The sequence below is a fragment of the Apium graveolens genome, chromosome 10, assembly GCF_009905375.1.
Source record: "Apium graveolens cultivar Ventura chromosome 10, ASM990537v1, whole genome shotgun sequence".
Lineage (NCBI taxonomy): Eukaryota > Viridiplantae > Streptophyta > Magnoliopsida > Apiales > Apiaceae > Apium > Apium graveolens.
The window spans coordinates 176,459,093-176,531,181 of record NC_133656.1 but is presented as its reverse complement, the minus strand read 5'-3'; the positions used below and the strand labels follow the sequence as shown (position 1 = coordinate 176,531,181).

Sequence of the window (72,089 nt, the reverse complement as noted above, 5' to 3'; positions counted from 1 at the left end):
TATGTGATATATGCTTAGTTTATCATGCGATGATAGATTTAGGTGAACTTAAATGAACATAAGGCGTTTGTTAGACAACCTAGTATAGTGAATTTGTTTCATAACCTTAAGAATAATATTATGAATACAATCATGAGATTCTTTTGTTTATGAAACACGTAATTGAATATGAATTTTCGATATGAGAGAAAGGATGATTCTGTCAACAACAGATTTCTATTTGTAAGAAAGAGTTATTAAGTGACGCCTCTTGACAATGCTCCACCCGATCTGGGAATCATCTGATTATTAATTTGAAATATTTAATTTAAAAGGAAGAATCTCTTTATAATATGATTATGATTGTAACGTAATATAATCCCTCTAAAATTAAATAATATCAAGTAGTAATTGGCCAATGACACAACGGGCTTGTGTCGGTCATAGCCTTCCAACATGATAGAAAGTAGTTCTTATTTTTAAATCATTGTCGTTTCGTGCCACAGCCGAGGGCTTTGATTTTGAAATAAGAAATACTTGTCTATTACATAGAGATGTGTACATTGAATAAGAATCTAAAGGTCGTTACGTGCCACAGCCGTGGGCCTTTGGGGACTGATTCAATTGTACGGAATGTTGGGTTAGACTTGACTTAGAATATTGAGTTTGTCGTGCCACAGCCGTGACTCAATTATTTAAGAGCCTAAAGTTTGATTAGGGAATAACATTAGATGTAATTGACAAGAGTTGTCTGCCTATTGAACATTACATGGCGTTTCGTGCCACAGCCGGGGTTGTGTAATGGAATGTAGGAACCCTATTCCCACTAGCATTATGAATGCTTAATTTTTCACGTAGGGGGTTGAATAAATTAGATAAACTAGTGGGAGCCACTTATGAATAAAGAACCGATTCATATAGTGTTTTAAAATGAAATCGAATATTTGCTAAGTGTTGTTATGTGTTTATCATTTACAGATTTACAATATACATTATGTCTTCTGCACTATCACTCAGGAGCATATCGGATGCTCACAAATTGACTGGTCCTAATTATGCTGACTGGCTTCGAAACTTGAGAATTGTTCTCAGGATTGAGAAGCTGGAATATGTGATTGACTCACCTAAGCCTACTGAACCTGCTAGTGATGCACATAATGATGAACATGTTGTATATCGTAAGTGGATAGATGATGCAAATGTTGCTCAATGCATCATGCTAGCTTCCATGAACATTGAGCTACAGAAGCAACATGAGCATATGGATGCTCACACTATCCTCATGCATCTACAAGAGTTGTATGATGTGGCGGGGAGGACAGCTTGATATGAGATATCGAATGAGTTGTTCGGTTGTAGGATGTCTGAGGGATCATCTGTGAATGACCATGTACTTAAGATGATCAATTTGATTGAACGTCTTGGACAACTTGGTTTTGCCATGGATGGGGAGCTGAGCCAAGACTTGGTCTTGCAATCGCTTCCGAGTTCGTTCTCGCAGTTTGTTGTGAACTTTCACATGAATAAGTTGGATGTCAGCCTGCCTGAACTCCACAACATGTTGAAGACTGCGGAATCGAGTTTTCCCCCTAAGAAGAGTTCTGTTCTTCTAATTGGTGAAGGTTCCAATCCTAAGAAAAGGAAGAGGAACTCTTCCAAGAAGAAGAAAGTAGGTGAGAAAACGCCGGTTCCACCAAAAGCTGAAGACCCCAAGAGCAAAGTTGTTTGCTTTCACTGTAACAAGGTGGGGCAATGGAAGAGTAACTGCAAGGTTTACCTTGCAGAATTGAAGAAGAAGTGTTGGGTCCCAATGAGTTTGTAGAAGGGGGGGTTGAATACAAACAGCACCGAATAATCGAATTAAATGCGGAATAAAAAATGTGAAACAAAATTCAAGTTAAATAAAAATATTATTAAACTTGAAAGGTGTTACAACAACTGTATCGATTACAAGGTATTAATCTCAAATCAATTATCACAAATCTAGAATAAATTCGACATGAACTTTTTCTATTTTTGCAATAATTAGAATCAAATGCTAAACGCGATTTGAGATTAAGTTCTAGGGATTTTGATCCGCTAGATTGATATACAAGAACAAGATAAATAATTCTAGTGGTTTGGATTTAACATTAACAAACTAGAATATTGATCTTGAATAAGCAGATGAATGATGAAATGTTTTTCTTTTGTTTTCTGTTGTGTTCTCTCTTGTTCTGTATTGGTTGCTGTGTTGATTACTAATGAAACAAAAGTCTTCTGCTTCTTTTTATCAAACAGCCGAATGGAAATTGATCTGGTATGAAAATCCTTTGCTCAGTAAGAATTTCGGTGTGACAATCTTTAGAGCTAGCAAGACTTTCGGTATGACTATTGATTGTCATACCGATTGTCATATTAGTTCAAATGAATTGTCTTGCTGAATAAATAACAGATTTTAATCTAAATAAAAATTCTGATAAGACAATTAAATGTATTGGCATGACTTTCGGTATGACTATTAATTGTCATACCGATTGTCATACTAATACAATCAGTTTGTCTTGTTTTGAATTTAAATAGATTTTAAACCAATTAAAATTCTGAAAATTCCTAGAATTAATTCTGAATTAATTAATCAATTAATTTAATTAATAAATAAATTAATCTTTGCAGATATAATTTATTTTCTTAATTAAATTATATGACTTAATTAATTAATAGAGAATTAATACTAACCCTGAGCAACATCCATTCTTCTGACAATCTTCTGAAAATCACTGAGAATTATGAATCAATTCCACCACTTCAACGTTGACACTCGATGTACTGTCTGGTTCATGAGTGACTAACTTCCGTGACGTTTCTTCATGTCTTGACTCTGACACTTTGATTTTCTTCAGATTAAATCCTTGTAATTTATTGATACCCTGACGAGATCTCTGTCACTTGATTAAATCCACGATCTTGACTTATATCACTGAGGCATGATCAATTTCTTGAACTTCTTCCAGTGAATTAATTCCTCAAGTCTGTAGATGAACCTTGTCTCTGAATCCTTTGACAGATATTACTTTGCGAGATCTCTCTGATGGTAGTTCCACTATTTACTTATTACATTCTTATTTGAGTTGAGTTGAATCCTCGAATATACAAATAGGCTATGACATATGACTTACAATCTCCCCCTATTTGTTTGTTAGACAATAACACACAAATACCTAGAGGATAACTCAACTAATAAATAAGAAAAAGATATAAACATACATGCAAAGTAAATAGCAGAAAAGTTCTGGATGAGATTTAACATTTTCCAGATTCCACGTAGATGTTCCTCTAGACTGAACATATCTTCAAGTAGTTCCATCTTCATTTGTACAACCACATTTCCTGTTGAGAAGCCCATATCTCTTGCTTCTCCCCCTATGAGAATCAACTGATTAAAGAAGATCACCTTCGTTTTACCACCTCTCCCGTACAATAGGATCCGCAGATAAAAACCAATGGTACTCCCCTAACTGCTTCTTCCCTTACTAGGAAATCACCTTGTGTTTACCACCTCTCCCGTACAATAGGATCCGTAGTTAGAAACAACAATGGTGTGGTGTAGTGTACATTTTTAGGATCTTTTTCTTCCTCCTTGCTATTTCTCCCCCTTAGTTGAGGAATCCTCCAAACTATTTCTTAAGCTTTTATCTCCCCCTTAAAGAAGGAATGTATGCCGTCGTCTGAAGGAGTTCTCATATTTCACTTGGTTGGAAAAGAAATAACAAGTAGTTTCTCTTTCTACCTCACTGTGAGTGTGTGATTCTGTTTAGTGTACCTCACATGTGTTTCACTCTTCTCTCCACTCGTGTTTACACTCATTCTCACAAGTGTATCACTCTTCTCTTATAGCTCCATAATCCAGCTGTACCTGCAAGGAAAATCACCTTAGCCATCCTTAAAGGAGGTCACAGGTGGTGCAATGGGAGTTCACAAATCCCCATCCTTGTTAAACTCGTCAGATGAATCTGAGTCATAATTTACAAGTTGCTAGTTTCCCTTTTAGGGTTCCAGATTTGAATTCTGGGAAGGTAAACAATGATCCAACGAATTTAGCATAAAGATCAAAGTTCCCTTCTAATGTCTGTGAAGACATTTCCTTGTGACTTATCAGGTAATATCTGAATCATTGTCAACAAGTTGCCGATCTGCGCCTATGTCAGATCCACTATCCGCAGATGCATCCAGGGGATTTAAGCCTGGGGAGGTAGACACTGACCACTGACATATGGCTTTTGGATCAGTATCCTCTCCTAACACCTGTAAAGGCAATTGGTCCACTAACGAACCTTGAACAATCGAATCTGACCTTAAAATGGTCGAAACTCTTGTTTCCGTCAACTCATCCTTTGTGTGTGTAACCTCTCCTTGTGCATCAAGAATTGATTATGTTTGAAGTGGTGACACTACATCGGATACCTTGGCCGACAGGCAAAATTCAATAGACTCACCCTGTTGAGAGAATGAATCTAGTAACTGTTTTTGTGCCTTTTCAGCCATTACATCTTTTTGAGAAGATGTATGGGGGTTAGCAGTTGTCTCGGTTTAAATATACTCATCTATGTAGGAGACAGAGCTACTGGGTTGACTACAGAACCTTCCTTATGTGGTGCACTAAGGCACTATCTCCCTCACGCTCATTCATACTACTTTTAGTGGTAAGAGAGTGTTGGTTGGTTCTGTTTTTGTGTTTGTCTTTACAGTCTGGGATAGACGTTGTGGGTTTTCAACCTCATGACTGTCAATGAAAGAAAGTCATTGGAGACTGAACCTGTAACACAGAACATATGGTAATAGAGAGAAAATGATTTACAATAGTGATTTCAAAAGATTTTACATGAAATAAGAAATCACTAATGTAGAAAGAAGTTTAATTTTTGTTTTTCAATATGAATGAGTTTTTGATAAAACATTGATCACTTAGGGTAAAGTCTAAGTAATTCTCATTCATGTCAAAAGCTTACAAATATCTGCAACATAATGTTAACAAGATATCATTGACCGATACTTGTCAAGTACTTTAGATACTAATTGTTATGTTGCATTATCAATATACCACTGCACATATAAAACAATATGATTGTGCTTAGTGATAAGAGAGTTATAAATATGACGACTCTACTTATTCATATAAAACTGTAACTGCAGTTAGAGTGCCATACCATGTCCTTGACGATTGCTTGAGCAGTATACTAGTTCATACCAACCTGAAGTGAGATTGTGAAGAAGAAATTGCATAGTCCAATAGATCTGCAGCTGCAAAGTCCATGAACTGTGGTGCATTGACTTCCTCTTTTGACTTACCAATCAGGAGTACACTTGTACACATCTTACTAGAGTACAATTCCAAGTGTAATGTGCAGCAGGTGTCTGATATGTCGTAATATTCTCAAGTCTCGTCACTGGTGCTATATGTTAGATACTGCTTCCTGATAATAACCTAGCACAATATACAAAATTACAATGATAACATTCCCAGCTTGCAAACAGCCATATCCCTCAGATAAACCTTTGCTGTTATCTCCAAAGGTAACCAGGGGGCCAGCTTTCTCAATCCACATTTGATAGCAGGGCTCTATCTCCGGTCATATGTCTTGATGATCCACTGTCAAGAATCCACACTACCGGTTATACTTGTTTAATGCCCTGCACTACAAATAGATTAGACCTTCTTCGGAACCCAAACTTGGTTGGGCCCGGCATACTTGTAGAACTGTCCTTTGTCAGGCAAAACAACATTTTTAATTTTAATTGCCTCAACTTTCTCAATGACTGAACATTTGACCTTGTAAACAGCGTTAACAAATTTCTGTTTAAGCTTAGGCACAAATGTCTCCTTTCTAGCCTTAGAAGGACTAGCAGTCTTAGACCTATCATGCTTCTTGTTATTCACATGCTGACGAGGAGTAGTCTTATCATTAGACACATGCTTACCATTAAAATAAGCATACATCATATTAAAAGCACAAGACATACAATTAGCAACACCACATGCTTTATGAGAGTGATTAATAGCAGGCAATTTATGCATGGCAGACATGGCATTTTTGTTATCCAACTCATGTGTGTCTGAGTTAGTCTCAGTTGCTTTCACAACTTTGACTGGAACTTTCGACACACTTGACTTGGAAACAATCTTCTCATTAGCATGATCTTCAGCACGTATTTCTTCTTGAATAACAGAAGAGGTCGCATCAAATGGTTCAGCAATTGATGCTTTATAGAGGGGTTCATCAACACCCTTAAGCACATGTGGTACTTCCCTCCCTTTAGCACATACATGAGGAGGGGAGTTTATGCCTAATTCTCCAATAGCAGCATTGTAATCATAACCTATTCCAGATGTTTGATTAACAGCTTGCTTACTGTAGAACTCTTTAGCCTTCGAACAAGAATTGAAGTAGGCTCTAACCTTAGTCTCAAGACCGGTGATCTTGTCTTTGAGAATAGTTTCGAGTTTTCTATAACAGTCAACTCTATTCTCTAGAAAAGATACCTGTTCTTTTAATTTGTCTTGATTAATGTGCACAAGTCTTAATTCATTGACCTCTTTCTCAAGGTCTGTGATCTTTAAACTTAACAGTTCATTATCACGACGTGCACAATCTAAGTTACCTCTTAGATGATAAACCATTTCAGCATCAGAAAGTTTTACCTCTATTCTTGACGATGAAGCTTTTCCATCAATAGCCATAAGAGCAAGATTTCCTTCATCTTCATCTTCACTGTCAGTATCATCCCAGCTTCTTCCCTTTGCCAGATAAGCCCTTTCAGAGTTCTTTCTTACTTGCTTTGGCTTCCTACATTCTGTGGCAAAGTGTCCCAACTCATTGCAGTTATAGCATCTAATGGTACTCCGATCAACCATCCCTGTTTTGTATCCACCACTGCTGGTGTTAGAGGATGAAGATCCACCTTTCTGGAATTTGTTGTAGTTGGACTTGTACTTAAGCTTGGGATTCCTCTTGAATCTGACATGAGAGAATCTCTTGACAATTTGGGCCATTGACTCGTCTTCCAATTGCTCCAGCTCTTCCAAGGAATAAAAATCATCACTTGATTGATTTGTAGTAGGAGGATCATATTCTGCTACTAACTCATTTTCCTCACCCTTGGAAAACTGTACCATTCTTTCTAACTGTTGAGATTGTTGTTGTTGTTGACCTTCAGCTACAAGTGCATTAGATGTGCTGACCATTCTATCCTTCCCGTAGACTTCCTTCTGTTGAATCTGCTCCAACTCATAAGTTTTTAACACTCCATAGAGCCTGTCCAAAGAAATCTCACTCAGATCTCTAGCTTCTCTAATGGCAGTGATTCTATGTTCAAGATGAGCTGGCAGTGTTAAAAGGAACTTTTTGTTGACCTCCCTGATTGAATAATACTTTCCATTGATGTTCAGGTTGTTGATCAACGCATTGTACCTCTCAAACACTTCAGTAATTCCTTCTCCTGGATTTGATTTGAAATGTTCATATTCAGAGGTTAGGATTTCCAACTTGTTCTCCCTAACTTCCTCTGTGCCTTCATTAATCACCTCAATAGTTTCCCACATGTGTTTGGAATTTTTACAGTTCATCACATGTCTGTTCATCAAGGGATCAAGGGAATCAATTAATATTAATTGAAGGCTGGCATCCAAGGAGGCTTCTTCCTTCTCAGCAGGAGTAAAATCTTCAGGCTCTTTTGGATAGGTTCTAGCTTCAGTAGTCACCACACCATCTATTATTACCTCCGGTTCAATAACCATCGGAGTTTTTATACCCTTCTTTAACAAGTTTGAATATTTGGGATTTGCAACTTGTAAAAATAATAGCATCTTCTTCTTCCACATGATATAATTCTCTTTATCAAATTGTGGAATTTTAACGGTTCCAACTTTATGTGAAGTCATTATGAATTTTTGAATAAATAAAAATTCAAGGAGTTGAAAAATCACAAAAGTCTAGGATCTTGATTTGTTCGTTAATCAGAAGGCTCTGATACCAATTGTTGGGTCCCAATGAGTTTGTAGAAGGGGGGGTTGAATACAAACAGCACCGAATAATCGAATTAAATGCGGAATAAAAAATGTGAAACAAAATTCAAGTTAAATAAAAATATTATTAAACTTGAAAGGTGTTACAACAACTGTATCGATTACAAGGTATTAATCTCAAATCAATTATCACAAATCTAGAATAAATTCGACATGAACTTTTTCTATTTTTGCAATAATTAGAATCAAATGCTAAACGCGATTTGAGATTAAGTTCTAGGGATTTTGATCCGCTAGATTGATATACAAGAACAAGATAAATAATTCTAGTGGTTTGGATTTAACATTAACAAACTAGAATATTGATCTTGAATAAGCAGATGAATGATGAAATGTTTTTCTTTTGTTTTCTGCTGTGTTCTCTCTTGTTCTGTATTGGTTGCTGTGTTGATTACTAATGAAACAAAAGTCTTCTGCTTCTTTTTATCAAACAGCCGAATGGAAATTGATCTGGTATGACAATCCTTTGCTCAGTAAGAATTTCGGTGTGACAATCTTTAGAGCTAGCAAGACTTTCGGTATGACTATTGATTGTCATACCGATTGTCATATTAGTTCAAATGAATTGTCTTGCTGAATAAATAACAGATTTTAATCTAAATAAAAATTCTGATAAGACAATTAAATGTATTGGCATGACTTTCGGTATGACTATTAATTGTCATACCGATTGTCATACTAATACAATCAGTTTGTCTTGTTTTGAATTTAAATAGATTTTAAACCAATTAAAATTCTGAAAATTCCTAGAATTAATTCTGAATTAATTAATCAATTAATTTAATTAATCAATAAATTAATCTTTGCAGATATAATTTATTTTCTTAATTAAATTATATGACTTAATTAATTAATAGAGAATTAATACTAACCCTGAGCAACATCCATTCTTCTGACAATCTTCTGAAAATCACTGAGAATTATGAATCAATTCCACCACTTCAACGTTGACACTCGATGTACTGTCTGGTTCATGAGTGACTAACTTCCGTGACGTTTCTTCATGTCTTGACTCTGACACTTTGATTTTCTTCAGATTAAATCCTTGTAATTTATTGATACCCTGACGAGATCTCTGTCACTTGATTAAATCCACGATCTTGACTTATATCACTGAGGCATGATCAATTTCTTGAACTTCTTCCAGTGAATTAATTCCTCAAGTCTGTAGATGAACCTTGTCTCTGAATCCTTTGACAGATATTACTTTGCGAGATCTCTCTGATGGTAGTTCCACTATTTACTTATTACATTCTTATTTGAGTTGAGTTGAATCCTCGAATATACAAATAGGCTATGACATATGACTTACAAGAAGAAGGGTAGTAAGACTGCCGCTTCTGATTCAGGTATGTTCATGATAGAAGTGAATATGTCATTAAATCAAATTTCTACTTGGGTATTAGATACCGCCTGTGGTTCTCAAATCTGCAATTTGTTGCAGGGACCAAGGAGAAGTAGGACTCTTGAGGAAGAGGAGGTGATTCTACTGATGGGAAATAGAGCAAGAGTTGTTGCTGAAGATGTAGAATCATTTCATTTACATATGCCTACGGGCAAGACTATTGTTTTAAATCATTGTTATTTTGTTCCCTCGATTGTGAGGAATATTATTCCCATGTTAGACTTGGCTGGATTTTCATTTATTATTGAGAATAATGAATGTTCTATTCTTAGAGATAATATTCTTTATGGACGTGGTACTTTAAATAATGGTCTGTATAAATGTGATATAATTTACTTCAGATTGAACAAACTAATAAAAGAAAAGGGATGATGAAAATCTCACTTCATTGTGGCACTGCAGTCTCCATTTAGTAGACATGGAGAGAGGGCTGCAAATTTGCTAGGAATGGTACACACAGATGTATGTGGACCAATGTCTACGCAAGCCATGGGTGGATTTTCATACTTCATTACTTTTATAGATGATAGATCTGGATTCGGATATGTGTTTGATTAAACACAAGTCTGAGGCCTTTGAAAAGTTCAAAGAATATAAGTATGAAGTGGAGAAACAACCAAACATAGTATTATAACTCTTCGATTAGATCGAGGTGGTGAATACTTTAATGGAGTGTTTCTAGATTATCTCAAAGTAAATGGTATAGTCTCCCAGTGGACTCCTCCAGATTGGTATCTGAAAGGAGAAATCGAACTTTGTTAGACATAGTTCGGTCCATGATGAGCTATGCAAATCTTCCAGTATTCCTATGGGGTTATGCATTGGAAACCTCAACATATTTACTGAATAAGGTGCCTTCCAAAATCTGTTCCTCAAACTTCGTATGAGATATGGAAAGAAAGGAAACCGAGTCTTAAACACGTTAAGATTTGGGGATGTCCAGCTTATGTCAAGAAAGTTGACCCAGATAAGCTGGAATATCGATCCGTAAAATGTATTTTTGTGGGATATCCTAAAGAGACTTTAGGGTATTACTTTTACACCGATCATCGGGTGTTTGTCTCCAGACATGCTACCTTCTTGGAAAAGGAGTTTATCCTTGAAGGAAACAGTGGGAGCAAAATTGAACTTGATGAAGTTCAAGAAGCACAAACTACTACGGATCAAGTGGAAACACCTGTTCTGACTGAACAACCTTTTGTGGAACAGCCTATTCATAGGTCAGGGAGAGTGTCTCGCCAACCTGAGAGGTAATATGGCCTTGTCATTGAGAATGACAATGAGTTGTCAATCATTTGATGATGACGACCCTGTGACCTATAATGAGGCTAAGAGTAGTGTTGACTCAGAGAAATGGCATAATGCCATGAAATCCGGAATGAAATCTATGTATACGGTATACAAAAGATAGATTATAGCAGATGACCAGGTGGAGACCTTTAAGGCCAGGCTTGTGGCAAAAGAATTCAAACAAAGGCAATGGATTGACTTTGATGAAACTTTTTACCTATAACCCTGTTAAAATCAGTTCGGATTTTGCTTGCGATTGCTGCTTACTACGACTATGAGATCTGGCAAATAGCCAGATGGTTTTCTTTCCAAGAGAAATGAAAACCTAGTGTGTAAGCTGCTGCGAACCATATATGGTTTAAAGCAGGCCTCTCGAAAGATGGAACATTCGTTTTGCTGCGAACCATATATGGTTTAAAGCAGGCCTCTCGAAAGATGGAACATTCGTTTTGATGAGACAATCAAAGAGTTTGATTTTATCAAAAACGTAGATGAACCATGCGTCTACAAAAGGGTTAGTGGGAGCGCGGTAACATTTCTTATATTGTATTGAATTAGAGTTGACACACATAACAACATAGCAGACCCACTCATAAAGCTACTTTATGAAAGTCACTTTGATCGTCATAAAGACAAGATGGGTATTAGATACCAGAGTGATTGGCTTTAGTACAAGTGGGAGATTGAAAGGAATATGTCCTAAGTCCAATCATGAATTAGGATTTAGGAATAACTTCTTGTGTAATCTGTTTTGATTTCATTGATATTAATAAAAGACTTGTTTTGTTTTTATTACGGGCTCTATCTATTTAAGTGTTTAAATAAGATATACCATAGTTTAGAGTAAAGCTTTTATGGATTATTATGAGATCATAATAGTGAGACCTAAAAGATGATAACTCTAAACTTAAATAGTTCCTGATCATAGGATTACTAACTGGTAATTAATAATCCGCAAAGATCGGTACATACTATGCTTGCTTCATTATGAAGGATGTCTGTTCTCATAGACATTTATGTGGTGACACTATAGCTAGTATGTAGGTGCTTATTATAGAATAAGTTCACTGAACATGACTCGCACAGCTGAACAACTGATGGAGTTCACTCACGTGTCAGCAGTTGTTCACATAGTGATAGTTGCACAAGTATCCTTAGACTTGAGGTCATCATAGTCATCTTGTGTACACTGAACTATGCTTTGGTTTAGTTCTTAGTCTCCAGGGACAATTATTAGGGCTCTACTGGGTATAGGAATTTGTACACGAAAATAGTGTATGATCAATATAGGATCTACCCCTTCCAGTGAAGGAAGCGAATGTTCAAGGCTGATCCACTTATGCTAGTTCAGGAATCTCTAGCCAGAGTGAATGAAATTAGAAAGGAGTTTCTAATTTGCATTGAACTACGCATAGTAAATGGTAAGCAAGTGATTAAATTAGATAGGCTTGACACGAGATCCATGCCTTGTATTTAATCGGGACATTGTAGGGTAGAAGGAGTTTATTATACTGTAACTATTCACTGAATAGGTTCTTGGTATTCTAAGAAGTGAATTCATATTATCCGGATAGTCGCGATATGCTGAGAAGTATCCCTCACGATGTAGAATAAATGTGATTAATTAATTAATCATATTTAATAAATTAGAGAATTTATATAAATAATGATAAAATAGTTTTATTATTATTTATTTCTACTACCGGCTTAATATTGAACCTACAGGGTCACACCATAAAAAGAGAATGATTTTATGGTGGAAAATTAATTAATAATGGCTAATAATTATTTATTTGTGAAATAAATAATTAATTGGCAAATTTAATAATTGATTAAATGAGATTTAATTGATTATAAATTAATTAAGAAAAGTTCTTAATATTATTAATTAAGGATTTAATTTTTGGAAATTAAATCAAGAGAGAGAATTATTTCTAAAGTGTTTAGAAAAAGGATTAATAATTAAAAGGTGTTTTAATTATTAATGAGAATAATAAATGGGATAATAATAATAATATTTATGGGAAAATTTCAGCTGAAAATTTTGCCTATAAATATACTATTATAGACCCTATTTTTTATTAGAACCCCAAAAACCCAAAAAGTTTGGAAAACCCAATTCTCTCCACCTCCTTCCCCTCCTTAACATCGTTTTATTGGTGGATATCGGTGGAGTGCTTCACACTTGAGGAGCAACTGCTAAGGATCTCTGATCGTTGTCTCCGAATTATTTTAAAGGTTAGATTCGATCCCTCGAATTTTTATTCATGATCTGTATGCTTTTATTTAGATTTTATATGTACGAAAGTGTTTTGCCATGCCCCCGCTGCGTTTAAAATCCAACAGAGAATACCAAGATGATGAAATTTATCTAAGAGTTCTTTGTTAATGAACTCTGTTCCATTATCACACCTTACTCTCTTAACTGATGTATGAAACTGATTGGAAACATATGCAAAAAACTTATCAAAAATAGAAGGCACTTGAGTTTTAGAGCTTAACAAATATGTCCAAGTACATCTACTGTAATCATCAACAATGGTAAGAAAAGATTGACAGGTAGAGTAGGTCTTATATTTATAAGGACCCCAAAGATCACAATGAATGACATCAAAAGGTTTGGATGCTTTGGAAGAGCTTACATTGAAAGGTAATCTACCTTGTTTAGCAAAATGGCAAACATCACAAGGTGACAAACTGTTATTACACAGTTGAGAGGACACATCCTCTATATGTTTCAATACATTTATTGGAGAGTGCCCTAACCTATCATGCCATAACTGGCTGGTAGAAACTTAAAAAACAGATGACTGAGATTGAGAAAATGTGCTTGAGGAGGAGTTATTGTGAGATTGAGGAAGAGCAAACTTGTACAGATTGCCTTGAAGATTACCAGTCCCCGTCACCTTCTTGGTCATAGGGTCCTGTATCAAACAATGTGTAGGCAAAAAATGTACCTCGAGATTAAGTTGAAACATTAATGTGCTTATAGAAATGAGATTAAAATGAAACTCAGGTATTAACAAGACATCTTGTAGAATGATTGTTGGAGTAAGATTCACAGTCCCTTTTTGAGTAACTAGAGAAAACTGACCATTTGGAAGACATATTTTAACTGAACAAGGCTTGATATCAATAAGATAATTGACAATACATGTAATATGATCAATAGCCCCCGAATCAAGAATTCAATCATTTATTGAATGATAATTGACAAGGCATATAATAGGTACCTGACTGAGGAGGATCTGCAATAGTAGTAACAACATTAACACGTGCAGACTTTTTTCATACTACGCCTTACAAAATATATAGAACTGATAAAACTAACTAACGGAGCTGATGGGCTAGTAAATAGGATCCACTCCCACATTATCTCCATCACTCCAGACTTATTCAAATACTCCTAATGCTACGTAACTCCCAGCTGACCTAGTCTTGATACAGATAAAACAAAGAGTTAAATGCATTATGTGTACTTGAATTGTTTCATTTTTTTACCTTTGCTAAGCTGACAGTTGCTTCATTGATACTTATTTCATGTTTTTTTACCTTTGTTAGCTGTCCAAAAAATGTTATGACTGGTTGATAGAAAAACCAATGTCACAGTGGTCAAGAGCAGCATTTAGGACTATATGTTCCTCAGATATGTTTGTCAATAACCACTGTGAGGTGTACAACAACAGCATTAGAGAGTACAGGGATCTTCCTGTTATTGGACTGCTAATGGGCTTACAAAAGAGTGCAATGAGGAGGATTCAAAATAGAAGAGATAAAATGGCTAAAAGTTATGCTGGAAATCCCATATGTCCTAATGCCATGAGAAAAATTAACAACTAAGTTACTGTGATTTTTTTCTATTTTTGTGGCTTATTACTTGTAAAAAAAATTAAAATTTTGAAATGTTCATGCATTTATAGGGCTATGGGTTATAGTACTGGCTGCATAGTGCAATGATCTGGAAAAAGCAAATATTTGGTGACAATGACAGATGGGGGACATGAAATAGTAGTTGATCTTGATACTAGGACTTGTGCCTGTAGAAAATTTGACCTAACTAAACTCCTTGCTACCATGCATGTGCTTGTATACAAGGGAAAAATTTAAAGTTGGTAGACTATATTCATCCTACATATGGGAAGGATATGTATTTAGCAACTTACAACCATACTATTGGACCAATTAATAGCTCACAATATTGGGAGAAAACTGGTCTACCTGGCCCTTTACCACCAATGATCAAGGTGCAACCTGGAAGGCCAAAAAAAAACAAAAAAAATGATGTCCCAATTGATGCCACCAAATTGAGAAGGCAAAACACAAATGTGTTCTACAACTATTGCAAAGAAAAGAGACACAATACCAGAACTTGTCCTGCTAAGGTACATTGTTTCATTAATTTTGTTGTTATCACTATTTTAATTTTTTTGTTATCATTATTTCGTATTCTCTGTTATTTATGCTTTGTAGAAAGTTGATCAAGCTAATGGTGTTGTCAAAACTAATTTAAAAAAAAGAAACAAAAGAGTGCAGTGGGATCAAAAGTTAACACAAATCGGCACAACAGATGCATCTAACCAAGTACCTACAATATCAGTCCTTGAATTGTCAAGTGGTGGTCAAGGTGGAATTTTTGGTTCTTACACTCAGCATGCTAGGATGGATGATACACCATTAGGCATACAACCTCAAAGATCCATGGTTAGGGGGAGTCATGTCACTACTTTGAAGCAAATTGAAGTTGAGGCTAATGCAAGAAAGGCAAGATTGGGTAAAAGACCTCCTTGGAAGTAGTAAAAAATGTTGAAGAATGATGCACTAGAAACTGATTTTTTATCATGTATTTTGTTGTAGCTAGTGTAATGCTAACTATATTTTTGATAAAATTTTTTGTACAAATTTTATTCAAACATTGATGTAGTCAGTTTCTTTTGCATGATTTAATGAAGGTTTTAATTTTGCTATTTTCTTATTGGCTTAATATGTGTACTTGTATTGGGGTTATGAAGTTTGAATGCTTTGTAACTTACAGTTTTGACTAAATGCAGTAGGGGGTTGAACAAGGTTTTAATGCATTATGTACTATAAAAACACACACTGCTACCACAATTTTGCACACCAAATAACATATATCACACACATTTTGTTTGTAGTCATGGCTGGGTGGAGTAAACCTTCTTATCATGTAGCCAAAGTTAATTGTAAGGGAGTGTTTGATAGGTCTAGAATGAAGGCATCTGTTGGTTGTGTGATGAGAAACAGGAGAGGTGAGTGGATCAGGGGGGCTGCTGGTATGATAGGCTTGGTGGTACCACTTGGTGCAGAGCTTTGGTCCATTTTCTATGGGCTAAAGTTGGCTTGGGAGAAGGATGATACTAAACATGTTGTGGTGGAATGTGACTCTGCGGAGGCAGTGAATGCAGTTATGAATCCTGATCCAGATTTCTGGCTTGCTAACTTGGTTGTGTTCATCAAAAATCTGGAGAATTAGGCATGAGACTCATGCCGTATTGAGCATGTGTCCAAAGCTGGAAATGAGGCTGCTACTGTGCTTGCTAACTTCCATCTTGATGGTGAAGGTGGAGTGGAGGAGCTTGCCAATGCCCCTGGTTTCATGGCATCTGTTCTTGCTGCTGATATTGCTTAATTTAGCTACTTATGCTCTGTTTAATTTTCATTTCCCTGTGTCATTTGCATGTCTCTAATGGTGCTGCTTTCATTTCTATGTATCATTTCTATGCACCATTTCTTATTGTAATGCTGGATTATTGAATGATCTATCTACTACTGTTTTCTTCTTAAAAATCAAAAGTGCAACAAACACAATGCAATTCATTAACTTAACAATGCTCATACGAGCTACATTGTGAATTAAACATTACAAACACAATTCTTTCCGGATAAATTGTAGACTATTAACATAACAACAAAGATAAAAACAAATTTCATAAACACAATAATTTGTCTGGGCACATATGCTTCAATTGAGGCACCATTATGCTGGACTATCTTCACCTTCTCTTTCTCTTCTTCTTCGTTCTCTATTCTTCTGAGCAAGCCACGTATCACTTCACGCCCACGATCGCAAATCGGACCATCAACCATCGGAAATATTTGCAACCCCTTCTACTATAAACACAGCTCACAAACCTTCTCCCAACATTCCTCTCCGTCCAAGCAGTCCGTTCAACCACCACCATTTGACAATTGCAATATTCCCCCATTCAACACTTATCTTAATTTGCAGCCACCTCTTAAACAAAAACACCCCTTTGTTATGTTTATAGACCACCAAACAACAATATAGCCGTTAGGGGTACCAAAAGACAGAGATGCCCCTCCATTCCAGCTGTACTTTAACTCTGTTAATCTCAAACTAACGGAAGTACACTAACTGCTAGAATCTAGTAATCAGAGATACACACATTGCTAAATATTGAACTACAGGTACACATAGAGCACAATGTGGAAACAACAGGTACACAGTGTGCATTTTACTCTAAAACAAAACACATCTTATTTAAAACATAATTTAAATAAATAACCAAAATAATTAATAACTAAATTTAAGATTATTCCAACAGATTATACACAATCTCCGGCTGATTTGTATATTCACCTGCTTGCACAAGTTCAGAAATTGAACTTAGCCTCGGTCGGATATACTCGATTCCTTGCTGATCTTCATGATCATTTGTACGCACATGTTCAGAAAGTGAACTATGTTTCGGACGAATATACTCGATCCGTTGCTGATTTTCATATTCATCTGTTTGCACAAGTTCGGAAATTGAACTTAGTCTCGATCGAATATGCTCAATCTCTTGTTGACCTTTAAGTTCATTTGCTTGCACAAGTCTTGATCTTTCTCTTTGCAGAATATGCTCGGTTTCCTCCTGATTGTTGAATTCTGCAGTTGACCTTTCATCTTGGTAATTATCGACATTGATGTTCAAATTAAAGAGATAATCAGGAGGGGACATTGATATGAATCTTCAGCCTGGGTGTATTAGAACTCGTCAATATCAAAACTCTCTGCAGAAAAAGTTATTATTTCAGGTGACAGACCTAGACATTGTAGCTTTTGATCAAGAACTTTCAGAAGAGAACTCCCTTATTTGAAATCTTCTATATACACAAGGTCAGTACTAAAAATTTTATGAGCATGCATGCATGCGATAGGAAAGAAGTTCGATGAAGTTAGAAATGAAAAGGTAAGGTAAGTACAAGGGGATCAAGATGATGGCCTACTAGATTGTAGATTTTGTAACCCCGTGTGAAATGGAACTGGTCTGAATCTTGATCAGAAGTTTCACTGAGAGTCTCCTCTAAGTTTACACATCTGCACATGGCTATGCTATCTAAAAAACTATTTAGAAGTTTACTTTGAAAGTTAAAAGTCCATTTATCTCAAGTAAAATGCTCAACTGCATTAGGTGAGAAGAGAAAATGGAAACAAAACTATGTTCCTCAACCATGCACGATGTTCCACGCAATTCATGGAACACCTAGTGGAATAACAGTAGAATTAGTTGAGTAACCCGCTTTAAAATCTTAAGGATATTCAAACAGATTAGATTTCCAAGTACATTTTTGTGTAGAATTATTTGAAAATCAGTCACGTTGTTTTTTCGTCGCCATGTAGTTGCTTGAAAAGTTAATTTTAAGTAGAACATTTTGTGGCTCGCTTGTGAGAGGCTGGGAGCAAATATGCATTAGTTTCGGGTTTTATGAATGCGTTCACTTTGGTGTCGAGGGCCTATACCGCATGTAGAAAAGAATTTGCTACAATCAAATTTCTTCTAATTTTTTATCTATCGGTTAACAGGTTTTTATATCATGAGAACGAATTTTGGTATCCAGTTTGAAACATCTAGTACTGTTCTTTATTTATATGCGTTCGGCTTGTTAGTTAACGAGCTCGAACACGATTTTTGTTCGATAAGAAAGCTCGGCTCGACTCGGTTCGTCAGAAAAAAACTAAATTTCAGCTCTATTTGATCAAAACTCGGCTTGACTCGGTTCGTGAACAGCCCTTAATGAAAGGTGGTAGAACAAAATATAAGTAAAGCCCGTGTTTCTTAGGCTTGAACAGGAAACTCGAACTAAATGTTGTGCGAACCATATCATAAGATAGACGATATTGAAGTGCAGCAAATAACGCAACAGGTACTCCAGCTAAGCCAGATATCAGATAAGGTACCCATTTTGTACCTTTTGTATAAACGAGGAAGAAGCTGGCACTGAAAGCAATCATCATCGTAGTAATTGAGATGAAAAGTGAGAGGAGGCCTATCATCAATTTTATAGGTAAAGACACCAAGAAATCTCTCTCTGCATAGCGTGCTGTGAAAATGACCAAGAACATGAGTATAGAAGCTGAGGAGCTGAACAATGATATGGCATCCATTATTACAAACATTATGAAGGCACTTTCTTGTTTGAATATCGGATGCCCGGTCTCCTGATTGGTACCACCAGGTAAAGTAAAAGCTGCTGCAAACATGATTGTGGCTATGAGGGCTGCAACAACCATGCACTGAGCTGCTGTTTCCTTCATCCACCGTTCCCCTTTCTCCATCATGTCGGCATGCACTGAGCTGCTGTTTCCTCTTTTGTTTTTCTTCTCTCTCAAAGAAGGTTGCACCATAGTTTCTACTTCCTATGGGAATTTTAACTTTTTAAATAACATATTAATTTAATGATACAAATTGAAAAAATAAACAGGTAGAGCAGGTAATAAGCATTGGGAAAATTAAACAAAAAATCCAATTTTATTAAAAAGGGAATTAGATGCCGAAAAAGAATGAAGCAGAATTCTAAACACTGTGTAGATGAACTACAAAGATTCTTCCAGGAATTAGTTTCTAATGATTGAATCACAGAGGGAAGAATTTTACCTTGTACCAGAGCAGTTCCTTTTGCATTTGAAGAGCTACTCCTGACACAATATGTTGCTGGTCTTTTTTTGGTTTTATGGCGGCCAAATGTAGTATATTGTTGCCATCTTTGTCTTTGATAGAAGTTACAATGTCCTTATTTGAGCCTATCTCGTATAACAGGTTGTAGACACTTTCCTGACGATGTAAAACTGCAACATGGAAAATTGTTCGCTCATTGTCATCTATCTTCCATATCAGCTCCGGGCACAATCGAAGAAGCTCGATTAAAACAAAAGTCTTACGAAGATTTACTGTTGCCCAATGCAGCAGCAACAAACAAAAGTCTTGATGGATGTACACTTTTATCGATTAATTTGCCATAGGGGAGATTACGTTCTCTGACTTTTAATATCTCCACAGGACCTCTGATTATGTTCCACAAAATTTCATCATCTGTCTGTTCAACAATCTCTCCCCAAATTATTCGGACAATTTCAAGTGCTTGACACTTGTTTTCACCAGGCCCAATTCTTGGTCCAGGAAGTACTATGAAATAAATTGATTCGATATGAGATAATTATAAGTTATAAGATGAGAAAGACAATAGCACCTTTTATTAATCATATTTACTCCATTCCAAACATGTAAATGCAGCATCAGGACAGCAAAAGAGTAGACAACTAACTTGTATTAAGTAGTCTCCAAAACACAGGCTGCCTTGTTCCAACCAATTTAGTTGGATTTCTAGCTAAAACATGGAGTGCATTCTGGTCAGTGGCCAGAGCCAGTTTTTCCTTGTGATGGTGCAGTAACTTCAATGCTACATCTACAAAACTTTCTGAACTATTAAAAAAAATCATATGCAAGAAGATACAATAAGCTATTACTAAATACTAATCGGTAACCCGCACCGACCCAAAACTAAAAATAATATCAAATTATTATTTGCGTAAAATTAAAATTCATAATTCTTGCGAAATACGGATCGATTAGTTAAAAGTAAAGAGACGTTTGTATGTACATTAACAAATAAAAATTGAAGTAAAAAAAGTTTAATGAGTGGAAGTTAATTTGTGTTAGTTGAGACTTAATTACATAAAATTTTAAAAATATTTACATAAAATTTTAAATATATTCGGTATAATTTTCTATTTTAAAAATATTTACATAAAGTAAAATATAAAAAATCGTGCATCGCCATAAGTTAGTAGAAAAGAAAGTTTAAAAAGTACACTTGTGTTCCAAACAAAATTTATAAAAAAATAGAAGTTAAATACCAAAATTTGGTACTATATTTAGTACCAAATTATATATTGTTTCGGGTATAGGTTGTAGTCGAGGTATCGTAGCATTCTGGATCTAAGCAGGGGCAACCGCACAACACTAAAAAGTGCACAAAGTTAGAAATATTCATACTCATGGAATTGACTATAATTTAGAACGGCACAGAAAGCTTCGAGGGAAAAAAACGGATATATGAAGCTCATAAGATGGATAAAATGTCTTTAATAATCTTTAATTTGTGGGTAAGAAAAAGCGTACCATAAAGATTTGCACTGATGCAAGCATGCAGTAGATTTTCTCGATCCATATCAGTATGATCACTACATGTCATATTATCAGTGAGAGAATAAAGAAACGACACCATATTTTTTTGTCCAAACCAAGCTGCAACTAGAACTGGTAACATGTTTTTTTCTCGTTTCATCTGAACGGAAGAATTCTTTGCCACCAGAATTTCAGCAATTTTAACTGTCCCAGCTGCTGCTGCTAAACAAAGAACCGTGTTAAAGTTTTTGTTTTGAAGTTCCAAGTCCTCAGGTTTCATTAAATTCACCAGCTTTTCGACAAAGTAGACGTGTTTTGTCGAAGAGGCAATGTGCAGAGCAGTTTCGTGATTCTTGATTTCTTTGGCAGCTTCCCAGTCACCTTTGAGTGCAGCTTCATAGAGCGGCAAACAGATAGCTAGGTAGTTTTTTCTTTCATTCCCTAGTATAAAACTAGCACAATTGTTGTTTTTGTAGTATAAAACTTTAGCTAGTATAAAGGTCCCCTGAATTACAAAAATTAGTGCAACTTCTTGTTTTAAGTCTCTCGTTATCCTTAAGAATTAGCACAATTGTTGTTTGAACTAGCCAGTGCCGTCAATATAGTCATATCTTCTTCGCTTCCTCGGAGGTCAATGATTCGAACCCTGTCAAAAACAAGGACTTGTGTAAGTGTGTTTAACTTCCTAAAATCAGTGTTCTAAAAATCTCTCATTCAACCAATTAATCCCTAATTAATCCGTTGCAAAGTATATGACCGATTCGATTTTTGAAATCCGATTAATCCTTACGATTTTTCATTTATTGGAGTATATATAATTATTTATTAAAATTAAAATCCTATATTAATATAAATATGAATAATTATAGAAATTGTGATATAATAAATATTTATTTGTTAATAAATAACTAATATATTCATAATGATATAATAATATAATTTAATATTATAATATATCCGATTTTTACTCTGGTTTCCAGTAATGTTAATCTTTCCTCTCCTAAGCAATTTCACATATCCATGATCACAGCAAGTATGACAAATTGAAAGTAATTCTGAAGATTTGTTCTTATAAAACCAAAAGATCCTTGATATATTGTTAAAACTTTAACCCAAGTACAATTGCAGAACGTAGAGTAACAGTAACCGCCATGGAAATAATTTCTTATATTGCAAATACTAAATTGAAAGTTAACTGAAACGAAAGACAACAAAGTAAACTAGACAATCATTCTTTTGCCTGCTTGTGCATTTCTCTTTTATTGATAATCATTTGTGCTGTATCTTCTCTAGTTATGCTTAAATCTTCTGAGTATTTATCTTGCTTGATGATGTGGGTGCTTGCAGCTGCATTTGTTTTTACTATTTGAATCTCATTCTCGGTTGAATGTACTTGACCCCCTGTTGATTTTCAAATTTTGTGGGCAACATCCTATGAGGTCGAGATGCAGTTGATCCCGTTCTCGGTAGAATGGACTTGATCCCCTGCTGATCTTCAGATTCTTTTGTTGGCGGCACTCTATCAGGTCGAGATCTAGTTGATCTCGTTTTCGATCGAATGTACTCGATCCCTTGCTGATTTTCAGATTCTTTTGGTGGCAGTACCCTATGAGGCTGAGATACTATTGATCTGGTTCTTGTTCGAATGTACTCAATCCCCTGCTGATTTTCATATTTAACTCCCTTGCTCCCTCGCTCCCTCTGAGATCAATAATTCGAACCTTGTAAAAAACAAGGGCGGTTGTGTGAGTATATTTAACTACCTAAAAATAGTGTTCTAAAAATCTCTGATTCAACCGATTAATCCCCGATTAATCCCTTTCAAAGTACCCGATCGATTCGATTTTTGAAATTCAATTAATCCTTGTGAGTTTTCCTTTATTGGAATACATATAATTATTTATTAAAATAAAATATTATATTAATTTAAATATGAATGATTATAGAAATTATGATATAATAAATATATATTTGTTAATAAAAAAACTAATATAATCATAATGATATAATAAAAATAATTGAATATTATAATAAATCCGATTTTTACTCCGATTAATCCCCGATTTTTAATTAACCCCAAATCGGTAGCTCGGCCGATCATCTCCCGATTTGTACAACACACGCTTTGCTAACTTGAGCCCCTAATTAATTATAAAAGCGTTCAAAAATTATATAAAGTTTTAAAGTTTAAAATTTTCTATACTCTCAGGGGTTCAAATCATACTTCATGTGCTTATTCTATTTTTGCACAGAGAATCCGTGACTGCACACATCAATATACGTGAGTACTTAAGTATATATCATGAGTGCAGATTGTATGAAAATGGAAAAAGAACTAAGCAGAAAGATAATAAGTTGATGGGGAATTGCAATACCTTCCCTCGAAAAACGATCCATGATCAGTTGATGGAACAAATTCCCTGATGGTAAGAGTTTGATATGATTGTTGTTCTTCCTTGTCGTGTTGAATTTGTTCAAGTGACATTGCTGAATGGGAGCTACTGTGTGTGAGATGAATTAAAGCGATGACTCCTACTGGTCTCAAGGTATAGAGGTGAGCCAACCAACAATGGGCGAGGTGAGCCAGAGGAGTCGGGGGCGGAGCTTCAACATAGATTGAGATGGGACCATACTTTAATTTGCTGGTTGAGGTTCATTACTGTCAAGTCTCAAGTGTCCAGTAAAATACAAAAACCACATTAGGTAAAACAAGAAAATGGGACCATAAGGCTGTTCCATCATCAATGAACCCTGTTTCACGCGGTTCATCAGGCAATACTTTCTAGTCCCCGTTTTACATGTTCCTTTTCAAGAAAACAATGTAAAAAATAAATTTGTTAGGACTAAGCTTTTCAACTTGTAGCCTACTTTAACATAACACAAAAAATTTATAAAATATCATTTGATACGTGATGTTTTAACTGATGTAATTTATGAATACACAATGGATTATTTCAATTAAATTTTATAAATCTAATATTTTTCAATTTAATATATTGAAAAATGAGAAATGAGAATGTAGTTGAGTTTCAAATAAATCAAAACATGCAATCAATATACATATGGAATTTTTTTCAGAAAAAATGCACCAAACTCATAAAATTTAGTGCTTATTGTGACCGATAGTAAATACTCATGACAGTGAGTCAGTGATCAGTAGAAAATTAATTGTAAATGAACTTTTTTTTTTGCCAATTCACTGAAAACTGCGACTATGTTGTTGAGAAATACATACATTTTTCGAACTTACGCCAAAGGAGCCCATTATTGGTCGGCAGGTTTTCTTTAGGTCACTTGTGTGCGGCCCATGTTTACTTAACTACACTACACATGCTAAAATGTACTAAAAGATGAATTAGAATGTGGGGTTTAAAATGTCTTCATAGTTGCAGAAAGAAAAATTATCTTCCACAGATCAGATTCTCCAGATTAATGAATAATAATGAATCTGTCTTCCGTATAAAACCTATAAAATTCTGACAACAAATTAAACAAAAGTTAATGCCATTCTTTCAAAGAAAAATATTCACCACATTGAACCCCAATTCGGTAGCAGATCACATTCATTATCATAAACAGTCCCCAAGCTAATAGAGATGTGCAGTAGCAAGAGACGAATGAAACTGGTTAACATTGATATACAGATATAAAGATATAATAGCTGTTTGCTTCTCTCGTGTGTTGGTTTTTGTGTAAAAATAACTATGCAACTCTCGAAAATATAAGTCTCGAATTTCTTTTTTCCGCAGCTTAGTCTAAGTCCTACTTTGTATCTGACTAAAAGTTTTAAAAACAGAGTGTGGTTTTAGTTGAAAGAAAGTGACGCTATACATATAAATATTTCTTCATACCGAGCCCACCAGAGATTAAGAGATTACGCTAACAGGGTTCTAAATTTCCCTTCTCAGTGGCAGTTGACATCCTCTACATTTGCATCTTCTGGAGTGTTGCAACCCAAGGCAGCAATGTTAGCAGTAGTTAGAGCTTCGTCAGGGGCCGGCTGACTCTTTTTTGCTTGCAATCCAGTAGACCTTGCAAGATCAATCCATTGCTGCAAAAAATGGATAACAACTAAGCTTGATTAATATTCGTTAATTTAAAGTTGCGAGTATCAGAACCCACATCCTAATATCCTTTCAGCTAAACAACACCAAGAACTGATTTTTACACTTGTATATGGCCCATTCCATCCTACAAACTGTTATAATATCGATCCTCAACATTTCAGCAGTTCAATTCAATTGAAAGTGTCATACAGAAAAGACCCATGTCTAAAAGGTGCCATCATATTCATATTAAGAACAGTAAAGCAACATAAAGGATATCAACTATTAATAATATGGTGTGTCTAACCTGGGTCCCCCAGTAGGAGTTGATAGTTCGGGTAACAAAAGAGAGCATATTTACAAGCAATGTTTGATCAGAAAATTGATCTGAAATTCTATGTTCCACTATTCCGGCAATAACCTGCAATACAAGTGTGACAATTTTTATTAAGACAAGAAAATAACATATGAATTATGCTTTTATGAAAAACATCAGTCATGTTTTCATATGCTTTCTTATATATAGCAAGTAAACCTTCTGCTTTATATACAAATAAAAAACGAAACTGAAAAGTAAGTACAGCAATTGTAGTAGAGATGTAGTAATTAACAATATTTCAATTAATTTTTAATAACTAAAATTGAAGCTTAATAAAAAAAATGAATGAAATTGAAGATTTCCTTATGGTTGGGCCTACAAGGTGGCAGACTAGTTAATATCAAGGTGAAAAACATTTTAAAATGAAGCAAGTGTACGCTTTCAGACCTTTGTATCAGAGATATAACCAAAATCTGATCAACCTAATCGATATCCAAAAACACTTTAACTTTATATAGTTAAATAGAACCTTCTGATAACACCCTGCCCCCATAAGCACCAACAGAATATGTAAACTTGTGCCAAAATTTTGATACTACGATTATTTTTCATTTTTAAGGAAATAAGAAGTGAAGCATTCTCCTCTTTAGTTTCAGTAAGTGACGTAATTTTATAACCAAGCCATCATTATACTAATGGTAACTTATATCAAGCATGATGTTCTAGGCTTCTAGCTCTGTACCTGATACCGGAGATTGGCTGATGTTCCGAGGAAGGCTGCATACACTGCTGCTGATTTGAAGATGGGTGATCTTTTCGTCATTTGATTGTTTGCAAGAGCTGGATTAAGAAATTTGCGCACCATATACAAGATATTGGAGGCAGCCACAGCTCCGATACTAGATACAACACCAACACCGCCAAGTTTCAAGCCACCAATGATAACAGAAGCAACTCTATGACTCAAATTCCAATCCTTCCCAGCAAGACTTTTTTGAAATGCATTATCCGGAATGGAACCAAGAAGACCCTTTAGCGCTTCCATGCTATCAGGTACATTAGTATCATCCGCAAATGAAAGGAATGACAATGTAGGAGCAGGAAGCCATACGGTGAAAAAATCAACCACAATTCCCCTGGTAGTGTCCGTAATAACATAATCAATCTCTTCAAAGAAATTTTCTTTACGTTTCCCATATTGTGCTAAGAGTGTGGTTGTTATTGATATAGATTCTTCTATGGCAAGTCTAGTCAGAAACTTGGGATCCGCCAACAATCTTTCTCTGAAGCCCTGATTAAAGAAAAGCAATGATCAACCTAGAGTTGGTACGAAGTACTGTATTACATTCAATTTCAACTTGAAGTAAAAACAAATGTTGAGTTATCACTTATCAGAAGACATTTGACAGTTTGGCCTTGCAAAAGGGGATTAAAAAAAATACTTTCACCGAAAAACATGGATTATATCATTAAGAAACCAACCATACCTGAAATCGATGAGTAAGTTCTGAAATCATAGGATATTGCTCCAGATCAAAAAAATTCTGCAGAACTTCTGGAGATACAAGCCCAAGATCAAGGCCTCTCTGAAGATCCTGAAAGCAAGTCAAGTTTAATTTATTAATAATCAAGATTTGTCAAATTAAAAACAAAGACATTATATACTACTTCTTAATCCTAATTAAACATATAATTTCCACATATTCCCTGCTTTATTTAATATGCCAAAATTTCTGAAATAATAGAAAAGACAATTATTCCATGTATTAAACCAAATTCGCAGGCTTATATCACTACTTTGGCACCATAGTGCAATACCACTACCAGACGCAACAGATCAATCCAAAAGAGCTAGCAACTTTGGTATAAATTAGTTATTGACTTGTCCTTATAGAGGTCTCAAGCATTTTTATTCTAAACGACCTGGGATGTTACACTAATATAAAGAAGCTAAGATCAATGTTTCCGAAATTCAGAGTGTTGATAGTCCACAAAATTATTGTGTAAAACTATGCCAGAGTACACTTTTATAATACACTTCCAACATTTAGGATGTGGCTAATTTAGATATGGGAGAATAACAGTGTAATTAATAAATACCTAGAAGAACCAAACGAACCTAGTCATAGACTCATAGTTCAAGATGATATTCTACGAGTTCTAACCATAAGGTTATTGCATTAACCAGGACACATACAAAAACCAAAATTTTGTCAAGGAAAGAATTAAAGTCTCTGTATAATTCAGCAACCTCTAAGACAACAAACCTGGGGTAAGGCATCTCTCCTCCTTCCCGCTGCATTCATCACTCGAGCAATTTCAGCACGATCGAAACAATTTCTACTGCAGGGTCTGGCTGCAGAATACCACAAGAAATCAGCTACAGGAACTTCTCCCTCCCTCCGAATATACTGTCTCTCAGGATCAAGTAGTATCACAACTTGCTTATTCTTCTGCATCTTCTTCGAAATCCTTGCTGGCAGCCCAGATCCTCTTGTTCCATAGATAACATGACTTGCGCCTGTCACCACAACTAGCATACCAGAAGGTCCTCCAGCTGAAACAGCTTGTAATATATTTTGAGACATAGTATAATCCTCAATAACTTTGGCTTGTGCAGATAAATATGAGCTTGGACCAAAAGTAGCAGTTGAATTTAAAGAATTTATATCCATAGATGCTCGACGCGAGATGGAGGCAAAGCCAGAGCTAAATCCTGAACCTGCTGGAGGGGCATATTTTTTCCGGTCAGCCTTTGAGAGCCCACGAATACCTTCAGCTTGAACAGTCCTCAGAATCTAACCAAAGGTGAATAGGTGAACTGTGAATAAGCTAGCTGTAGAATAAGTTAACTTTCCGTTCGACTGCCATAAAATTGTACAATTACCTCAATTGGTGTGCCACAAGCAACTAGCCCTACTTGATTATCACGACCATAATTCAGAAGAGGCTCATATTCCTGCCAGCGTTGAGGTGGCCAATGCGGCACAAAAGTCTTCAAGGTTTCCCCAGTAACCCTGCAATCCAATACAAGTCAGACGTTAAGTTTCTGCTACGAAACTGTTATATTCATCTCTTCTGCATTTACAGTTCCACAGGTAGCAGAACTACAATTACTATAAACAAACACTAAAAATATAAAATCAGTTAAAGAATCCAACTTAATAAAAACAGTAGTTTTTCGAATACAAATGAAAATACTAATTGTCAGAAGACCATCTCTTAAGGCCTCAAATGAAGCCACTGAATAGATTAACACATGTCCTTTAACTGCATTATTAGTAATCGCTCCGTTCCATAAAATCAAACAATAAACACAATGCAAAAATATTTCTCACTAGATTAACAAAAAATAAAATGATAATCACAAGTTAAGAAATTTCATTTTCCAACCACATATTTATCCAAATAACACAATGCAGGACTAACATTTCTCATCATCATATTAATGAACAATTGAACGATAATCTCGAACTAAGAAATTTCACCTTCCATCAACAAACTTATCCAATTGTTCCTGCAAATTACACGGAAACGCCTCAAGAGCCAACGAAATCGACCTCTCGGCCTCAACACATTTCTTCCTCAAATTCTTCACAATCTCCAGCTCCAGTTCCCTATCATCACGAACCGGAACTTGCTCCGCTTCACCTAAATACACAATTCTCGCATTCATCAACTTCTCCCACACTTTCGTCTTATCTTTCCCCAACGCCATCGGTTCTCCAATCGCTGAGGCATCGTAAATCCTCGAAGTTATCACCTCCTCCTTCTTCTTCTCCACCGCCACCACCGCCGGAGTCGCCGGATCACTCGCCGCCGGCGCAACACTCTCCGGCAACTTCTCGTCGGCTCTCGCGACGGCCGATTTCAAAACACTAGCTCCGATTGCAATCAACGGCGCTACAATCACGTCTCTCCGTCTCGCAATCGAATCTCTCCGGCGCATATCATCACCACAATCATCAAAGTCACTAATTTTCCCGGCGGAGATGATACTCCGGCGGTGTTTCTTCGTTTTCCTGGTCAAAACACAGCAAAAATCATCGGTACCGGTGTTTCCTCCGGAGAAGACGCAATTCCGGCGATGTTTAGCCGGTGATACGAGCTTAATATCGCCGTCGGAGTGTTGCCGGAAGTCAAAGTCCGGCAGTGAACAGTTATATATGTAATGAGGAGAAAGGTAAAGATGTAAATTGAAGTGAACTGGTTGAGAAACGAGTCCTCGGGAAGTGTGAAGTTTCATTTCCGAGTTTCAGATAAGAAAATAGAAATGTTTACGTACAAAATCTGTGTAAATAAAAGTGATTTTCTGACGTGGATAATATTAATTTTATTATTGGCTACGATCGGTTGTGAGCTTGTGGCTGGTGTGATATTAACGTGGAGCTTGTGTGGCATCATGTGTACATTCTTATTTTTGTTTGTGGAGTTTTAGTTTTCGACCATATTTATTTTTTCTTTACATGTCAGTTTGTTTTTATTTGTGAATTTTGGCTCGTTTTAAGAAGTTGAAACTTGATATCCAGTGGCAGTTGATTTTATTTTCGTTTATAAAATAGTGAATTGTTTATCTTTAAATTTAAAGTCATGCTACAGAAGAGATGGGTTCAAGGGCCATAAGTACCCAACATTCAACCTTCAAAATTTAATATTATATTTATTAACATAAATTGGCGTAGGAATTCCCTCCGTCCCGTTCATTTTTTTACGTTTATTTTTTGCATGTAATATCGTATAATTGTATAATATTTTTTTGAATAAAAATTTAATGTTTAAATTTTTATTCAATAAAAAAAATTTAAAAAGATATTATGCAACTATATGATATTTGAAATGCGTGCAAAAAATAGACGGGGAGAAATGAATGGGAGTGAGAGAGTACTTAAAAAAGTAGTAATATTTAAGTGATGGTTGAATATGAAACAGTGAAATAAGGTGAAGAAAGTGTAAAAGAAATTGCAACTTAAAAAGTTGATGTTCGAATTTAGCAATTTAATGGCTCAAGGTTATATTTGTTAAGCCACTGAAATGTTAAACAAGTGCTTACAATAGCTTAGAGCTATGTTTTAGCTTTTGTTTCTTTACGAGAAAGTCTAAAGTTCGAGTTCTACTTCGAATGTTACCTTAACTGAAATATGATAAGAGTTGTTCTTTTTAGGAGGTCATGGGTTCACCTTCTACTTCAAATGCTATTGTAACTTAAGTACCGTAAGAGTTCCTTTTCTGTCAAGTACTAGAATTTTGTGCTGATGATTAGAAGCAGCAGGATGATCAGGCCTAAATTTTTTACCTGACAAAAGAGATCAATGAATTGCCTAAGCATGCAGAAAGTCTTGTGACAAATGCAACTGTAGAGACTGAGCATTTAGATACAAAAGATCAGCTGACTGAAGAAAATGTAATGCGACAAGCAAATGCTTCCCTGGAAGGAAAACCCTGGGGATTAAAGGAGAAAGTTTTTCGGAAAAGAGCAACGGAAACTTAATCAAGATGAGGTTCAATTGACTGAGGAGAGTATCATGCCTCGTGACCAAGAAATTGCCACAACCAAAGTCAGATGAAGTCTATCCAGAAAAACTAAAAAACACTCTAACACTGCATACTCAGGGAGTGGAACTCAGTATACTTGCCTGTTTGCAAATTTCCTATGGCTACATTAGAAAAATAATGTGAATGCACATTTCCTATGGATCCATTATGTCAGTACCTAACTACAGGTTGGAAAAAAAAAGGGAACTCAATGCATTATCCATTCTCATTTGTTTTGGTTTCAACTTTTAACCCAAGATATATGAACTCCGGAACTCGTACATTTAAATGTTAGAGAGGGGGCGCCAAAATGCAGTTTGAACTGTTACAACTTACAACATAACTAACAACAATGCAGAGTAGGTCTAATAAATTGTGTGTTTTTTAGGATTGACCAGAAGCATGGAGTACTATGATGTACCAATTACATTAATAAATAGACGATAAAGAAGTGAAGCAAATAAAACAACATGTATTCCAGCTAACCCAGTGATTAGATAAGGTACCCATTTTAAATGTTTTGTATACACTAAGAAGAAGCTCGCACTGAAAGCAATCATTGTAGTAACTGAGATGAAAAGTGTCAAGTGCCCAACCATCAATCTTAGTGGTAAAGATGTTGGTTATTAATCTGAATCTGTTTTGTTTAATTTATTTTGTGTTATGTCCAGTCGTGGTATTGGACTAGGTGTCTGCAATTCTAGTTATTTGAATAAGTCTACAGAGACGTGGAGATTTCTTAGGAGCATTAGAAAGTAGTCGTTTATTTTAGAGTTGTAACAGGAGATCAGTTACTTGGCTCCTGGTTTTTAGGTGTTACATGTTCTGCCTTCTATTTATGTGTATTCAGTTTCATAAATAAAATCAACACTTAGAGTGCATGTTTTGTTCTTCTTAGTTTACACTTAATACTGACATATTGAGTTAAACTTTATCTGAGCTAATTCTTACAAAAGACACCAAAAAAATCTCTTTCGCTGTAAGAATGAACAATGATATAGCGTCTTTTATTACAAACATCATGAAAGAACTTTTATGTTGGAATAGTAGATGCCCGCTGTTCTGATCGTTGCCACCTGGTAAAGTTAAAGCTGTTGCAAACATGATTGTGGCTATAAGGGCTGCAACAACCATACACTGAGCTGCTGTTTCCTTCATCCATCTTTCCCCTTGATTCCTCAACTCTACATGCTCCTCGAAATTTTTTTGGATAGTTTTGCCTTGTTTATTCCTCATTTTTCTTACATGAGGATGGACCACAGTTTCTGCTTCCTAAGAAAAATGTCATTTATAAACTTGGAGGAATAGCATTTACGCTATGAAAAAATTGGGTGGGGAAAGAAGAAAATTATAAACAAAAAAACAAATTCTACAGTAGCAAAAAGTAGAAATGAGAAGACGCAGAGAAACATTGCACGGACAGATTAAATACTTCAACTCGACTATCTACTGGCTTCATGCCAGCTAAGTGTAGTATAATATTGTCATTTGTGTCCCTAAAAGAAGTTACAAGGTATCTCATTGAGCCTATTTCGTATAACAGATTGTAGACACTCTTTTGATGATGAGAAACTACAACATGGAAAACTCTTTTGAGAATGATATCCAGTGAATATATCAACAAACTTAGCAGCAGGGTGGTTGCTTTCTCTAACTTTTAATATCCGTAGAGGTCCTCTAATTATGTTCCATATGTCATCATCCCTCAGTTTAACAACCTCTCCCCAGATCTTCTGGACTATTTCAAGTGCTTGACATTTCTTCACACCAGGTCCTAGTTTCTATCCAGGAAGTACTATGAAAAGATATCAATTATTCAGGGGTAGTTACATAAGTTTTTTTTGGTTAAGCCGACAGTTATATATATTGCATATGCATGCCATATATGACATAGAATGGGTCCATTTTATTTTTTATTAGGAAGGTAATTTCTTTTCTCAATATGTACCCATATTACATTTAAAAGGCTAACCAGGAAGATATACACATGAACCGAAATTAGGAGCATGGGGATACTGCTGAAGAGGTATTGGTACATTAATAGATTTATTTTTATGCGAGTTGAGTTCCCCTTGAGCTGGGGAGTTTGAACTATTGGTTCCTGCCATTTCTCTTCCTGATGCTACAGTATAGAATTAATTAAGGTTACGAGTGATAGCTTTAGAGATATAATACGAACATAAAACTTTATTACAATTATTTAGGAATTTATTGAGAGTTTGTTGGACAAGAAACGAAATCGCGAAATAGAGTGAGTTTTTGTAAAAATATCAACAATTTGAAGCGAAGAAGGAACAAAAGGTAATGAGATAGTGTCTTGCAGCAGATGATGGCGAGTAAGATGACAGTCTCAATATGTTTAGTGCGCTCACGAAATACCGAATTACGTGTAATATGAATTGAACTCTTATTATCACAATATAATGGGGTGGAACTAGGAAGGCTAACACCTAAATCTGCAAGTAAGCGACGTAACCAAACAATCTCACAAATAATAGAAGCCATGACACGATACTCAGCTTCTGAAGACGATCTCGAAACAACATCTTGTTTCTTACTCTTCCATGAAATAAGAGAATCACCAAGAAAAATACAAGAACCTGTTGTGGATTTACGATCCTCGGGATCACCAGCCCAATCAGCATCATTATAAGCACGCAATTCTAAAGATGAGTGAGAAAGAACATAAGACTCTGAAACTGAGTCCCACGAAGATACCTGAGAATACGAAGAACTGCAGCCCAGTGTATGGTAGTAGGAAAAGTGACAAACTGACTAACTATATGAACATCATGTGCAATATCCAGACAAGTAACAGTGAGATAAACAAGACTACCAACAATTGCGTGATATAAAGTGGGATCTGTTATGGGAAGACCATCAGATGGAGAATATCTAGCATTCATCTCTAAAAGAGTTTCCACGGTCTTGTTATCAGTAAGACGTGCACGGTCAAGCAAATCAACCATATACTTAGATTGATTCAAAAGATACCCCTTTAGTGAGCTAGCAACTTCAATTCCCAAAAGGTAACGGAGCAAACCCAAATCTTTCATAGCAAAATAACGAGCCAACTTACATTTCAATGACTCAATACCATCACAATCATCACCAGTAATAATCATATTATTGTTGGAGGAATTTCGTAACAACACGAAATCGAATGTTGCTAGAATAGTAGAGCCTAATTTGAATGAATGTGGTTGTTTTATGGATTAGGGTTTGTAGAAAAATAGAGTGTCTGGACTTGGGAGGTGTCTCGATTTGTCTCGTATATCGGATCTCTTTTGCCAAGATGCCTGCGTACAGGTTTATATTGGATCAAGTCTACGCAGTTCTGTGAAATTTGAGCTTATCCCTTAGAGACTTTAGTGAAAATTTTGCTAATATGGTAATTACTGATTTTATCTGATTTAATATGAGCGTTGTGATATCTTCGTGATTTGAAAGATTTTGTTGAGAGATATTTTCTGTTATTGATTTATTGAGATTGATTATTTCCTTGCTTCAGAGAGAGGATAACTTGGGTCTTAAGTATTTAAATATTAATCAAATTAATATTTAATAAATTACGGGATCATTATAAGTATAAGTTATGCCAAAACGTGGCATAACAACTACCCCCCAGTTCTTTAGGGTAGCTTGCTGCAGTGGAGAATTAAGCATTCTTCGATCACCAAAACAACTCAAAATCAGATGTTAGTACATAACATGGAGCAACTCCGTACTCAAAATAATTATGCAAACTCACGTACAAGAACATGCAAGATTCTATATATATATATATATAGATAGATTCCTTATTTGTGACTGTGCGAGCACAAATTTATAAATCCATTGCGAACATTATTGTTAAGTTGGACTTTGGCGTACGCACTCTTCAAGAAAATATAGAAGCGGATTGTAAAATAGGATTGTTAAGGTGAACTACTAGTATTATCTGAATGTAACAAGATCAACAAACAAGCCTTCAGCATAAGATATGGTGGAACTCCCGACATTCAATCTCTTTCCATACTTGAGATAAGGTGGAACTACCAACCTTCAATCTCTTTCCATACTTGAGATAAGGTGAGCTCGCACCTTCAATATTTCCATTTGTAATCTTTCTGCCTATCTAGGCGTAAGGTGTCAACAATAAACAAGTTTACAATCCGTAGTTTATATCCTTTCAAGTGATTGCCTCAACTACCCAACTTAGCAATTCCAATTCACAAATTTAAAAATATTTTTCGACATGTATGTATTACCACGACAATATATGCAAAATATTTTAAATACAATTCAATCATAATAAATATGCCAATTTAAAATTATCGCGATATTTATTTTTCCTAAAAATAATGCTCTTTTTTAAAATATTTTCCTCAAAATTATACATCTTGCATAAATATTATATTTTTCAGAAAGATGCAGCTCGTACAATCTTTTAAAAATATAAAAAAATCTCAAAAATAAATATTTCGTACGATATTTTCCAAAATATATGTGTCTCCCACGCTTCAGGTCTCACATGTAATTTTACAATCATAAAAACATGTGAATCTCACGAATTTTAATATTGAATATTTAAAACATAATATTTATGTGTGCATCATATAATATTTAATCGCTGAACTAAATTAACAGAAAAATGATTTTTATCTTTATTTTTCGTTTCGGGCAGGCTGTGAATTTTTGAGTGCCGACATTTTTCTATTCTGTGCTTCTGCCTTCTGTGCTCCTTACTGTTCCTCAACTTTTTATCCATTTTTTCCGGTCCCACAATCTCTGTATGAGTATAAATTTTTCATTCTTTTTACTCTACGATTGCTTTTTTGTTTTCAATTCTCCTCCTGCTTCTAGTCTCGCATGGCCCCGCCATTTTGCTTAATTCATCCGCGTGCCAAAAACTTCTTTAGTATTTCGACGTGTCTTGTTCACCCCTGGACGACGGGACTGACTAGCTTTTGATATTTTTTTATTGTACCGCCTGGATCCGTCCGAATTGTAGGCCGTATTGCAGCTATGTTGGACAGTCACCGCCACTGAATTATATATATTTTTTATGTTGTCATGTTGTTTCTTCATCGAGTTTTGACAGCCACCAACATCGACCCCCCGAGTTTTTAACCCAAAGTCTTTATCCCCTAAACCAGTGTGTTTAATTTTTCGAATATTATCTGTCCTCCACAAATAATAAGCCCTTCCTTCTAGCACCAAATATTGTTGGAAGAATATCGTAACAACAAGAAACCGGAGGTTGTTGGAATAGTAGAGCCGAATTTGTATGAATGTGACTGTTTTAGGGATTAGGGTTTGTAAAAAAATAGAGTGGCTGGACTTGGAAGTTGTCTCGATTTGTCTCGTATATCGGATCCCTTTTTCCAAGATGTCTGCGTACAAATTTATATTGGATCAATTCTACGCAGTTATGTGAAATTTGACCTTATCCCAAAGAGACTTTAGGGATAAGTTTCGTTAATATGGTAATTGTTGATTTTATTTGATTTAATCTGAGCGTTGTGATATCTTCGTGATTTAAAAGATATTGTTGAGAGATATTTTCTGCTATTGATTTATTGAGATTGATTATTTCCTCGTTTTGGAGAGGGGATAACTTGGGCCTTAAGTAATTAAATATTAATCAAAATTAATAATTAATAAATTATGGAATCATTAAAAGTATTAGCTATGCCAAAATGTGGCATAACACATATCACCAACATATAAAGATACTAAGTTACGACCAACACTCGTAGATCGTACAAAAAGAGTAGAATCATGATTACTAGGATAAAAACTAAGTGAATAAAGTACAGTAGAAAACTTCTCAAACCAACAACAAGATGATTGACGAAGACCATAAATAGATTTATGAAGTCTGAAGACATAACCTGGTTGATGCGAAAGACCGGGAGGAGGTGTCGTATAAAATTTCTCGTGAAGATCACCATACAAGAATGCATTCTTAACATTCATCTGAAATATTTTCCACTTACGAACAGAATCCACTGGAATCAAAGTACGAATAGTCGTTATCTTTGCAACAGGCGCAAAGGTCTCTTCATAGTCCAAGCCATACACTCGAGAGTAACCTTTATCAACAAGTCGAACCTTATAACACTCAACAGATCCATCAGATTTTGTCTTAATTTTATATACCCAACGACAACCAATTGCATGTTTTCCTGGAGGTAATGGGACTAAATCTCATGTATGAGTTTGATGTAAAGAAGTAAGTTCCCCGATTGTAGCATTCTTCCATAAAGGATCATGAACAACCTCTCTATATGATGCAGACTCAGATAAATGGTGAACAGAAGTAACGAATGAAGCAAAAGATGGGAAATAAGATGAACAAGCAAAATCAGGCAGTTGGGTGGACTTACGTATGAGTAGACTGCCGAACTGGTGGAGGAGTCGAACTTTCGGTAGACGATTGAGTGGGAGGAGAATCTGAAATCTCTGGTGACGATTGACTGGTTGTAGAAGCAGGTGGAGACGCCGGAGTCTGAGATGTAGATGTAGAAGTCGGCGGAGATGTGGGAGTTTGAGATGTAGATGCCCCTTGAACTAAGTATTAGAAGTTGTGGTTGAAGCATCCTCAATGTTCGTGTCAAAAGGATCAATATGAATAAGCTCTTCATGTATCATATGATGCAAACTAACAGGAATAGAGAAAAATGGAATATGCTCCATAAAGTAAACATGCCGAGAAACATACAAATTTTTACTAACCGGGTCAAAATAACAATATCCTTTCTGGATAACACCATAGCCCAAAGATACACCTAAAACAGACTTAGTAGATAATTTACTACGCTCAACCTGTGGTTTAAGAACAAAGAAGGTACAACTGAAGACACGCAACAAAGCATAATCAGGCACTTCATCATATAATTTATCAAAAGGTGACAAACCAGAATTTTGAGCAGTTGAAATTCGGTTAATCACATAAACAGTAGTAAGAAGTGCTTCACCCTAAAATACACCTGGAACATCAGCCGATAACCAAAATGAGAGAGTTGTTTTAACAAGATGATGATATTTTCTTTCAGCAACACCGTTCTGTTGAGGAGTGTTAGTACATGAGGTTTGACATATAGTCCCATCAGAAGCAAGAAAGCGATAAAAAGCGTTAGAGCTGTATTCACCTCCCAAATCACAACGAAAACATTTAATGACAGGTTTATGTTGAGTTATTATGTGAGCTCTAAAATTTTTAAAAATATTCAAAAAATCAGACCTACACTTCATAAGATAAATTCACGTATAACCAGTGAAATCATCATTAAACGAAACATAATATCTAGATCCTTCTTTTATAGGAATAGAAGCAGGTCCCACATAAGAATGCATAATATCAAATAGAGCAAGAGAATACGTAACACTTTTATGAAAAGGTAAAGCAGCACATTTCGCTAATTTACAACCGCTGTCAGAAATATCATGAGATTTTAATTGTCCCAAGGCTCTTGTTGAAATTAAAAATTATAAATGAGATTGAGAAATATGACCTAAACGAGCATGCCATAGGTAGAAGTCAGAAGATGAATCACTCAGACGAAAAGAGGATAAATCAACACTAGGAATTCCCACAACAAATATATTGTGTGCTTCCAAAACATAAAGTCCTCCATTCTTACGACCTTTCCCAATTACCTTTTGAGATCTCGGATCCATAACACAACAAGTAATAGAAGAAAAAGTAACCAAGTAACCTGACTAACCGAAACAAGATTTAACTTGAGAATCGGAATCTAATAAAAATCAAAAAGAGACACCGCTGGGGTAACTAAAGAACCAACATCTCGTAACGGTATATATTGGGTAATGAATACAATACAGGGGGGTGAATGTGTTTTTGATTAATTTTAAGCTTTTTGAACTATTATGGAAGTGGTGAACAAAGTAGTCTAACTTGTAGAGATAATATGTTTCAACAGTAATAATAAAACATGCACATGAACACACTATCTTTCAAAACTCACTTAATTTTATATTAAAATCAAGTATGTCTTGCTACAAATTTATGGGTTCTTTGTTGATAAAAAATTTAGCTTCTTTCTTGAGAGAGTTACAAGATTATTGGATCTATTTTGTTACTTCTAAAACAAAGCATCAAGTGTTTACTTTATAGAACAGTAAACACAGGTTTTATACAGCATGCAATAGCATGTACTAAACCCTACTTTAAATTAATCAAAACTTTCTAATTCTGGCTTAGTATATCTTTGCAAATCGTGCATGTCTGTGACTTTACTTTGTTAGTTAATCTTGGTCTTTGATCTTGTACTCTTTAAGCTGCTTTTTATAGACTTTTCAACTCAGTGATTGATTTGTTTATTGATTGATAATCTTGGATATTTAATTGGTCTGCATTCTGTACTTGAGTTTTATATCGAGATCTACAGTTTGATATATAGAGAACTCGACATCTCGATAAGTATAATGGCTTATCGAGATATCTTATTACTCTATAGTTGTATTGACTTATCGAAGTCTCTGAGTTCTCTATAAGAGAATTTGGCTTGTCGAGATCTCTGGATTTCTACATTTGGAAAAGACTTGTCGATATCTCTAAAATCTCTATAGGCATATTGACTTATCGATATCTCTGAGATCTCAAGTGAAAATTTGACTTGTCGATATCTTCAATCTTCACATCTTCAATTTGACTTGTCGATATATCTGAATTCTTTATTGCAGAAATGACTTGTCGATATCTCCAATCTTCATATCTTCATTTGACTTGTCGATATCTCTGAGACTTCTCTATAAGCCGATTTTGACTTGTCGATAAGTCATTCTAGAGTTCTCGAATGACTTCTCTATAAGACTTAATCCGCGACTTGTAGATTTCTTGACTTAAAATGTTTTTCCCAAAACAAATTTATTCAACTCCAAGCTTCTTCACATTGTCTCTGAGGCATGATCTTCATGATCTTCTTCCAAAGTTTATTCTTAGGCTTGAGACTGTTTACAGAAAAATACTCTAGTCTACTCTATTTACACTTTTATAGACTTAAGTGATACAATACAAAATGCATACTTAGATTATCATACAACTTAATTAGGGCTGTCAATTTGACCTAATCTTGTTATAGTACAGGCATGTCTTGCACAACAATATCCCCCAATTTGTGAGAAAATTGCTTATCACAAATTCATGTCTGGTAACAAGACTAACCCCAAGCTACAATGAACAATACACATTACATAAAAAATTGACAGAAGTACAATATTTAACATTGAGTGGTTATGGAAGTTTTAACAAGTGCATTCATTACATAAAATCCTCATAGTCTGGCTCCTTTCGAATGAGATCCTTAAGAGTTACTAACACTTCAAGTTCTTCTATAATTTCAGTTCCTCTTAGAGCTTCCACAAGCTCGAGCCACTCATATAATGAATAACCATTTAAGTAACCAGCTCTAAATCTGGAGAATCTGCCAACCTTTATATTCAGAAAATGTTCATCTTTGGAAAGTCTGTTCATCCCTTTTGCTTTAAGCTCATTTGATCTTTTCTCAATTCTTGCAAGTTCTTTTGCATACTTCCAATCTCTTTCTTCCTTTTCAGCCTTTGCCCTTACATTTCTCTCATCCCTTTCTTCCACCCATACACAAAATACAGCTTTCCAGGCCCTTGTGACTGTATCCATATCCTTCATCAAACTGATCACTCTTTTGAATTCTATGGTTGAAAGTGTGTCCATTAGATTACTTCCAAGTAAAGTGAAAGAACCATCATCATAATATATTATGATTTCTGTATAGGATACAACCCAGACTCTGACTATTTCTTCAGCTAGCTATTGAAAGTACTCTTCATCCGTGAGGCACCAATTTAGTGGCAGAAAGACAGATTGATCATAATAATTCCAGAGAGATCTCTCAGTAACTTACATCTTCTTTGTTTTCTCCCAACAGATTTAAAGTGAATCTTGGTTGGTGGTTTAAATGAAGGTAGGTTTGAAATTTTTTTAGGCTAGTTTGGCTGGTAGTGATTGGAATTTTGAGAAGAGAGTTTGCAGTTGGCTAGTAAAAAAAATTTGTCTTTGAGGTTAAAGATGGTCGAGTGTTTGAGCTAAAAGGTTTAGTTGGCTGAGTCTGATTGATTTGGATTTATAGGGTTTGTTTATGTGGTTCTGAGCCATCTTGCATTTTCTTCCTTCTCCTATCTTCTCCTATTTTCTTGTCATCATTTTTCTTCTCATCTTGCTTCCGGTCATTGCTGTCAGTTGCTCTTGAAGATTGACTTGGATTTGATCTAGAACGTTTTTACTCATCATGCTTTTGCTCATCATCATCCTTATCATCTTTTGAATTATTTATTTTTAGATTTGGCAACATGGTATCAGTATTCTGTAGATACCTTTCCAGAATCCTTATCATCTCCTCATCCTCATCATTCTTGTTCCTTTTGTACTTTAGATCAGACTGTAGAGTCATGATCAACCTCATGTTTGATTTGACACAGTTCCTGTGAATAATGAGCTGTTTGTATTGTTTGGTTGTTGGACAGATGTAGGCCACCCCTTTGTTTGGATATAGATAGGCTTCAGGAAAAGCTGCTATCTGTGCATTTTTGAGCTCTTTTAGCAGCTGGGTGTCCTCTGGAATGACTGGATTTACTCTGTCAATCATTATATCCAGCTTAGATGCTCTTAAGGTTTTGAGATTTGGACACCTGGAGACATGTGTCCACACCGCCATTATTGATATTTACAACAATCCTTTTCTCCAAATAATTATCGATTTTCACAACCACTGCCATAATGAAGTTGATATTCTTGGCCAATGCTCTTTTATAGGTGATGTAGTTGTTTTGAAGAGACATCCTCAGGACTGCAAGAAGTTCACTGAATTCTTGATCTTGATTTGGTCCTTCTGCAACCTTGTTTAGTCTGTCTTTTCCCACATCTTTGAATGGTTGAGCTTGTGAAGAACTTTGGCCATGCTGAGTTGATATAATAGGCTCCTTAGATTTACAAGCATCCTTGGATTGTTGAATCCTAACTTCTATCTCCCCCTTAGGCTTGTTGACATGTATGATTAGGGGAGTTGATATTTCTGGCCTTACATTTTCAGGAAATGAGGGCAATGGTATATTGAGCTTCCCCATGATGGCTCCCAAAGTCACAGTATTCTGTATTTGGAGATACTTATGAGATTTTACCAGGTTTTGATATCTGTTTATTGACTTTACACCAAGGATGTGAGAGCATGTACTTGTGCACTAAGTGAGTCATTGGAAGTTTGGAGAGAAGACATTTGCTATTGAAGTTCTTGAATTTGCAGGTTAGATGAGGATTGAGATGTGGAGGAAGTAGAGACCCCAAAAGTATCCTGCACAGCCTTTTTAATTTCTTCCATGAGCAAGGCTGAAGGAGTGTATCTTCTAGAGTGCATCTGATCCAGCTTCAGTCTTGTGTCATTGGAGTGAGTGATATGGTCCTGGACTTGGTTGTGCAGAGCTACAAATAAGGTTCTAAGATTATTGACACTTGAGTCCACTTCACTTAGATCATATCTTGTCGTTTGATTAGTAAAGATTTTGAATTTATTTTTGAAATCTGTTTGTGAAGGGATGATTTGGTCCCTCTTTTCTCTAACCATCTTCATGATTTTATCCTGATGCCCAGTCAAAGTAATTTGAAGTGCTTTTCCAAAGTTGTGGAAAGCTTTAATTTGAGCTTTATATACTTCATTAAATGCATCATAAACTTCTTGAGGAGATAAAGATCTGGCATTGCTCCCCAAGATAGTTACGTAATCCTCCCTGAATTGAGCTAATACAGCATCTATTTCAATTGAAAAGTCCTTGTCCAACCATGCATCACAATTTGCATCCTGATCAGCTTCATTAACAATATTGGCTTGTTGAGCTTCAACATCTCTCTAGTAGGAAAGCATGATGGCCTGGTAGTCTTGGTTTGACATGTTGAATTTGAGAAGCTGCTGTGATATTTGTGCAAGGCCATCAAGTTGATCAATTACTAGATCATCAATAGTGGAGGGTTGAGCTGATGTTACTTGTAACCATTGGGAAATGAGATGAGGTTCTTGTGGTTGAGAGGTGGAAGGTTGATTGGTTGGGTGTGAAGGTGATAGGGTAATAGAACCACCTGTGACAGAAGTCATATTTTGACTCACAGTTTGTACCGTGGTTATGACAAGATGTTGTTCTCTACTTGTGGTGGGGACCTCCAGTTGAATTGGAGGGGATTGGGCTGGGTTACTGTCATGTGCACCAGACTCAAACCCTTGTGCTTCTTGTAGAGCACTATAACATAAATGTGATGTTCTTGCCTCTCCCATAACAGGGCCATTGGTAATTGAACTCCTAGCTTCAATTATTAGTGTAATTTCAGCTAGAGTTTTGAGGGGAATTGTTCCTGTAACATGAACCTCCACTGGAATGGGAAAGGATTTAGATAGATCCCCCTCGGGAGTACTACCCTCAAACCTAACAGCCTGTGAAGGCTGATTTGCACATAAAGGTGCATTAGTAACCACCATGGGGTCTTTAGTGAAAACTGATGAATCCCCCATGTTTGTGATGGTGTCATCAAGGTCTACCCCAACTAGTAGCCTCTCACCATCTAAATTTGGTGTCTGGGTGATGAACAAAGTTTCTTGAACAAAGTCACTTGAGTGATATTGCACTTGAGAATTGAATTTAAGTGCTATGTAGGATGAAGAAATTTTAGAGGTAAGAATTTGTTGATCATAAGTGAGTGTTGGCAGCTCCCCCTGAATAAGTGAGGGAGCTTCAAATGATGTGCTCTATTTGTGTGTGCCATCCTTATTTCTCCTTTCATAAACTTGAATCTGTTCAATTGTAGGTGCAGACTCTATACAAGGTGCATTTGGGTTAATGCTCTTTTTAATAGAGACATCATGTCCTGCCTCTAGAATCTATTTTTGTCCCTTATTTACAACTACATCATTTTGAGAGGATGTAAAGGTGGCTAGAGTGGTCAACTGACTTTTCTTTACCTTCTTTGGCTTTCTGACCAAGGGTGACTCTTTTGGTGTATCATCCTCACCACTCTCATTTACACTAGGAAGGGGTGCCTGCTTTCTCTTCTTTTTACTCACTTCATCCTTTTGAGAGGATGAAGTGGTTGGCTTCCTAACAGCTATAGGTATAGAAGAAGTGGTCTCAGAATCGGAAGGCCCCTTTTAGTGTTCCTGTGTTTGTACTTCCACATGTTCAGGGACCATTACTGTACTAGATTGACTTACACTAGACCTTATATCAGGCATAGGATAGGGATAAGTCCCAAATTTCTCCAACATGAATGAAGTTAAATTTAAGACCCACCTACACCTTATTCTTTGTAAATAGTGATCCAAATAAAATTTTGGACACTTACTTATAATTTCCTATTAATGATCTATCTACACCATCTATCATATGTATGTCATTTACTTTATAGTTTAAAGCTGACTTAATGAATCTACGAAGAAATATTTCCTTACCATTTGATGCTAATGGCATTGTTAGCCTGGTGCTCAATTCCTCCAAGATGCAGTGTCCTACATTTATCTATTTGTTGTGAGCCATTGAGTAGACCAGTTTCTGGACAACACTTGAAATGTTGTCAAACCCTGACTTTCTGCAAGTAAAAGCCCTGATTACTGAATCAAAGAGAAAAGACCATTCCCTCCTCATGTTCTTTTTGTTCATGCTTGCCAGATTCATCTTTTCAGAATAATTGATGAAGTACCTGAATTCATAAAGCTCATCCTGAGTTGGAACCTCCACCAGCTTGTCAGTAGGTATGCCTAAATCCATGTTAACATCATTTTCAGAAATCTCCACATGTTGGACCTTGATTGTACAATTTATCATAATTGATGCAGCCTGATTCTCATGCATCACTGTTCTTATCACTGCTATAGTCCAGAAATCTCTTAACATATCCAAGTAGAGTACATGATTAGCATTAAGATCCCCCACAAAATATGTTTCAGATAAAAACTTTACAAAGCTTTTGAAAGCTTCAGGAGCTTGATTTGCATCCAGAATTGCACGAAAGTTGTTTTTTGGGATAAAGGGTACAATAATGTTTGATACCATTGAAAAGAGTATGAAGTTTAGTGGGTAAGAAAATTTGAAGAGAAAGAGTTCAAAATGAGAGAGAAATCGGTTTGGATTTGAAAATTAGGTCACTTAGTGTTGTGCAAGACATGCCTGTATCATAACAAGACTAAGTCATACTGACAACCCTAAGATTAGTTGTATTGTAACCTTAATCTGTAATTCATACTTGTAACACTTAATGTCTGTAAAATGTAAATGGAGCAGACTGGAGCATTTTTCTCTAAACAGTGTCAAGCCTAAGAATTTTATCTGGAAGAAGATCAAGAAGATCATGCCTCAGAAGAATTATGAAGAAGCTTGGAGTTGAATAAATCTGTTTGGTGTAAAACACTCTAAGTCAAGATCTCTACAAGTCACAGAATTAGTGTTATAGAAAAGTCATTCGAGAACTCAGAAAGACCTATCGAGAACTCATGAATTGTCTATCGAAAACTCAGGAAATGTTATTGGAGATATCGATAAGTCAGATTCCCATTCGAGAACTCAGAGATATCGACAAGTATACATTCATTAGAGAACTCTGAGTTATCGATAATCCAAAGTCCATTAGAGAACTCTGAGTTATCGATAAACCAAAATTCACTAGAGAACTCAGAGTTGTCGATAAGTCAAGTCAACAATGAAGTTTCAGAGATATCGACAAGCCAACATGCCTATCGAGATGTCGAGTTCTCTACAGCTTAATTGGAGATCTCGAAGTCAAGAAATTTCTCTAAGTACAGAATTGCAGAACAGTTTAATATCCAAGGTTGCAAATCAATAAACAATTCACATAGCTGGATTGACAAGTCTACAAAAAGCAGCTTCAGAGATGTGCAAGATCAATGGCAAAGATTAACTGACAGAGGAGATTAAAGTAATCACGTGATGCTAAAGATATGCTAAGCCAGAAATGGAAGATTTGCTTTTCTATAAATAGAAATGACAAGTGACAGTTTAGAAAAGCTAATAGCATGTTTATTATCCACTGTATAAACCAGCAGTTAACTGAGTTATAAAGTTAACACTGGTCCTCTAGTTAAGAAGAACAATCTAGATAGAAAATTGGAGTTCTCTCTCAAGAAAGAAGCTAAGTTCTAAAACAAGAACTTAGAGATTTTGTAGCAAAACACTGCTTGATTTTTAATATAAAATTAAGTGAGTTTTGAAGATCTTTGTTTTACATATTTGCATAGTTATTTATGTTTAACATCTATTCTACTAAATCATTGATAACAACCAACTGCTAAAGCCAAAATCAAACATTCAAGCCAAAACACATTCACCCCCTCCCTCTGTGTTGTATTCATACCTAACAAGTGGTATCAGAGCAAAATCTGAAAGTAAACTGATTAGATCTTAGAAAAATGAATACACAGAAAATCAGTATTATCAAGATTCCTCCCTTTGATAAGGCCAACTACACTTTATGGAAAAGAAAATGTTGCTGTTTATAAGAATGGCCAATCACCTTTACATTGGTATCCTCAAGAATGGGCCCTTCACTCCTGTGGTTAGAGTTGAGGAAACCACAGATGGAGATACGGTTATTCCAGCTCATTATGCTCCCAAGGATCCCTCTGAGTATACTGAACCTGAAAGAGAGAAAGTTTCCTTAGACAGTGCTTTTGCAACTGATACTAATTGAGTCACTTGACAATGTAATGTATAATAACATTGTCAACTGTGACACTGCTAAATAGATCTGGGAAAAGATTGAAATACTTTGTGAAGGAACTGAGGAGGTTAGGTCAAATCAAAGAAGGATATTGATTTCTCAGTATGAGGGTTTTATGGCTAAACCAAAGGAGGGTATTATTGATGTGTTTGAAAGGTTTAATAAGCTGATAAATGACTTGCAGCTTCATGATAAATTTTATGATGTTGAAGAAGTGAATTTGAAGTTCTTGCTTACTCTCCCTGACCATTTGGAACAAAAGATCTCTGCAATCAGAGAAGGAAGGGATTTGAGTAGAATCACACTGGAAGTGCTTTATGGGGTTCTGAAAACTTATGAACTTGAAATGATTCAAAACAAATCATTAAGGGTTGGTCAAGGATATGTACTGGACGGCTTAAGTGCACTAATTGTGAATGATGTCCAGACCTCCAATGATGAGCAAAGATCTCAAACTCCAGAAGTTTCTACAAGTGAGAAAAGAGCCAATGACACTAAAGAGCAAGTCATACTGGATTTGGATGAAGAAGATGAGTTCTACACTCTTAATGAGCTTGATGAGCTAGATAAATCAATGGCTTACTTGGCTAGAAAATTCTCTAACATTAGAGTGAAGAAACCAAGATTTTTCAAGAGCAAAGGACAGTCCTTCAACAAAGACAGCAGCTGGAAAGGAAAAGGGAAGTACACTCCTGATAGCAAAAATGGCTACATAACTGGATCTGTTGATAGATCAAACATAAGGTGCTTTAATTGTGATAAGCTGGGCCATTTTGCTACAGAATATAGGAAACCCAAGAAGGCAAAGAAATACAAAGCCTATCTTGAATTGGAAGCAAAGTATGATGCTCTTCTAAAGAAGCAACAAGGGAAAGCTTATATTGCTGAGGGTAAAAGCTGGGATGATTCAGATAATGATGAAGATGAAGAAGTTGGAAACTATGCACTCATGGCCTTGGAGCAAGGAGACACTTCATCATCTAAATCACAGGTACCAACTCTTACCACAATTGATTTAAATGGGAGTCAGTATAAGGAAACTGTTAAAAAGATGAGCACATAAATGTTCCACATTCATACAAGCATGGTTGCTGCAAATGAGGAAGATAGCAGATTGAAAAAGATCAATGAAAAACTTGAGGGTGAAAAACAAGAGACTGAATTATTGCTAGTTGAGCTTGATACTGCTAAGCAAGAAAATGCATACTTAAAGAACAAATTAAAGTGTGCAAGTGAAATTGAAGCAGTATTGAGAGAAAAGCTGAAGAAGAATGAAGTGAAGCTGAAATCCTTCAAAAATGCCTCTGATTTGATTGGCCAATATCATGAAAAGAACAAGCCATGTGCAAACATCGCCATTGGTCTTGATTATGAGGGTTTGAACAACAAAAAGAAGTCTGTCAGTGACAAAGGAAAATCAACTGAAACTGAGGATGTTCCAATTATTCTGAAGAAAGTTGAATCACCTTTGTTCAAGGCATGTGAAGTGAACTTCAGTGAAGAAGAGTTGATCATCAAACAGGAGATAGCTGATGAGGACAAGGAAAAGAAAAATGATGAGACAACTCAGTCTTCCATCTCTGTTGAAACACCAAAAGCCAATCAAGAAACTAAGGAGTCTGTGAATGAGATTAAAGCTGAACAGGTCAAAAAGAAAAAGAAGAATAGAAATGGATATATTGGGATAAACAAAAGCAATAATTTTGCTTATGTTGCAAATGCTCCTAGAAAGAGGTGTGAGAATTGTGAATCAATGAATCACCTAACTCATCTTTGTAAAAAGATTGTTAGCAATCCACCTGAAGGAGTCTGCAAGTATAATAAAGCTAAGGCTAATGATCCCTATTCATTTTGTGACAAGTTTGATTGCATTCCCTGCAACATGAAAGTGATGAAGAGTTGCCACAAATTGAGAATTGATCTCATAGAATCAAAAGTTGGTTCTATATCTGAAAGGGAAAATGCTCAACAGTCTATGAATTCCATTTTATCTGAAAATTCTCATTCTACTTCTGCAAAATCAGTTAATAAGAAGAAAGTGCCCAACACAGCTTGGGTAACTAAACACAATTAATCCTCATTGTGTGCAGGGCTAATGAAAGAAGGTCATGTGGATCATTGATAGTGGATGTTCCAGGCATATGACAGGTGATAAGGCCCTGCTATCACAATTTGAGGAGATGGCTGGCCCTTTGGTGACCTTTGGAGACAACAGCAAAGGATTCGCAATGGGATATGGCAAGATTGTTTCTGAAAATATTGTCATTGAAGATGTAGCACTAGTTGCTGGATTAGAAGTAAATCTCCTAAGTGTTAGTCAATTTGCAGACAGAGGTTTTCAAGTTGTTTTCAACAAAGAAGATTGTACTTTTATTAGCAAAAAGACTGGTGAAATTGCTCTTAAAGGAGTAAGAAAGGGAAGCTTGTTTGTTGCAGACTTAGACTCAATAAATAAGGATGGAGTGTGTTGTTTCTACACCAAGGCATCAGAAGAGCAAAGCAAATTATGGCATAAGAAGCTATCTCACTTGAATTTCAAAGCAATCTACACCTTAGTCAAGAAGGAGCTTGTGAGAGACATGCCCAGTCTGGAATTTGCTCAAATGGAAGTTTATGAAGCTTGTCAGAAAGGAAAGATGAACAGATCTAGTCACAAGTCAAAAACTGTGAATTCCATAAGTGCACCTCTGCAACTTATTTACATGGACTTGTTTGGGCCAGTAAATGTCTTGTCCATTTCAAGGAACAAATATGCCCTTGTCATGGTTGATGATTTCTCAAGATACACTTGGGTTGAGTTCGTGTACTCTAAAGATGAAACTCCAAACATTATAATTGAGCACATCAAGAAGATTGAGAAGCAAGTTGAAGGAGAAGTTAGTATGAAAAGATTGAGGAGTGATAATGGAACAGAATTCAGAAACTCAACATTAAGTGATTTCTGCAAAAGCAAAGGTATTGTTCAAGAATTCTCAGCAGCTAGAACACCTCAACAGAATGGAGTAGTTGAGAGGAAAAATAGAACATTGGTTGAAGCTGCTAGAACCTTGCTACAAGATGCTCAGTTGCCAACTAGTTTTTGGGAAGAGGTTGTTAATACTGCATGCTACACTCAAAACAGATATCTCATAAACAAAGCTCATGGAAAATCACCTTACTCAATCATGTCTAACAGGAAGCCTACAGTGAAGCATCTACATGTGTTTGGAAGCAATTGTTATATTCTAAAAGACAACTCTGAATATGTGGGAAAATTTGACTCTAAAGTTTTTGAAGCAATTTTTCTGGGATATTCATTGGAAAGAACAGCCTACAAAGTTTATGTGATTGATCAAAAGAAAATTATGGAAAGCACAGATGTGACTTTTGATGATGACAAGTGTCCAGGCTTGGAATGCCTTGATGTAAATGATGCTAAAACCTTTGCATTTGAAAATCTAACCATTGATAGTGATTCTGATGAGGAAGATGAAGTTGTGGCACAACAAGTGACAAATGAAGAGACCTCTGAACAAAATCATGGGAATGAAAGCTCTCTTCAGACACCTGAATTTGATGGCACAAACTCAGGGGGAGAAGAAGAGAATGGAAATGACAGTCATGGTAATACTGAAGAAAATGATGGAGGCACTAGTCAACAGACACACACTAGAAAGTGGGATTTGAGTCATATAGTAGAAGCTATTATTGGTGATCCCTCAGCTGGTGTGAGAACTAGAAGTGCAACTGTTAATGAATGCCTACATGCATGTTTTCTATCTCAAATAGAGCCCAAGAAAACTGAAGAAGCCCTATTGGATCCTGATTGGATATGTGCTATGCAGGAGGAGCTGAATCAGTTTGAGAGAAACAAAGTCTGGAAATTAGTTCCTGCACTAAAGAATAGAAGCATAATTGGAACTAAGTGGGTGTACAGGAACAAAATGGATGAAAATGGAATTTTTACTAGAAACAAAGCAAGGCTGGTTGTTAAAGGCTACTCACAAGAAGAAGGAATTGACTATGATGAGACTTTTGCTCCTGTTGCAAGACTAGAAGCAATAAGAATTTTTCTGGCATTTGCTGCACACTCAAATTTCAAGGTGTATCAAATGGATGTCAAGAGTGCTTTTCTTAATGGTGAACTAGAAGAAGAAGTTTATGTGCAACAGCCACCTGGCTTTGAAGATCCAGAATTCCCTAACTTTGTTTACAAATTACTCAAGGCTCTATATGGATTGAAACAGGCACCTAGAGCCTGGTATGACACACTGTCAGAATTTCTACTCAAACATGGTTTTACCAGAGGTACTATTGATAAGACTCTCTTCTACAAGAAGCATGGTGAAGATATGATCCTAGTTCAAATCTATGTGGATGATATCATCTTTGGATCTACAAATGAAAAGCTGTGTCAAAGATTCTCTAGGCTAATGCAGAGTGAGTATGAAATGAGCATGATGGGAGAATTGAGTTACTTCCTTGGCCTTCAAGTTAGTCAAAGAAGTGATGGTATTTTTATCAGCCAAACCAAATATGTGAATGACTTATTAAAAAAATTTGGTATGGTGGATAGCTCACCTGCATCTACACCTATGTCTACTGCAACCAAGTTGGATGAAGACAAGAAAGGCAAGAGTGTGGATATTTCAAGCTACAGAGGGATGATTGGATCATTGCTTTATTTGACTGCTAGTAGACCAGACATCATGTTTGCTACTTGTCTATGTGCCAGATTTCAAGCCAATCCAAAAGAATCACATTTGATGGCTGTAAAAAGGATTTTCAGATACTTAAAGGGAACTCCAAACTTGGGATTATGGTATCCTAAGGGAACTGGTTTTGAAGTTGTTGGATACACAGATGCGGATTTTGCTGGATGCAGGGTTGATAGGAAAAGTACTAGTGGAAGCTGTCAGTTTCTTGGTCAAAGACTTGTATCCTGGTATAGTAAGAAACAACAATCTGTGTCAACTTCCATAGATGAAGCTGAATATATAGCTGCTGGAAGTTGTTGTGCTGAGGTGCTTTGGATTAGAAATCAGCTAATGGACTATGGTCTAGTGTTACACAAAATTCCCATTATGTGTGATAATACTAGTGCCATATCTGTAGTAGCTAATCCAGTTAATCATTCTAGAACAAAGCACATTGATGTTAGGTACCATTTTATCAGGAAACATGCTACAAATGGTACCATTGAGCTTATTTTTGTTCCAACAGAAAAAAAATTAGCTGACATTTTTACTAAACCTTTGGATGAAGCAACCTTCACTAGACTTGTGAGTGAAATTGGAATGCTCAATTCTTCATCCTAAGGCAAAGAACTCACCTAATGTGTTACAGCAGATTAATTTCTAATAAATCAACCTAGTTTGATTAATTGGAAATTAACTGAAATATGAATTATAAATATTTCAGAATCTCTGTATATTTATTTTTCTTAAAAAAAATTCAAAAATTAACTTAGAATATTTCAAAATTCTAAGTAAACTGCTCAGTTGTTAATTTACATCTTAAATGTGTAAAATTAACACAAGGCAGAATTACAGTACTCAAAGGTATATAGAACTGAGTTCTCGATAAGTCAAAATGACTTATCGACAAGTCAATTTAGAGTTCTCGAGTGAGTCCTCGACAAGTCTATTTACAGACTTCTCGAATGACTTCTCGATAAGCTCTATTACGACTTATCGATAAGACCATGTAGAGTTATCTAATAGTGTTAATTCACAGAGTTCTCGACAAGGATATTTTGAGACTTATCAATAACTCAGAACTAAAATAATTTAATTCAATGAATTATATTAGACAAATACTTTTGGAAAATTTATTCTGATTTTAATTTGATTCAATTCAAATAAATTAGAATTATCTCAGTCCTTTTTGGACAAACTGGGCATTTATCAGAGTGCTCGATAAATCATTTCTTAGTTCTCGAAAAGAATTAATAAAATGACTTATCAAATGTACCTTTTTCATATTCAAAATTACTTCTCGATAAGTTTAATATCAAACATTTATTTGACTTCTCGATAAGTATTTTACTTTTTCTATAAATACCCAGACTTCCCCATTAATCTTAACTTGGAATTTCTCAAAATTCTAAGTAAACTGAATATTTATTACGTCATATCTTCAGTATGTGAACTTAATAAATAACAGATCAAAAGAAGCAAAAAGTATGAAAAACTGAACAAATTTAATTCATAAATTATGTTCATAAAAATACTTTTGACATACTTTGTCTCTAATATTTCTCTGACTTATTGACACATTTACATGCTTATATGATTTCTTGCTTACGTGGAAATATGTTAGCCCAATGTTAGTAGACTAGTATATTATTTGTGTTGTTTTATGTATGCTGATAGTGATAAATTTATTTGATTGCTTGCTGATAGGGAGAGTTACTTTTTGTATAGGGAGTACGTGCTTATTTGCATGGGGAATAGTTACTCTTTAAAATAAACTAATATTCTTGAGTACTTGCATGGGGAATAGTCACTAGTCATTTCTAACTGTCTAGTAGGCTTATGTGATTATTACTCCTATTATCCGGGCAACTCAAGAGTCTCTTGGTTTCTACCTTTACTCCCTCTATAAATTAAAACGCTTCATTCTTTATCACTTCATCACTCTCCTACTCTCAACAAACATCAAATTTCAAACTCACCTCCTGTTCATCTTTCTTTCTCTCATTCAAATGGATGCCCCAGTCTTCTACAGACTTGTTAATGGAGCTTATCAACCGGTCCATCATTTGGATGATGATCTAGTATATTTTGATCATTTCGGACTTCGTGTCCGTCTCAAGGGGGTTGTCTACAGCCCCTTTGATATTCCACTTGAGATCTTTTACGAACTCTCATGGGATGATCAAATCGACATTCTTTTCTTTGAGATGGAAGCCTCTTTCGAGTAGGAGAGATGAGTCAGGGTGGCTGAGCAGCAACGTCTTGCTGCTTTGGAGTTGCAGGAGAGGATCATCTCTCTTGCACACTCCATGTCCAGAGCTTACCAGCGCAGGGCAAGGAGGATGGAGGCCGAGAAGAAGGAGTCTGAATTAGAGTATTTAGGATTAGAATTTACTTGTTAAATCTATGTCTTAATGTACTATGTTTTTTAATGAAAGTTCTGATTCTTGTCTGAAAGTTCTGATTCTTGTCTTGAAATCTTTTGTTTGTGTAATAATTACTATGTGCTTATATCTGTATTAAATTTTGTCTTTTCTGCAATAATGCTTGCAACTAAAATATCTTACAATGTGTTTGTCTAATGAAACTCCAAAGAGATACAGTTGTTCAATACATTTCAGGTCTCATACAAGACATCAACAGGGAATTCAAATAATCAATTCACACGTATTAGTGCTAAAACTGCAGCCAAATCACCTCAAAACCAAACTGTGGTTTACCTAAGCACAGCAACACAAACACAAACTCAAACACAATCCCACTTAGGTGACTCTCAAAAGCCACCTGTTTTATAAAAGGACAGCAATTTCTTGATGACCTTCAGATTGATTCAGTTATTTGAGAAAAGAATCCACCAAACATGAAAGTTTATCAGTTTACTGAATATTTCATGAATGTTTCTCTTGCACCTTCATGTGCACAAACAGTCTTCACAGACTGAAAGGTTTGAGGGTAGTACTCCTGAGGGGGAGCTATCTAAATCCTCTCCAATTCAATTGGAGGTTCCTCAAAAAGGAACAACCCCCCTCATAACTCTAGCAGAAGCTGTCTTAGCAGCCAAAGCTAGAAGAACAATTGCCTATGACAATGTCATAAGAAGGGCAATCTTATCACATTTATGTGACAGTGCTCTGCAAGGTGCACAAAGGTTTGAGGCTGGTGTACATGACAGTAACCCAGTCAAATCCTCTCCAATTCCAATGGAGGTTCCCACTATAAGTGGAGGACAACACACTGTCACAACCACAGAGCAATCTGTGAGTCAAACTGTGACCCCAGTCATAGATGCTAATGCACTCATTATTCTAGTGAAATGAGTATGATTAGCCCTATATGGTCTTCCTCTAATCATATGATCATATATTACCTCTTCTCAGCCACCTCTTATTTCTGCAGGTCAAACAACATTTGAGCCTTTCATGTGAGGATAAGAGAAAAGACTGAGTGAAAAACACAAAATAAAAGAGGCAGGATCCTTCCTGGCAAAAGGAGAGGTAGATGAATGTATGGATTTAGTAATCCTTGTGAGGGAACTCTGACTCTCAAAAGTCATGAGACTAGTGCAGTGAGATTTTCTGAGACTACTTATTCAAAAGAACAGAGAGCTTAGGACTTTTATCACTAACAGACTTTTTCTGCAGATCTAAGTGAAACTTCTATTCTTTTTAAAACTTATCACCATGAATCTCAATGAAGCTTGAAGCTGCAGACAGTGGTCCAAATGGACAATGACAGCAGCTTGAATAATGTGCATTTAGCTGGATCTTTCATCCTGGAGATAATGTCAAAAAGGGGGAGAATATATCTAAATGCCAAAACAGCTAATGGATGTTGAATAAATCTAAATGCAACTCAACAAAAGAAGACCTGATGGGAAGATTGGTTTTGGTTTCTGCATTGGGATAAAGTTTTGACATCATCAATCAGAACTTGTGCATAATTTCATAATGAACAAGTTGGGGGAGATTGTAATATATAATAGATGATGTCAAAGATTACTGGAGCTAATAATATCATCAACATCTATGATCTGAGTATATCATATTTATAATCTGAGTATATCAGAAGATCAGAAGAGTTGAAGACAGCAGTCAAGAGCAGAATATCAAAGGATGGAAGATTTCTGAATATAAAAGTTGGCTCTTTATCAAGATACAGGATAGGGATGTTAGCTAGTTATCCTAAGCCAGATTTGATGAAACTAATAGAGGCTCTAACTGACACCCCCATCCTAGAAGAATTAGAAATACTTGTGCAGATTAAGAACATATTTGAGAAAGAATCAAAAAGCTCAGTCTTTACTTAATCACTGTAAGCTGTCAAATGTTCAATGCATAAGTGTTGTTAAAACTTTTGTATCATTTTATTTTCATTCTTTAACTTGGGGTTAGTCTTGTTAACAGGCATGAATTTATGAAAAGCAATCTTCTCACAAATTGGGGGAGATTGTTGTGCAAGACATGCCTGTATCATAACAAGACTAAGTCATACTGACAACCCTAAGATTAGTTGTATTGTAACCTTAATATGTAATTCATACTTGTAACATTTAATGTCTGTAAAATGTAAATGGAGCAGACTGGAGCATTTTTCTGTAAACAGTGTCAAGCCTAAGAATTCTATCTGGAAGAAGATCAAGAAGATCATGCCTCAGAAGAATTATGAAGAAGCTTGGAGTTGAATAAATCTGTTTGGTATAAAACACTCTAAGTCAAGATCTCTACAAGTCACAGAATTAGTGTTATAGAGCAGTCATTCGAGAACTCAGAAAGACCTATCGAGAACTCAGGAATTGTCTATCGAAAACTCAGGAAATGCTATTGGAGATATCGATAAGTCAGATACCCATTCAAGAACTCAGAGATATCGACAAGTATACATTCATTAGAGAACTCTGAGTTATCGATAAGCCAAAGTCCATTAGAGAACTCTGAGTTATCGATAAAGCAAAATTCACTAGAGAACTCAGAGTTGTCGATAAGTCAAGTCAATAATGAAATTTCAGAGATATTGACAAGCCAACATGCCTATCAAGATGTCGAGTTCTCTACAACTTAATTGGAGATCTCTAAGTGAAGAAATTTCTCTAAGTACAGAATTGCAGAACATTTTAATATCCAAGGTTGCAAATCAATAAACAATTCACATAGCTGGATTGACAAGTCTACAAAAAGTAGCTTGAGAGATGTGCAAGATCAATGGCAAAGATTAACAGACAAAGGAGATTAAAGTAATCACGGGATGCTAAAGATATGCTAAGCCAGAAATGGAGGATTTGCTTTTCTATAAATAGAAATGACAAGTGACAGTTTAGAAAATCTAATAGCATGTTTATTATCCACTGTGTAAACCAGCAGTTAACTGAGTTATAAAGTTAACACTGGTCCTCTAGTTAAGGAGAACAATCTAGATAGAAAATTGGAGTTCTCTCTCAAGAAAGAAGCTAAGTTATAAAACAAGAACTTAGAGATTTTATAGCAAAACACTGCGTGATTTTTAATATAAAATTAAGTGAGTTTTGAAGATCTTTGTTTTACATATTTGCATAGTTATTTATGTTTAAAATCTATCTACTAAATCATTGATAACAACCAACTGCTAAAGCCAAAGTCGATCAAAAATCAAACATTCAAGCCAAAACACATTCACACCCCCCCCCCTCTGTGTTGTATTCATACCTAACACTTAGAGTTCTCGAAGGCGTAAGGATGTGTATATCGAGATGTCTGGGTATTTATAGTATAAGGTAAATGACTTGTCGAGAACTCAAAATAAATATTTGGAATTTTTTTATCGAGAAGTCATATTAAAGAAAATAAATACATATCGATATGTCATATTTCTGAGTCTTATCGAGAACTAGAAAAAGACTTATCGAGATGTCAAATAGATACCCAGTTTGTCCAAAATGGACTGAATTGTTTCCAATTTTTATTTGAATAAATTAAAATAAAATCAAAATGATTTTGTCAAAAGTATTTTACTAAAATAATTTATTAAATTATCTCAGTTCTGAGTTATTTATAAGTCTAAAATTGTAATTGTAGAGAACTCTGTAAGTTAACACTTACAGAGAACTCTACACTGACTTATTGATAAGTCATAATGAAGCTTATCGAGAAGTCCCTCGAGAAGTCAGAAAATTGACTTATCGAGAACTCACTCGAGAAGTATTAAAATGACTTGTCGATAAGTCAATTAGACTTATCGAGAACTCTGTTCTTTATACTTTTGATTACTTTAATTCTACCTTGTGCTAATTCTACATATTAAAAATGTAAATCAACATTTAGACAGTTTTCTTAGAATCTAAAAAATTCCAAGCTAAATTTTGAATTTTGCAAAATAAATATGCAGAGATTTCTGAAATATTTATAATTCATATTCCAGTTAATTTCTAATTAAATCAAATTAATTTTGATTAATTAGAAACTAATCTGCTGCAAAACACTAGCCGAGTTCTTGCCTTAGGATGAAGAATTTAACATACCAATTTCACCTACAAGTCTAGTGAAAGTTGCTTCATCCAAAGGTTTAGTAAAAATGTCAGCTAATTGTTTTTCTGTTGGAACAAAATGAGCTCAATGGTACCATTTATAGCATGTTTTCTAATAAAATGGTACCTTACATAAATGTGCTTTGTTCTAAAATGATTAACTGGATTAGCCACGATAGATATAGCACTAGTATTGTCACACATAATTGGGATTTTGTGTAACACAGGGCCATAATCCATTAGCTGATTTCTAATCCAAAGGACTTGAGTACAACAACTTCCAGCACCTATGTATTTAGCCTCAGCTGTGGAAGTTGACACAGATTGTTATTTCTTGCTATACCAGGATACAAGTCTTTGTCCAAGAAACTGATAGCTTCCACTAGTACTCTTTCTGTCAACCCTGCATCCAGCAAAATCTGCATCTGTGTATCCAACAGCTTCAAAACTAGTTCCCTTAGGATACCATAATCCCAAGTTTGGAGTCCCCTTCAAGTATATGAAAATCCTCTTCACAGCCATCAAATGTGATTCCTTTGGATTGGCTTAAAATCTTGCACACAGACATGTAAAAAACATGATTTCTGGTGTACTAGTAGTTAAGTACAGCAAAGATCTAATAATTCCTCTATAGCTTGAGATGTCTGCACTCTTGCCCTTTTTATCTTCATCCAACTTTGTAGCTGTAGACATAAGTGTAGATGCAGGTGAACAATCAACTATATCAAACTTTTTCAATAAGTCCTTGACATACTTGGTTTGGCTGATGAAGATTTCATCACTTCTTTGAATGACTTGAAGTCCAAGAAAGTAACTCAATTCCCCCATCATACTCATTTCATATTCACTCTGCATAAGCTTAGAGAATATTTGGCAAAGCTTTTCATTTGTAGAACCTAAAATAATATCATCCACATAGATCTGAACTAAGATCATATCATCACCATGCTTCTTGTAGAAGGGAGTCTTGTCAATAGTACCTCTAGTGAATCCGTGTTTGATTAAAAATTCTGACAGTATGTCATACCAAGCTCTAGGTGCTTGTTTTAATCTATAGAGAGCCTTGAGTAACTTGTATACAAAATTTGGAAATTCTCGATCTTCAAAGCCAGGTGGTTGTTGCATATAAACCTCTTCTTCCAACTCACCATTAAGAAAAGAACTCTTTACATCCATTTGATACACCTTGAAATTTGAGTGTGCAGCAAATGCAAGAAAGATCCTTATTACTTCAAGTCTTGCAACTGGAGCAAAAGTTTCATCATAATCAATTCCTTCCTCCTGTGAGTAGCCTTTTGAAACCAACCTTTCTTTGTTTCTGGTAATAACTCCATTTTCATCCATTTTATTCCTGAACACCCACTTTGTTCCAATTATACTCCTGTTCTTTGGTGCAGGAACCAATTTCCAAACTTTGTTCCTTTCAAACTGATTTAGCTCTTCTTGCATAGCAGAAATCCAATCAGGATCAAGTAGAGCTTCTTCAGTTTTCTTTGGCTTAACTTGTGAAAGAAAACATTCTTGAAGGCACTCATTTGCAGTTGTACTTCTAGTCCCCACTCCAACATTGGGATCACCAATAATTGTATCTACATTGTGACTTCTATCTCATTTCCTTGTGTGAGTTTATTGACTTGTGTTTTCTTCTTCTTCTTCTTCATCATTGGCATGATTTTCAGAATTTTCTCTTCTTTCTCCCCCTGAGTTTGTGCTATCAAATTCAAGTGCTTGAGATGAGCTTCCATTCTCATGATTCACTTGTTCAATAGACTCTTTATCAGCTCTGTGATTTGTGTTGGCTTTAGCTTTATAATCAGAATCACTATCAATGTTGAGGTTTTTAAACTTTAGGGGTTCAAATTCATTTTCATCAAGGCATTCCAAGCCTGGGCACTTGTCATCATCAAAAATAACATATTTTATTTCTATAATTTTCTTCTGTTCAATCACATAGACTTATATGCAGTTCTCTCCAATGAATATCCCAGAAAAATAGCCTCAAAAACTTAAGAGTCAGATTTTCTCACATATTCAGAGTTGTCCTTCAAAACATAGCACTTGCTTCCAAACATATGAAGATGCTTCACAGTAGGCTTTCTTTTAGATAAGATTGAGTAGGGTGACTTGCCAAGATTCTTGTTAATGAGATATATGTTTTGAGTGTAGCATACAGTGTTTATAGTTTCTTCCCAAAAACTTGTTGGCAACTTTGCATCTTGCAGCATTGTTCTACTAGCCTCTACTAGTATTCTATTCTTTCTCTCAACTACCCCATTTTGCTGATGTGTTCTAAAAGCTGAGAATTCTTGAACAATGCCCTTGTCTTTGCAGAATTCAGTTTTACATTCCTGAATCCTGTTCCATTATCACTCCTCAATCTTTTCACATAATTATGATCTTCAGCCTGCTTCTCAATCTTCTTGATGTGCTCAATTATGATGTTTGGAGTCTCATCTTTGGAGTGCATAAATTCTACCCATGTGTATCTTGAGTAGTAATCCACCATCACAAGTGCATATCTCTTTCTTGAAATTGACAGGACATTAACTGGTCCAAATAAGTCCATGTGAATAAGTTGCAAAGGTGCACTTATAGAATTCACAGTTTTACTCTTGTGACTTGATCTTTTCATTTTTCCCTTTTGACAAGCATCACAAACTTCATCTTGAGCAAACTCCATATTCGTCATGTCTCTCACTAACTCCATTTTAACTAGAGTGTTGATTGCCTTGAAATTCAAGTGAGATAGCTTCGTATGCCATAGCTTGCTTTATTCTACAGATATCTTGGTGTAGAAGCAACAAGTTCCATCCTCATTTGTTGAGTCTAAGTCTGCAACAAATAAGCTTCCTTTCCTTGCTCCTTTCAGAACAACTTCACCAGTCTTTTTGCTGATAAAAGTACATTCTCCTTTGTCAAATAAAACCGTGAATCCTTTGTCTACAAATTGACTAACACTAAGGAGATTCAATTCAAGACCAGCTACCAGTGCTACATCTTCAATGACAATATTTCCAGAAATTAATTTTCCATATCCCATTGTGAAACCTTTGTTGTTGTCTCCAAAAGTCATTAATGGGCCAGCCTTCTCCTCAGATTGTGATAGCAGGGCCATATCACCTGTCATATATCTTGAGCATCCACTGTCTATGATCCCTATGACTTTCTTTCCTTTTCCCTGCGCACAATGAGTTTAGGCGTGTTTAGCAAACCAAGTAGTGTTGGGTACTATCTCTTGTTAACATATTTGATGGAGGTAGAGTTTGATGATTCGAAAAGAATAAAATTCATTGAATGATATGCATTGTCCTTTTTAGCTGAAGACTCAATATTGATTTCCTTAAGATCAACTCTCAGCTTGTGGAAACTTGTCATTACTTTCATGTTGCAAGGTATGCAATCAAATTTGTCACAGAATGAGTAGGGATCTTCAATTTTTGCTTCATTGTACTTGCATGTTCCCACTCCTGGCTTACTAACAACCTTTTTGCAAAGGTGAGTTAGATGATTCACAGAGCCATATTTTTTATATTATTTTCTTGGTGCATCTGTAACATAAGAAAAATTGTTACTTTTGTTTATCCCAATCTTCCCATTTCTATTCTTCTTCTTCTTTATTTCTTCTTCAGTTTTTACTTCCTTGACAGGTATCTTGGAATCTTGGTTGACCATGGACTTCTTTTCAGCTTTGGAAGTTGGAGTTGTTTCTGCATTTTTCTTCTCATTGTCTTCATCAGCAATTTCTTGCTTTATGATCAACTCTTCTTCACTGAAATCTACTTCACATGCTTTGAACATAGGTGAACCAACATTTCTCAACATAGCTGGGACATCTTCATTTTCAGTTGCTTTTTCTTTACCACCTACAGCTTTCTTGTTGCTATTCAAAGCATCATAATTAAGACCAATAGCTATGTTAACACATGGCTTGTTCTTCTCATGGTACTGACCAACCAACTCAGATGCATTCCTGAATGATTTCGGTTTTACCTCATTCTTTTCAATCTCCTCTCTTAACACAACTTCAATCTCATTGGCACACTTCAACTTGTTTTTCAAATATTCATTTTCTTGCTTGACTGACTCAAGCTCCACAAGCAGCAGATCCATCTTTTGCTTCTCACTCTCAAGCTTCTCATTAGCTTTTGTTAGCCTACTGACTTTCTCAGTAGCTGTTACCAAGCTCGTGTGTATTTGAAACATCTCCACACTCGTCTTTTCCACAGTCTCCTTATATTGACTAGCATTTTAATCGATAGTGGTTAGAGTTGGTACCTTTGATTTTGAAGTGGATGTTTCTCCATGCTCAAAAGCCATTAGTGCATAGTTTCTAACTTCTTCATCCTTATCATCAGCATCAGTATCATCCCAACTCTTTCCTTCTGTAATATAAGCTTTTCCAGACTATTTCCTCAAGAGAGATTCATACTTTGCTTCCAGTTCCAAGTAAGCTTTATCATTCTTTACCTTTTTAGGCTTTCTGCATTCAGTAGCAAAGTGACCCAACTCATCACAATTGAAGCACCTTATCTTTGATTTGTCCACATATGCAGTTTTGTAGCCACCTTTGCTAACTGAATTGTACTGAGCTTTTGGTTTCCAATTATTGCTGTTGGAAGATTGTCCCTTGTTTTTTGAAAAACCTTGGCTTCTTGACTCTTATGTTAGAAAATTTTCTAGCCAAGTAAGCCATGGATTGATCCATTTCATCTAGCTCATCCAGGGTGTAATATTCATCTTCCTCCATCTCCAATACAACTTGCTTCTGAGTTCCTTTGTTATTTTGTTCCATAGCTTGAATGACTGGAACTTGATCATCTTGTTCATCTTCACTTTCTTCTCTGTCATTCAGAATCAAAGCACGTGAACCATCAACAACATGACCATGGTGTGTTTTCAATGACTTTCTTTGCAGCATTTTAAGTTCATAAGTTTTCAAGATTCCATATAGAACTTCCAAAGTCATTCTGCTTAAATCTCTTCCTTCTCTAATAGCTGATATTTTCTGTTCAAGATGGTCAGGAAGAACTAGCAGCAACTTTAGGTTAACCTCCTCAGCTTCATAATATTTATCATGTAGCTTCAAGTCATTTATCAATTTATTGAACCTTTCAAAAACTTCAGTAATTTCTTCTTTTAGTTTGGACATAAACCCCTCATACTGAGAAACCAGAATCCTTCTTTGGTTTGACCTAACTTCCTCTATTCCATCACATAGGATCTCTATTTTCTCCCAGATTTGTTTGGCTGTGCCGTAGTTGACAATGTTATTGTACATTACATTGTCAAGTGACTCTATTAAGATCGGCTATAAGCCACTATCCGGAGAGACTTTTTCTTTTTCAAGTTCAGTATATTTCGAAGGATCTTTAGGAGCATTATGTGCCGGAATGACCATGTCTCCATCTATAGATTCCTCAACTCTTACCATGGGGGTGAAAGGCCCATTCTTGAGAATCTGAATGTATAATGGATTGGCCATCCTGATGAACAACATCATTTTCTTTTTCCATAGTGTATAGTTAGATCTGTCAAAGGTAGGAATTGATATTTCTAAGCTTCTTTGTATTCATTCTTCCAAGATCTTTAATCTGTTTGCTTTCAGATTTTGCTCTGATACCACTTATTAGGTAATGAATACAAAGTAGTCTAACTTGTAGAGATAATATGTTTCAACAGTACTAATCAAATATGCACATGAACACACTATATTTCTAAATACACTTAATTTTATATTAAAATCAGGTATGTCTTGCTACAAATTTCTGGGTTCTTTGTTGATAAAGAACTCAGCTTCTTTCTTGAGAGAGTTACAAGATTTTTGGATCTATTTTGTTACTTTTAAAACAAAGCATCCATCGTTTACTTTATAGAACATTAAACACAGGTTTTACACAACATGCAATAACATGTACTAAACCCTACTTTAAATTAACTAAAACTTTATATTTCTGACTTAGTGTATCTTTGCAAATCGTGCATGTCTATGACTTTACTTTGTCAGTTAATCTTGGCCTTTGATCTTGTACTCTTCAAGCTACTTTTTGTAGACTTTTCAAATCAGTGATTGATTTGTTTGTTGATTGATAATCTTGGATATTTAACTGGATTGCATTCTGTACTTGAGTTTTACATCGAGATCTACAGTTTGATATATAGAGAACTCGACATCTCGATAAGTATAATGGCTTATCGAGATCTCTTATTACTCTATTGTTGTTTTGACTTATCGAAGTCTCTGATTTCTCTAGAAGAGAATTTGGCTTGTCGAGATCTCTGGATTTCTGTATTTGGAAAGACATGTCGATATCTCTAAAATCTCTATAGGCATATTGACTTGTCGAGATCTTTGAGATCTCTAGTGATAATTTGACTTTTCGATATCAACAATCTTCACATCTTTAATTTGACTTGTCGATATCTCTGAATTCTCTAATAGAGAAATGACTTGTAGATATCTCTAATCTTCATATCTTCATTTGACTTGTCGATATCTTTATTATCACTATATTATATATCTACTGATATTGCAAACAAGTTTGAATTACAAAGCCAAGCCTCCATCACTGCAATGCATTACATCAGACTTGTAATAAAAAAAATAATAAACTAAGCTTATTATCCAATAAAATCCTAAAACTTCATGCCTAGCAGAGTAGAAGGATAACACTTGACACTTATGCCTCTAGGAATTGAGTCAATTCATCTTAAAGAAATATAACATTTAAAATGAGACATTTCAATTTCAAACAAAAATAAACTTATATCAGTAGAAGGTTGTCAATACAAACATTTCGACTTTGTTTCAACAAGGATATGGTAGAACTGCAACTGCAACTAATAAGAGTATTCAACTGCAACTACCAACTCGAATTAATATAATTAGCCAGAAGGCCCAGAACGAATATAACAAGAGGACGCAAATTAATAAGCAGAAAAAAAATAGAGGAAGGACATTATATTACTACTATCAAACACGAAAGTCTCCCTCTATATATAGTGTATTGAACCTAGGGTTTTTGGTCCGGTTTCTTCATTCTCCATCTGGTCTGCCTCATCATCACTTAATGATTCATATTTCTGTATAAAGAAACAGATTTATTTATAAAAATTGAACATAAATGCTAAGAAATACAAGATGTCAGGTAATTAAAGAACTAAACATATTGGAAGAACTAATTCGAAACAAAATCTAATTAGATGACTGGTAATAAGAAAAATTATCGGATCATTTGAATTTGGATGTTCATCTTCATCCATGTTTCTCGATTCACAGAGTTGGCAGCTGCGGCTGTGTTAACTGTTAACCCTAATTTCGTAATCATGTGTCTGTGTAAGTCTTTAATCAATTAATCTTCTATTTTGTTTTGTGTATCGGTACTCGACACTCGACAGTCTACTCACAACTCACAAGGCCCAAGTCCACAACCTAGCCCATAAACTTATATTATGAAAGTGATCGATAGTAGTCTGAAAGTAATTGTATTTTAAAAATAATAATAGTATTTTGTATATTAAATATATGTCCAAGAAATAAATTTTAAAGTATATTAATACAATTTATTTATTTATGTCGTGTACCTTAGGGCTGTCAAAAAATTCAAGAAATCTGATATTCGTCCGAAAAATCCGCATTCGTATCCGAAATAAAGCGAATATTATCCGTATCCGACATAAAACAGATATTATCCATATTTGAATCTGAAGATTGCGGATACAGATGTGGCGCCCTCCAAACCTGGGTCAGAAGTTTGGGGTCCACAACACATACACAATATATAAACCTGTATAAGAAATATTATTTGCAATGACCCTGCTTTACATAACCACAGATCGCAACATGTTAAAAGTATGAAAACAAGCCACAACCTTAACTTTTATTACAACGTACCAAATCCCAACTAATTTAACTTAAAACTGATAATAAAATTATTCTTACAATCTTACTATCTCACTACCACAATAAGCTCCAGTTAGCTCAATCCAACTCAATCTGGAATCCTAGCTCGTACATTGAACTGGGAAACCTCGCTATCAACTGAATCCTTCTTAACTGTAGAATACATAAAAAGATTCGCAAGAGTGAGCTAACTAGCTCAGCAAGTCACAATGACAATAATTGGGGTTAATCAATGATCAAACGAGATGATTCAGAGGAATAAAGTTTATTGCTAGACAATCATTAGAATTGGATTTTCATTTTAAGTTTTAAAACCAAGGTTAGGCTGCTGATCAGTCACGCACTAACCCCGAGCAAAGCACACAGCACTGCTCTAATTACTGGATCCAAGGCACACATTGGCCTAACTTGACCATTGATATGGTCTGACCACGAATCTGGTCCACATAAAAAAAACTATCCAATTCTAAAGCAGTTCAATATGATAAACAATATAATTTGATAAAACAAGATCATAATCAATGATGATTAAACACTTAAATAAAAACGTAAGGAAACTCATGGATATCACAAGGGTATATCAGGGTATATATGAGAAACGGTTTTTAGCCTGTAAAAGGATCAGGTATTAGACAAATAATGATTTTTCAAGGTATAGTTCCTTGATGTTATAAAGAATGGTCGGAGTATAAAAGTTTCTGTGTTTTCAAACAATTTTATTCCAGTGTTTGGTGTTTGGTAGTTATACATTTGGGGAGTGGTATCATATTTGTGTGATTTGGTATCTGATGATAAAAAAAATGGTTTACAAAGAATAAGGCTTACGGCTCAAGATCAAGAAAAATCAGGGTTCAAGGGTAAATAGTTTAAAGCACTTACAATATTAAACAAGGTTATTTTGAATAGTAGCGACATGTTATGAAACAGTTCGAAAATATATTTGCAATATATCTTGAAGAAAAGTTCAGAAGTACTTGCCTTACAGGGCTTTACTACTGATCAATTCTGAGCCGAGTCTGTCGCTCAGGCTTTAATGTCCAACCACAAGATCCCATTGGATTCAACTTTGACACTCAGGTTTTTCTGTTGAAGCTCTACTGAGCTCGTCGACTGACCACTAGGTTATCTCTAGTCAATTATCCACTTTCGGTGTTCTGACTAGAACCTACAAGGTTGAAATACTCTATGTTAGATACCCAGTTATGCTTGACATATCCTCGCTAATAATCATACCCACACAATAACAATCCCGACTCGCACTTATTCTTATTACTATAATATACATAACAGATCAGGTTCGTATTCATAACTTGGTTCAATAACTTTTTTCGAAAAGTATATACAACTATCGATTCAGAAGATAGAGTTGACGAATCCTTACAAAACATTTATCACAACACGCAAGCACTATTGTAAAATAGTTATATTTATAATTATATAGTCATATACGTTTGACTGGTATTCCCAATATCTTATAGGATATGTTCCCGAATTTTTGGAATAAATTTTCCTGAAAAATCAGGCAGCGTTTCCTCTATTTATCGGGCTACCAGTCGATTTTCAAATCGACGCAACAATCTCAACAATCACCTTTCACAATCTAATTTACCGACAGCTAACCTGAACTGAAAGTTTGAACAACCAAGCAGAAATCCTTATTTAGTTACAATACCCAGTTCGATTTATACACACAAACCCAATTCAACATCCACACAAAACAAATATATAAACCAACGAACAATCATACAAACACTTCGCTTATTTTGTAAAACAAAACAGAACAAGAACGAAATTTTAAAAACCCGACTAAAATCGGACAAAACTAAAATTTATTCAAATATTAATAATCCGGAATCAACAAGTTACTCAAATCCAGTTTTAATTCACATATAATCACCACTGAAATATCCCCTGGCTTGTTACCCATTCGTCTATTCGTAAAACTCGATACCGAAACCAACAATCACAATTCAACAGAATCAAATACGAAGCATTCTCGACCATCAACATATTCAAGAGGCTCAAATCCACTTCGCTACTTAAAAACGTAACCCAACAGCATCAAACACGACCACCGGCTCGCTGGGTTCATCGCCGGCGGCCGGCTGACCTCCGATCGACCCCAAATCGCGGGTGTCTGATCGAGGTCGAGCCCTCTGTCTACCTCGCAACATCACAATACTCGCATAACAACAATAATCTTCCAGGATCTAACATCAACCTTGGATTTTAATCGAAGCCGAATTATATAAATACATATGTATCTATACCTGCTTAAGAGAAGGAATTCATGGGTAATTTAAAGGGAAAAAAAAAAGAAAAGAAGGAAAGGGAAGAAGAGGGAACTGGGGTCGATGGAGGGGAGCAGCGGGAGGGCTTAGCAGGAGAAGGAAAAAAAATGGGTGGATGGAGTGAAAATAAGAGGAAGACAGAGATGTTTGTAAAACTTGACAGCAATTATTATTATTTTTTATTATTATTTTTTCTGCTAAATCAGTAATCAAGTAACACGTGGCAAAAATCACTGCGACAATGAATTATATTTAGCCACGTAGCAATTGGATGAGTACAAGTTCCCTACAGCCCGGTTTTCTGATTCGCATTTCACAATTTATCGAGCTAAGCCACACATAAAATAAATTCAGAAAATTATCAAAATAGTCTTAAAATTTTCTAAAAATCCCGAAGTTTATAAAAACATAAATTTTGAAATTTTTAAACAATTTCTAAAACGCAACTTGTACCCGCTTTTTAACAATTAACGAAATAACGCGCAGGTGAAATTAATCCCAAAAATTCCCCAAATAATTTTAAAATTCTCAGAATATTATGAACTTAATAAAATATGAGTTTCATAATTTTTGAAGAATTCTCAAATTTAATATGGATTTTACAAATAAAGGCAATCTGAAAATTATTTAAAAATAAATAATTAATAAAATATTAATTTCTCAATTTTATAAAATCCTAAAAAATAATTAATGTAATTATAAAACCATAAAAACAATTTTAGAGACATTCCAAATATTTATGCAAATAAATTTTCATTAAATCCATTTTTTAAAATAAAAACAATTCCATACGATTCCATAATTAACCACGCGGACAACCCGGTATACTATAAATCATACATCAATAATCAAACAACACATATAGCGGTCATAACCAATACACATATTTTATTTATTTAATAATTCCTATAATCACATATTTTAAATAATTTAAAAATACACGAGTCGTTATATCCTTCCCCCCTTAAAAAGATTCTATCCTCAGAATCTGGTCTAACTAAATAAGTGAGGATATTTGTCAAGCATATCTGACTCCAGTTCCCAAGTAGACTCTTCTACTCGAGGGTTTCAAACGTATTCATTATAGATATACACTCATTTCCAAGGACTCGTCTTTAACGATCAAAAAAATTTGGATCTACCACTATATGCAGAACAACTTGAACAAGAGCCCATTGGCTCCTAATCAATCACTTAATTCGAATCAGATACTTATCGATTTAATATTGACAGGAAAAACACATTATATATACATACTGTTGTGACGGTAACATCAACTCATGAACAACTTTATCTATATTTATCAATACCTCAAATGGTTCACTAAATTTAGGACTCCACTTGTCCTCTCTATTCAGACCTATCCAACCTTTTTCAGGACGACACTTTTACTAATCACTACTGGTCCTATTTCTATATTCATACTCTCCCTCGATACAATTCCGCTTCTTTCTTTGTCTACTCTGAGCTGCTTCAATCAATATTGTTACGCCCTTGGTGTGCTGGATTAAATTAGAATTTGACAACTTCTTTTCTCCCATTTTATCTTAATGAAGTGGGGACCTACACTGGCGTCCACATAAGTCTTGGTGCTCACTTTCAACTTAGTTTCCGGACATTTAATTATCTCCTATTTGTTTCTATCAGTTAAGGCTGAAAAGAAATCTCATATATTCACTTATTATTACCTTTAGGTATTTGAACTCATATTCCACTCTTTCCAAGTCGTTTACGTCCAATCCTTTCTTTCTGCACAAGGCATCTGTTACCGTACAGCTTTGTTTAGTTGGTTGCTAGTGGATTAATCAGAATCTTTTGTTAACCTCGGTCAAAATTTCATACTTGGAGACTCAACGTATAGTTGTTTTCCTTCTAATCTTTGGAGGAAAAATCCTTGGGCATTCCATGTAGACTTTCTTATTCTTTGAGTAGCTGAGGATGTTATCAATAAATACAGTTTGCTTATCTGAGTACTCTTTATACACCATGTTCCTTAATTTCTTATAATCAACTGACACATTTGTTATTTCACATAATATCACTGGAGCTTGTAATGTTCATAACTTATTTTAATCGCAATCTCTAATATGTTCTCAGGTCAGATCTTAAGTTAATTCCCGAGGCATAACACACTTCTTGAATTAGGTCTCGTAAGTAATCAATTCTTTATAGGGGTCACTTATTCTTTGTCATTGTTTTATTGAACTCCCGCTAGTCAGTACATAATCTCATAATTTCATTCCTTTTTCTCCATTAACATCACTGGTACACTCCATGATTCGCTTCTTGTAAAACCACTTCCTGGGTTTGCCTTATCTACTAGGCTTCCAATACTTCGCTTTAATCTTTTGACATGTCCACACTTCCTAATCCATCTTGAAATTTCCTTCTTATACCTGGTTATCACTATTTTTCTTTAAATTTCTGTATATCTTGGCATTTCTTCAGTAAATTAAATACTTTGTATTATGAATTCCCTGTGGGATCTCATTTCTTAATCCTTCTACTTATAGCATCCAAGTGCTGGAAGAAAACCTGGGGATATCGTGATCGTTCTCCTGGACGCATAAATTTCCTCTTACTAACTGCTAACATCGTGATCCATTATCTTCTCTTGACATCTCCTTATCTTTCCCTTAACAACTTCGATTGAAAGGTCATACTATCCATCCTTGCTCCTTTTGGATTATAAACTCTGACTTCCAATTCCAACTTTTAAAATTCCATAAATAATTCTTCTGGTGTAGTCTCTATGTTTGTTCTCTTCTTTTTGCTTATCGTTTGCCACTACATTTGCTTTTTCTCGTGAATTCCTACTTCAAACTCTTATGGTATGTATATATCTTACACCTTTCTCCATACATATCATGTTTCCCAACCTTTCATAGAAAATATTATTACTGCTAGTCCCAATTATGAGTAGGATACTTCTATTCATAAGGTTTTGGTTGTCTGGATGCATATATAATAACTTTATTGTGCTACATCAACACACATCCTATTCTTTTATGAGAAGCATCACTATAAACTACAAAATCTCCTTGATACTTTCAAAGTGATAAAGCAGGTGACATAACCATTCTTTCATTTGACTCTGCAAAACTTTCTTCACCCTTCTCCATTTCATATAAACTTCTTGCTTTTCCTGGTTAGCTTCGCCAAAGGTATTGCAACTTTCAAGAAATCCTGCACAAATTTTCAATAATAACCGGTCCAGGGTAAAACTTCTTACTTTTGTTGGTGCTTTTGGCCTTTCTTTATTCATAGTAACTTTAATATCTACTGGATTTCCTTTCGTCTCATTTTCACTAATTATTTATGCTTTCTACCATCAAAACTTTCACCTTGTAAACTATACATACAACTTCTTTCCTTCTCTGACTCCCCAATTGTCATTAAATGCTTCGCATGGTCCTCCGTTGACTTTAAGTAATACAATTACAACTCATCCAGATATTCCTTAAAGATTCTGTCCATCAAGTTTAAATATTATTGGTATATTGGTTAATTCAAATGACATCACTAGAACTTTATAGCAACAGTACTTAGTTCTGAAAATTATCCTTGATATGTCTATAGGTGCAATCTCCAATTGGTAACACCCAAATCTTAAATCAATTTTAGAAAATACTTTGCTTCTTCTGTTTGATCAAACAAATCAGTAGTTCGAGGTAACAGATATTCACTCTTGATAGTAAACTTGTTGAGCTTTCTTTAGTCGACGCATAATCTCATACTTCCATTTTCTTATTAATAATTAGTACCGGTGCACCTCATGGGATACACTGGGTCTAATCGCTTCTTCTTCTAGTATCTCTTGCATCTGCTTTACTAACTTCCTCATTTTAACTGGTGCCATTTTGTGTAAGGCCTTGGTCACTGGCTTCATCTCGGATGCTAAGTCAATCG

The 72,089-nt window shown here is 35.4% G+C and overlaps 3 protein-coding genes across 4 annotated transcripts; all 3 read right to left on the bottom strand.

Moving 5' to 3' along the window:
- Positions 1–18,729: 18,729 nt before the first annotated feature.
- On the bottom strand, positions 18,730–19,386 carry LOC141691338 (ankyrin repeat-containing protein NPR4-like). The gene has a single exon (XM_074496069.1). It carries the CDS (start codon positions 19,384–19,386, stop codon positions 18,730–18,732), a length of 657 nt encoding a protein of 218 aa, XP_074352170.1.
- Positions 18,807–24,586, bottom strand: LOC141690247 (uncharacterized). 2 transcript variants are annotated; one of them, XM_074494947.1, is made up of 6 exons: positions 23,542–24,586; positions 21,161–21,607; positions 20,304–20,444; positions 19,921–20,164; positions 19,637–19,827; positions 18,807–19,398 (listed from the first exon to the last, which is right to left on the bottom strand). In XM_074494947.1, exons 1-5 carry the CDS (start codon positions 23,561–23,563, stop codon positions 19,773–19,775), a joined length of 909 nt encoding a protein of 302 aa, XP_074351048.1. In that variant the 5' UTR covers positions 23,564–24,586; the 3' UTR covers positions 18,807–19,398; positions 19,637–19,772. The 2 variants fall into 2 exon arrangements, with proteins under 2 accessions (XP_074351048.1, XP_074351049.1); XM_074494948.1 differs by lacking the exon at positions 20,304–20,444.
- Positions 24,587–24,778: 192 nt separating this feature from the next.
- On the bottom strand, positions 24,779–29,802 carry LOC141690246 (protein RETICULATA-RELATED 5, chloroplastic-like). Its single transcript, XM_074494946.1, has 7 exons — positions 29,020–29,802; positions 28,419–28,548; positions 27,799–28,329; positions 27,019–27,126; positions 26,274–26,822; positions 25,520–25,633; positions 24,779–25,217 (listed from the first exon to the last, which is right to left on the bottom strand). The coding sequence occupies exons 1-7, from the start codon at positions 29,775–29,777 to the stop codon at positions 25,071–25,073; spliced, it is 2,337 nt and encodes a 778-aa protein (XP_074351047.1). The 5' UTR covers positions 29,778–29,802; the 3' UTR covers positions 24,779–25,070.
- Between the last annotated feature and the right edge of the window lie 42,287 nt (positions 29,803–72,089).

Excerpts from the sequence above, each read along its gene's own strand:
- LOC141690246 (XM_074494946.1), bottom strand. The coding sequence starts at position 29,777 with ATGAAACTTCACACTTCCCGAGGACTCGTTTCTCAACCAGTTCACTTC. Across the intron at positions 28,549-29,019 it reads GATAAGTTTGTTGATGGAAG|GGTTACTGGGGAAACCTTGA; the intron begins GTGAAATTTCTT and ends ATTGGATTGCAG. Across the intron at positions 28,330-28,418 it reads CTTGTGGCACACCAATTGAG|ATTCTGAGGACTGTTCAAGC; the intron begins GTAATTGTACAA and ends ACCTTTGGTTAG.
- LOC141691338 (XM_074496069.1), bottom strand. The coding sequence starts at position 19,386 with ATGGTGCAACCTTCTTTGAGAGAGAAGAAAAACAAAAGAGGAAACAGC.
- LOC141690247 (XM_074494947.1), bottom strand. The coding sequence starts at position 23,563 with ATGGATCGTTTTTCGAGGGAAG. Across the intron at positions 21,608-23,541 it reads GGATCGTTTTTCGAGGGAAG|GGAATGAAAGAAAAAACTAC; the intron begins GTATTGCAATTC and ends GTTTTATACTAG. Across the intron at positions 20,445-21,160 it reads CATCAGTGCAAATCTTTATG|ATGTAGCATTGAAGTTACTG; the intron begins GTACGCTTTTTC and ends AAAGTTTTGTAG.